Below are 72,089 nucleotides of genomic sequence, written 5' to 3'. Positions count from 1 at the left end.
TAAAAATATCTTTTGGATGACTCTTCTTACTCTACAAAAGATTCAAGTTTTTGTAAGGGAGCTATCCTGACCCATGCAACTTTTACTCTACCACTGAAGATATACCAACAGAGATTAGGGAGGTTGTGGAGTAAATGGCCTTATGTTAAATTTTAATGTTACCAATTTAGCCATAGAAGTTGTCGGTGCCTTCCTCGTTCTTCTCATAAGAAGAATAAGCTATTTAAGGAGAAGATTGATTTACCAATGTTTGTTCATCCTTAACTTCATCCACAAAAGGAATGGATACTGTGATGGATGCCATATGTATCCTGAGGTGTTACAGTTTTCAAAATTTGAAGATATTTGTTCAACATCTTGTGACTCATCTGAGTCAACCCACGTAGCTTGTGCAGCCAAATGTTCCGTTGAACCTAAAAATTTGGAAATAGATTGTTCTAGGCTACGAAAATAAACTGTGGTAAAATGGCCAATTCCTCCACAATGATAGCATCTAGTATCATCCTTTGACATATATAGAGGTTTACCAATGGGTCGTTTTTTGTCATCAAGATAACACATTTTACTGAAGTTATGTGATCCTCTCTTCATATGGATAAAAATATTTCCCATCAAAATCATGTCCTCAATATCTAGGTCACTTTCAATATGAGTTTGCGAGAAGAGAATCAGGACTACTGTTTACCTTTTTTAGGGAGGACCTTCAAGATGGAGCTCAACCATGGTGAGCAGACAAATGAGTTCTTCAACACTCATGGTTCATATCTAAGAACTACATTCGAGGTCACAATGGAAGCAAACCTCTTAAGAAGGGGCCTAAGAATTTTCGTGTAAATTCTTCCTTCTGGAACAAGCTATCCTAGGAAGTACATGGACATACAACAATCTCTAAGTTTTGCATAAAGTTCTCAGACAAAATTATTTTAATTCATCCTAATGTTCTTAAAATAATTTGTTAACATTTGAAGTTTTGACAACGTAGGTTTCTAAGGAAATCAAGTTTGTTTAGTCGACAAATATGTATCAATATGTTTGAGTTCACTTGAGGCAATGCCTCCGTGTATAGAATTTAGTATTTACATATTATGACAACTATCGATTTTTAATTATTTGGGTGGCTCATACCCTTCCTCTATTAAGTTTCAGAAATCACAACTCAAAAGAATTGATGAAGATCATTATCCGAATTTACCAATATGCATAATTGAGCTGATGGATAGATGGAGGCCTAAAGGATGACTATTGTTGGACTTAGACATGTTCAAAGTCTTGGGATCAACTCTAGGATGTTAAGCCTATCAAAAGTAATCTGCTTTGATACCAATTGAAAATACATGCTTCGTACCATATCTAGTCCTAGAGGAGGGTGAATACGATAATTAAAATATTTTCGATTTATCCAACTTTAACTTAGATTGATAATTTGACTATGTGTTCTAAGTTATTCACCTAGCTTCGATTTTGCACTCATGTCTCTAATTTGCATTTATTGAAAATACACTTGAAATTTAAACATTCATTTAACCATGTCATTCAATGGCACATTCAATGAGAATAAAGAAGACTCTCAAAATGTGGAGAGATGAGAGATAATCTTCTCTAGGATTTAATCTAAAGGAAGGGCAGATGCTGAATGGAGTTTCAACTAAGGTTTGGACCTTTCAAAGTGTAGAGAAAGCTCTCTAGATGGGAGAGGGATGAGCACAAATTCTCTAGGGATCAAATCCAAATGATAAATGAGCCAAAAATACCTTTTTTAAGTCATTTTCGAAGCTCCAACGGCTATAATGGTGGGACCGTGCTATAGAAGTCTCCCACTGTGCCCAAATGACAGTTGCTGCCAGTCCCACCGTGCTTGATGCACAGTGCCACCGTGAAAATTACAAAAATACCATTGAGAGGATATTTTGGCCATATCTTTCAAACGAAAAGTCTGTTTCGCATGCCGTTTGGGGAGATGATAGATATTACTATGTAAAACATCCCCAAATTACCACAAAGGGTTGGGTTATGGAATAAATGGGTGAAATGACCAAAATACTTTTTTTTATCTTTTTGGGTTAAATCGAACTTCGAGAAGGTCAGTGCTGAAACAGTTCAAAGGTGTACTAAATATTACCTATATAATGCCACCTATGAAACACCAAGGACAGAAAATGAGTTTGGGATGGTCAAATCTCTAATGTCCCCTCTGAGATCATTTTCGATTTTCGAAATACCCTTTTTACCTTTTCAGGTCAAATCGAACTTTTAGGAAGGCCGGTGCTGAAATAGTTCGAAGGTGTACTAAATATTACTTATATCATGCCACCTATAAACCACCAAGGACATAAAATGGGTTTAGGGTGGTCAAATCTCTAATGTTCCTTTTGTGACCATTTTCGATTTCCAAAAAGTCCGATGAGAGAATGGGTTGAAGAACGAGTTTCCCTAATCTGTCACTTATTTAAATGTTGGGAAAATGTATTGGGTGGTCTCATTACCTATTGGGCTTTGTGTACACACATTGGAGATTTTTGTCAATGCACGGACGGTTGAGCAGTTTTACCAGAGTCTTCATTAGTCTTTAATAGAAAATCGATTCGACACTCAACATATGTTTTGTAATTGACAAAATATGGAATTAACACTCAATATGTAGAGGAAATGGTCTCCACAAGTATTTTTGGTAAGTGAATGCAGTGGAGAATGCTAATGTCTCCATAACATCTTAAATGTTAACATTCCCCATGTATATAGGGTTACATGGATTGAATGACCTCTTACTTATATGGACTAGCTGACCATGTGGCACCCAAAAACACGATTGGGTGCTCCATAATTAAAAGACATAGAATTCTAAGAACTTTGAAAAGAAGACTTGTCTTCATCATTGGAATTCAAATTTAAATTTGGGAGTTCAACAAACGTCCATTTTCATAGTCTTTGATCTGACCAAAAATTTCATTTTTAGGGAATTTTTTTATTTCAAACCTAATCTAAACAATAAATTGAAGGCCAAGGTGTCATTTAGATCAACATAACAGTCTACACGAGAGAGACAGACATTGTTTTTAATGTAAAGCACTAGTTTATCTTTAATTGTAGGTATACATTTTTCTAAAAAATATAAAATAAAAACTTCCATCACAATTGTTTTAGGCAATAAGCAAACAGTCCCTTAATATGTTCTTCAATGGAAACATGTTAAATATGGTCAACAAGGGTCAAAATAATCGCTAATCAATCCATAAAATTGATGGATTTTCAACTCCCATGTCCCAACGCCCCATAAGAGTTAGTAATTTTGTTGTGAGAGATTCTATCGGCAGACTGATTTTTTACTCATAATACAACGTTCCTTTTTAAATTGAAGGATAGTTTATATGTAATTGATATTTCCCAACACAAGCACAACTTATGACAAAATTCCTATTCCGGTCCACAATTTATTTTAATTCAAAAAACATGTTTTTTCATTGAATTCATCACTTTTATAATCAGCGAATTCACTAATAATTTACTTGCAAGATCGCAAGAAACGACAAATTTGTTGGTATTTTTATCAGCAAATTTGTTGATTATAAAAATGGTGAATTCATTGGAAAAAACATGTTTTGAAAATTAAAATGAACTGTTTATTGGAATCCGAATTTTATTCTATTCAGCATACGAAATGGTAACTCACCCTATAAGTAAATTGATTTATTACAACTAAAAGTTGGTGTGTCAATAGAATTTCTCTTTATTTATTTTTTAAAACATTTAAGAATTGTGATAGGCAAACACCTAACCGACAACACTTTAGGTGGCTATGATGTAATTAAGAACGAAAATATTTAATTATCAAAATACTCATAAAGAGGTTATCAAGAAAATAAAAAAAAGTCAAATAGATGCTTCTGTTTTGTGCAAGTGGGGTTAGAATTCCTTAAAAGTATGATATAGACATACAACTATATTTTCGCTATGCAGACTCATAAGTCACAAGTAACCATTCATATCGCGAAAGATAAGGACCATAGCATGCATGCAAGTTGCATTTTGCGTTTTAATACGCCAAAACTCGCCTCATCTCAGATATCCATCCAGTCAACTCGAGAGAGTCAATTAAATATATTCTTCATTATTAGGCATTTTCTAAAAAACAAATATTTAATTTTAAAAATCTTAAATTTATATCTATTTTGTATTTCCTGCACAATAAATTTTAATATAACACACGACTAGCTGAGTTTTTGAATTGAATAAAATAATTTCTCGAAATGACTACAACTTATTTTGATTTGTGGAAACTAATGGTATTACTTAGCAAGGAGTATCGTTCATCATTTCATAGATTTTCGTTGGGTATTTCCGTACTTTCACTAATATTATTGAAAGGATAAATTAAACATTTACCCTATAGTTCATTGTATTCTATGTTGAACCCCTAACGTTTTGACTGTTTTAATGTTCAGATGTTATTTTACTATTGTTGACACCCCATTTTTGTTTGGATTGACCCCGAGTGATAAAGAAATCAAGCGGAAGAAGGATTTGATCCAAGGTAGCTGCACAACAAGATCTAAAAGGCCTAGCGAAATGAAAACCAAGGGCCCACAGGCTTTTCAAAAGGCCCTAAAGCCCGGCATGTTCGTACCTTAGGTATGGACAGGCCAAACCTACACTACAACATTCCAATTTATAGCATCAGTTTATGGCAGCAGATGACTATTTCATCTTTAGTATGTATATTTGTTGCAGCGGATAATTTTATCTGCCGCTATAGAGACCCCCGCATAAGTCGTCTTCGTCTCGTCCGCAAAAAAAATTGCACTCGATTCATGTACACATAGTAGTGGAAAAAAATCCATCAATAAAAAATACTACAACATTTACAGGCTATTGTGGCTGATAGGGGCGATGGAAAAATAAATTTGACTTATTAAAGAAGAGCCCAAGAAAAATCCAATTCCTTTTCCCTCTTCCCTCTCATTTTTCCCCTCATTTTCCTTCATCTCTTTCACTTTCACTCGTTTTCTCTCATTTGTTTGTGCTTGTGAGATTACTTCAACAATCTGGTTTGCAACATCTGATAAGCTCTCTTTCTCTCTCTCTCTCGATATGGAGTGATCTAAATCGAAAGTTGCAGTGGGAGAATACTTCATTTGATATATATATATATAAATCGGAAGTTGCAGGTGGGAGAAAACTTACTTTGATCTCTAATAGAACAAACCCCTTTTGAACAATAGGCCAAAAAACCATTCAATATTCTCTCTTCTGTCAATCTAATTTGTTCAATTAACCCTTATGAGTTGTAGTTGAAGAACCCCCATTAAGTAATTTGTCTTTGAATATGACCCCCTTAACCTGTTTTAGAAAATCGTTTGGATTTTTACACCCTCACTCTTCAACCTTCAACCTTCAACCATCTGTTTTTTTTTTTTTATCAATATAGGCATTACAGAGATTTGAAGAACCCCATTTTGTTAATTTTGATTTGTTTTTGTTTCCTTCATAAATAACTTCGAAGCAAAAAATATAAAAAAACCCTTATTTTTCTTTGGAAATGGGATTTTAAAATCTTCATTCTTTTTCTTTTAATTTCTTTACAAATAGTTTCATTTGAAGTAGAATAGATGAATGAGATTTTCTGGTCTGTTTTGAATCCTAGGAACTATGCTGAGCTGAGGAGATTCATCCAAAGCAAAGATTTTGAACACTCAGAAAAATAGCAGGAGTTGTAATAAGGAGTTGAAAATCATTAAAAACTAGGAAACATTTTTAGAGAAGGGGTTGGAGTTGCAGTAGCATTCTGAAAAAAATTTCATGTATTGATAATCAATTTACTGCAAACTAGGTATGTCATTCGCTTTTTATTTTTGTTTTCTTTCTCATGCCTTTGTTCTCATTGTGACCAAATTTGTCTTGGATTTGGTTTGAAAGATTATTGACCTTATATGGTTGTTTATAAAATAAATTTGATAATTATTTTCCTTACCTCTTATAATATTTGGGCAAGTGACTCCACTCCTGTACCCTTGGAAAAGGGTGCTACCCACTTCACCCCCTCATGTTGGTCGGTCAATGGCTCCCAAAGCTCTACATAGCGCAATAGTGACATATGTGTATCTTAAAATAAAATTTAATATAAGTGAAAATGAAAAACAAAATAAAAAAGATTGAATTGTGTCAAATATACATATGTTGTGATTATTATGAGCTATTACTTAGGTTTCGATCGTGTATGCCTTGGGTTAGCGAAGTAAAATTAGCTATAAAATGAATTATGGATTGGATTGGTTATGCCATCCAAATTAATCCAATGGCCTATCGAATAGCCTGCCCAATGGCTTGTTGGATGGCATACCCAATGGCTTGTCGAATGGCCAATTGGATGGCCTATCGGATGGACTGCCCAATGACCTATCTAATGGCTTGTCAGATGACCTGCCCAATGGCTTGTCGGATGGCCTGTCCAATGACCTGTTAGATGGCCTACCCAATGGCCTGTCGGATGGGTTACCTAATGGTTTGTCGGATGACCTATCCAATGGCCTGTCGAATGGCTTACTGGATGTTTATTTACTTGGGGTGTAAGTAGTAATAGCTGGCCTACCAATATTACCTATTTTTAGAAATTTTAAAAATAATGAGGATAAACTTGGAATGTAAAACTTCATTATCTTATCTCCCCTCCTCGTCTCTCCATTTTTGGACATAACCAAATTTGACATTTTTTTCCTTATCTTCCCTCAACTTTTCTTTTCTTCTCTCCCTACTTAAAAATCCAAACAGAAGAAAGGAAGAGAAAATTATAATTTTTTTTTTCTCTTCTCTCAATCCAAATAAACTGTAAAGAAAACCTAACATTTGTTACAGTCTTTATAGTATTTTTTACATTAATTTTGAATTTAGGTGTTGGAGGAAGTAATGGATAAGAATTGGATGAAAAAGTCGAGGTAAACTCAACTACTTATGATCCATTGTCAATGTTTATAACTCAATGAGATTTGTTTTTAAAAGTTCCCCAATATTATTTTCTAATGTAGAGTTAGGAGCGAATATATAAACGGTATTGATAAATTCATTGACTTTGCATTTGCCAATACATGAACCGACCTCATCCCATGTGCATATAGGAAATGTGTCTGTAGACACCGTAATTTGAATGAGCCCCCACTCGAAAAGGACTAAAAAAATCAGATTTTCTAAATAACTTAACAACGGGCCTAAAAAATCCTATTCGTTAGAACATGGCATTTGTGATCGATTTGAAGTTTCCTAAGACCCCTTAAGGGTCTAATGGATCCACAAAAAAGACTTGGCGTGCCCCCACCTTCCCCACCTTTCACTGTTCCACACTCATGAACAAAAATACCCCAAACCCGTTAGGTCCCATAAACCCTCAACTCCCCAAAAATCATTTCTCACCTTATCGAACCTAACATAAACCTAATTCCATATTACCTAAACCCTAAAAATCACCGACCTATTAAGCCCCCATCCTAAAATAAATCCTACCCAATCCCAAATAACCTACAACCTTCCAAAAACCAAAACCCAACACAACATGGCCCAAGCCAATTCAAACCCGCATTCATAATCCATAACCCTAACCCACAAACCATTATCCATATCAACTAATCACCCTTTGATCATCAAATGGGATACATGTTATCACCCCCAACTCACCTCCTTCATCCAACTACCTACCCCAATCACCTTTCTCTAAAAATCATCTCAACCCATACCTCTTACATCCTAATCCATCACTTTTCTCTAACATACTACCAACCCACATCACAACCTACACCCCCATGTCATAAACTTAATCTCACATTCTCTACTACAACTAACCACCCAAATCACAAGACATTCATTTACCTCTTCTTTCAAATCAACTCATCTAATCACCTCACCTCCCTATCCCTTTTTGACACATGTCATCATCCCCTTAACCCTCCTAAAATCCAATCAACTAAACCCTTACACAACCCATTCTCCTAACCTAAACACCACTCCCCTTCAACCTACCTAACATTCAACCAAAAAATCACTCCCTTATACCCCCATTCTATTAAACCAAACATCCATCATCCTACCTCACCAAACACTTCACCCAAATGGGTTGAGGAAATCTAAACCATTTGAATAAAAAATTATCCATTTACCCTCATTACACAACTACCCTCATCATAACTCTAAATTTCACACCCCCACCTACAAATCCTATGCCATTCTCTACTCTTCAATATTTTCATCCTATTTTACCCCCAAAAGTAACCTCCTACACTTATAAATACTCTCCCTTACCTTCCAAAATGGCACTCAAGTTTTAAACTAAAACATTATACTCTCAACTCTCTTCTACTACATTTTCACATCTTCACATCACTAAAAAATATATTTTCATATTTTACTAAGGACACAAGAAAGACATAAGAAGAAAATATGGAAGAAAAATGAAGGAAAGAAATGAAGAACAAAATTAAAGCTTCAAGGTGGGTCAAAGGAACACATATCCTACCCTCTCTCTATCATATCCATATACTTCTTCTATTATCCCTTTCATTTCTTTAATTTTTATTATTAAAATTCTTCTAAGATGAAATGCTCCCTCTCCCCAATCTTTAGTAGATTGGAATTTGGTTTGGTTGAAAATATAGGGCTTGTAACCATTTTGGAAATAAAAATCGATTTTAAATTGTTTTGAGGCAATTGGTATTCGGATCCTTCTCAACTCATGAAAATGGATCCATCACCATAGCCAACACTTGATGCGTATAATTTATGCTAGAAAGTGCACTAATCGTTTCAAGTAATAATATAAGATATCATTCCCACGAGGATTAAGTTACTAAGTACCAAAAATAATCATTTAAATTACTATTTGATGAATCGAGAATTGTAGAATTGCAAATTGAAATAACAATGAAACAAGAAAGAATGGATTCTTTTGGATTAAAAACCTAGGGCTTTCGACTTCACTACAGATACTCCTACGTAATTGATTATTCAAAGTAATTCTTGCTTTGCCTTATTTGGAAGTTTAATTCCCTATACCAACTAGTATTTTCTCTCGAAATACGCTAGATTACTCCTTTAAATATTAACTCAGCACATCTCTATGTGAATTTAAATACCAAAGAGCCATAAAATCTGTGGAATTATCGTAAATTGAATTACTAACCTCTTAGAACATGCTAAAGTACCTCTACCGTTCATTCATTCCAACGTGATCTATTTTATTAATCTAACCTAGATCAATAAATCAATCAAAACTTTGACTTTCAGATTTGACAGCATTAAACTCAAAATAGACACACAAATAAGTAATTGCAAAACAAGGAATTGAATTTGAATAAAACAACTACGAAATTGTATCTGAGTTACATCTCAACCCTAGAAACGAAATTTAGTTCATAATAAAATATGAAACAAACATCTTGAAATTAAACATAGAAGAAAGGAAGAATAAACCAGTAAAATTTGAGATTGTCGTAGCAATCACTTGATCTCTTATCCCCCTTCTTCTCTAGCATCTCCAATCTCTCAATAAACCCTAATAATCAACTACTTATAGCCTCCATACGTTCTGAATATAATTTGGGTTAAATCCCCTTTAAATCGGATCTAAATGATATGATAACAACACGAGACGAAGTGCAGAAAAGGAATCGCGCTGCGCGCTGCAGCAAGCATGTACCCACCGCTGTGGCGACTAGCTTCTGTTTTGGGGCCTTTGTTCATTTAAATACGAGCGCCGCGGTGGACATGTATCCACCGCTGCGGCGGCCTCTGCCTCTTGTACTTCATTCTCCGAAACATCGCATTTTCTTCCAATTTCACCCCGAATTACTTCCTTTTCGTATTTTTGCCCATTTATTACCTAAAACAATAAAAAGAATGATTACTAAATAAAATCACTCTCAAATTAACAAAATGTCAAGTAAAATTACATAGAATAAGTCGTTACAAACCGACTTACCAAATTCCCCCAAGCTTAACATTTGCTAGTCCTTGAGTAAAAACAGAAATAAACCTAACCTAGAACAAACTGAATCAAAACTAACTTCAGACTCTTCAACTTTCAAGAAAAAAATTCATTTAACAAGCACAATTCACAATAGTGTCTCAAAAATCACTGATAACATAAAGCGTCAAGAATCTATTGGACATTACAAAAACTAGAAAAATAACCCAAACTTTCATCCCATTCAAATCATCAATCCTCTGAAAAATCCAAGCAAGCAATCTCTAAAATTATCCATTCTACCACCCGGATAATTTTATAAAAATAATGCAAACAAATTTGACCTCTAAATAGTAATGAAAAATCAAATCTCATAAGCTTGGCTTTCTTGTCACTCTTCACTAATGTAAACTCATCATGCCACCTCGGATCAAAAGGTCTTAATTAAGCTTGTAATGTCAGGTTTAAGTATTGGCTAAAAAAGAATGGATAGGATAATTCAAAGACTGAGAATACTTACAATCGAACAAAATGTAACATTCTAAAGAGCTTAAGAATATTAACATCACAACTTCACTTTTCATACTTTCCTTTTTTCTTTTGTGCTATAACATTTTCGCATACTTTCACCACTACTACCATCAAATTCTTTTTATTTTTTTATTTATTTTTATTTATTATTATTTTTTTATTATGATAATACAAAACAAAATAAATAAATGCAGAACACTTTTCTTCAAACTTGTATCCCTCCTTCATTTTTCTTCAAAACCCCCTAACTTATCTTTGATTATCACCGGGTCAACAACATTCTTTTCTATCATTTTCTCCCTTAACAATAGATTTTTGCTCTTCAATCTCAACAAATCACACATAAGTGAATATTCTCATTAAAGGTAAGGATAAGTGTTTAGGCTCAAAATCAAGTAGAAAGATAAGTTTAAAGAAAGAAAATTAAGGCTAAAAATTAAATAAATGGCTCAAATAGGTAACTAGCAAATAAAAAATAATTAAGGTAGGCAAGAAAAGCTCAAACAGTCCAAAGATAGCCTAAATTATTTCCTAAACCACATAAAAGTCTAGGATTTCCCCTCGAGCGACAATCAGCCAAGCTCTAGGCCTATTTTTCATTCACAAATGTCTAAATAAAATGTCTCTAAGTAGCAAAACAGGATCATTATTCAAAATTACCATACTAGACCAACATTGAATATCCAATTCAAACAAAACAAACGTCTAAGCTATCCTCAAAGTCTAAGTAATATCGAATTCCAACTCAACAACCACATATCACAGTAATCAAGTTATCATCATTGACTTTATGAATTGACTCGAAAACGAAAGAAATGCTCAAAAGTTGAAAATTTATTGCAAAAATTTTAATGCAGAAAACAAATAAAAGAATAGAAAAGAATAAAAGAATGAAAAATAGAAGAATGAAAAGAATGATAGTATAACTTTAATGTAATGCAGCTAACAACTCAAAGAATAAAAGAATCAAATTATCCTCCCCCCCCCCCCCAAGCTTAATTATCTTCATTACCCTCAATGAACAAAAGCAAACAAACTAAAGTAAGGAAATTAAGGGACAGATTAACTCCCTTCTCGATTTATCTCGGGTACAACGACATTTTCTCCTTTCTTTTCAAGCAGTATCCTTAAAAGAAAAAAAAAAGCCACACTTGTAACCAATGTTAAGTCGTTAACTCACACGAAGATAACTGATGCTTAGTTCAATATCCAAAATAAAATAAAACATAACTAATAAATCCAGAAAATAAAACTGAAATCAAAAACAGAAAAATAGACAAAAAAGTAAAACGAAATAAAAATAGAGACTACATCTCCTCCTCCTCAACTGCTCCATCACCCTCATCTCCATCTAAGTCCTCTGCCCAAGAAAACCCCAGTCCCTTTTCATGTGACTTTCCTGGATAAACTGGCATATTAGGAAACTGTGACATGTCCACTGCTAGCTGCCTCATCATCAACTCAAGAGTGTTGTTGCAGGTATACTGATACTCTGTAAACTATTGGAGCTGCTCGCCTTGCTGATTAACCCTTTCTTCCAACCTCTCCATCCGCTCAGCCATAGTGAGAGATCTGAAAGACTGTGGTCTTGCCTGTTGACTCTGAACAACTGGTGTCATTCTGTCAACCCCTTTCATACCTTACACTTTACTGTCAGAAAGTGCAGCCATAAGAGCCAAAGTTTCCTCATCTGCCCCAAATTGGACCTTAACAGCAACACACAAAGCAGTGATCAAGGAAGGATAAAATAATGACATGAAAGTATGCTTGTAACACTGTAATATATGAGAAGATATGAATTTCCCCACATGAATAAATTTTCCAGTCACAATGCAGTACAAGAGAATTGCCCTTTCCTTATTAATATCACTAAAATGATTTACTGGCATCATTTTAGCCGCCAGAAAATAGTACCAAGCCTTACAGTCCTTAGTGAGCCCAATGCTCGAAAATGTCACAGGTTTTTCTTCTGTTAGCTTCCATTCGGTACCTGGTACAGCAATCTCTTGCAATATCTCTTGATAATCTATTTGCCTCCCAATGAATCTATTATAATCATCTTTCGTAATATCAGGTAATTTAAAAAATTTGTTGATAGCCTACCCACTAAAATCGACCTGTTTTCCTTTAACAAACACCTTCCTATGGTCATGTTCAGGAGCATTGGCATAGAATTCTCTCACAACTGGTACTATTGCAGGCTTAGGTTGTGCACAAAACATTTCCCATTTCCTCTCTTCTATAATACGAGGATATCCTACAGTTGTGACAGTTAATCCCCTTTCTACTATGAGATTTCTACCAGTTACCGATTCATAGAACCTATTCTGTGCATCTTCACTAACAAATTTTTTTTATCATAAACAACCCTAGATTTCCTCTTCTTAGAAGTACTTGATGAAGCCATTATAACCTAAATAAAATTCTTCTAATCAGAAATCAACCAAACACAGAACTTCAATCAAGAGACAAGAAAATCCTTACCACTTTTGCAAACCTCAACCTCTTCTTCAAATCTCGAATCTGAACTTCAATGCAATCACCTTCCTTCCCCCAAACTTAATAGCAACCTTTCATTTTTCTGAGAAGAAACAAGAATAGTGTGAGTGATATAAACAAATGAAAGAAATTTTGTGGATTTAAATAGAGTTAGGGGAGGTAGACGGTTGAGGAAGATGAAGAAGTGAAGGAAAATGAGAGGTTTGAACCAAATGACGGGTTTAACCCCTTAAAATTCCAACTTCGCGACTCGCGTCGCGGCGGGTAAGTCATTTCCGCCACGGCTCTTGCCTTAATTCCTTCAATTTGGGGCTTGGCTTCTTTTCTGATTTTGAGAAACTACCGCGGCACACATGTACCCACCGCTGCGACGGAATTGACTGGGTAGCACTGAAATCCTTTATTCACCTGAAAAATAAAAGAAACATAATTAAAATCAAAGAACATAAAACAAATCCTAAACTACTTAATAAAATAAAATAACAACTAAAACTAAAATAAAATAAACTAGTGAAATCCTAAATCCTTGAAATTTTAATTTTGAAAATAAATAGGGTTGCCTCCCGAGAAGCGCTAAAATTTAAGTCTTCAGCTAGACTTTCTTGAATCTTCACTTCGGAATTGAGAGCAAAATGGACACCCGCTCGGTACTAAAGTTCCCTCCGAAGTAGTGCTTCAATCGCTGCCCGTTTACTGTAAAAATCCCTTTCGATGGATGCTTGACTTCTATTGCCCCCGATGGTAAGACCTTGTTGACAGTGAAAGGACTGGACCACCATGATCTTAATTTTCCCTGAAAAGTTTAAGTCTTGAATTGAAGAGAAGAACTTGATGTCCTTCTTTGAATTCCCGTTTGTGAATGTGCCATCGCTGCCCGTATATAGATCCTAGCATTCTCATAAGCATCGTTCTAGAACTCTTCCATCTCATTTAGCTGTAACAGTCTCTTCTCCCCTGCAGCCTGTAAATTGAAATTCAAGAACTTAACAGCCCAATATGATCTATGTTCCAACTCAACTGGGAGATGACAAGATTTGCCATAAACTAATTGGTATGGAGACATTCCAATAGGTATCTTGAACGATGTCCCGTAGGCCCATAGAACATCATCCAATTTGCTTGACCAATCCTTCTTTGAAGAATTGATTCTCTTCTCTAGAATCCTCTTTAGCTCACGGTTGGATACCTCAACTTGACCACTTGTCTGCGGAGGATAAGGTGTAGCCACCCTATGTGACACTCCATATTTGCTCAGAAGTGAATGAAATTATTTGTTATAGAAGTGTGATCCTCCATTACTTATGATAGCTCTTGGTGTTTCAAATCTTGCAAAAATATACTTCTGCAAAAATCTCACCACTACCCAAGCATCATTAGTTGGCAATGCTACAGCTTCAACCCACTTGGACACATAATCTACAGTAACCAAAATAAAACTATTAGAGAAAGAAGATGGAAAAGGACCCATAAAATCAATACCCCAAACATCAAACAATTCAATTTCCAAAATATTTGTTAGAGGCATCTCATTTTTCCTAGATATATTCCCAACCCTTTGACATTTATCACAATTGACAACAAAATTATATGAATCTTTAAAAAGAGTAGGCCAATAAAATCCTGATTGTAAAATTTTTGCTACTGTCTTGGTTGCTCCAAAGTGTCCTCCAACTTCAAGAGAATGACAATGTTGAAGAATACTCTCCATCTCCTCTTCCAGCACACATCTTCTAGTTATACGATCACCACACATCTTGTAAAGGAATGGATCATCCCATATAAAATACTTAGTATCTGAAAAGAACTTCTTCCTCCTTTGGTGGGTGACTTCGGTAGGCACAATCCCCCTAGCCAAATAGTTGACAATATCAGCATACCATGGGGCTTCTCCAACTGCAAACAGCTGCTCATCTGGAAATTTCTCATTAATATCTCCATCAACTTCTTCATTTGGTTACACATGGTCCATCTTAAAAAGATGATCTGCAACTACATTTTTGATTCATTTCTTGTCCTTGATTTCCAAGTCAAATTCCTGCAAAAGTTAAATCCATCTTAGCAACCTTGGCTTTGCATCTTTTTTAGTAAATAAATACCTCAAAACCGAATGATCGGTGTAGACAATCACTTTAGAACCTATTAAATAAGATCAAAATTTGTCAAAAGCATAAACAACTGCTAAAAGCTTTTTTCGGTAGTTGCATAATTCAATTGAGCCTCATTTAAAACTTTGCTAGCATAGTAAATCAAATGAAAAACCTTATCTTTTCGTTGTCCTAAAACAACACCTATAGCATATTCACTAGCATCACACATCAAAGTAAAAGGCAATTCCCAATCGAGTGCAGCAATAACAGGAGAAGATATCAATTTCACTTTAAGAGTTTCGAAAGCATCTAAACATTCTTTGGAAAAATCAAAAATTGCATCTTTTACCAACAATTCACAAAGAGGTTTAGAAATTTTAGAAAAATCTTTAATAAATCTCCTGTAAAATCCTGCATGTCCAAGAAAATTTCTAACTCCCTTAACATTGGTAGGAGGTGGGAGCTTCTCAATTACATCAATTTTTGCTCGGTCCACCTCAATTCCTTTAACAAAAATTCAATGTCCCAACACAATTCCTTCTTTTACCATAAAATGACAATTTTTCTAATTCAAAACCAAGTTTGTGTCAACACATCACTGCAAAACCAAAGAGAGATTAGAAAGACAATTATCAAAAGAAGAACCAAAAATAGAAAAATCATCTATGAACACTTCAATGTATTTTTCAAACATATCGAAAAAATTGGCATCATGCAACGTTGAAAAGTAGCAGGGGCGTTGCACTATCCGAATGGCAATCTTCTATATGCAAAGATTCCATATGGACATGTAAAAGTGATCTTTTCTTGATCCTCCGGTGCTATTGGAATTTGATTATAGCCCGAATATCTATCTAAGAAATAATAATAGTCATGCCCGGAAAGTCTCTCCACCATTTGATCAATGAAGGGCAAAGGAAAGTGATCCTTTCTTGTGGCATCATTGAGTTTCCTGTAATCTATACAAACTTTCCATCCGGTTACCTGTTCTTGTGGGTATAAGCTCATTGTTGTCATTCTTCACTACGATCATACCACCTTTCTTAGGAACCACTTGGACCGGACTTACCCATGAACTATCCGAGATTGGATAAATTATACCTACATCTATAAGCTTCACAGCCTCCTTTTTCACCACTTCTTGCATGGAAGGATTTAATCTTCTTTGAGGTTGCACCAATGGCTTGTAGTTCTCTTCCATCAAAATCTTGTGCATACAAATAGATGGGCTAATTCCTTTGATATCATCAATAGTCCATCCAATAGGTTTCCTATGCTCCCTTAAAACCCTCAATAACTTTTTTTCCTCTAAGTCATTCAAAGAAGAGTTAATAATAATAGGATAATAACAAGACTCTTCTAAGAAAGCATACCTAAGATGTGATGGCAATTGTTTAAGTTCAAGTTTAGGACGTTCCTTTTTAGATGATGGTTCATTAACATGCACAGCTCCTAACTCTTTAAATTTAAGCCTTTTTGGAAATTCACAAAGTGGCAAAGCATAAAGATTATTCACACATTCAATTATATCTTCATCATCACTTAGAGTTCCTAAAGTTCTACTATTTAATATGCAATTTTCCAAAGGTAAGGGAGGAAAAGATTCATTAAAATTTTCAGCTACTACCCTATCCAAAATATTTATTGCAAAACATGCATCAACATCGGAAGGGAATTTCATAGCCTCAAAAATATTAAAAGTTACTTGTTCATCTTGAACCCTTAAAATCAACTTACCTTGATGAAGTTCTATGAGAGTTCTACCTGTGGTGAGAAAAGGTCTTCCCAATATGAGTGGAATATCCTTGTCTTCTTCCATATCCAAAATGATAAAATCAACAGGAAATATGAATTTGTCCACTTTTACCAAAACATCATCAATAATGCCTCTAGGATGCTTGATAAATCTATCTGCAAGCTACAAGGATACTGTAGTAGGCTTCACTTCCCCTAAACCAAGTTTCCTGAAAATAGAGAGAGGCATCAAATTAATACTTGCACCAAAATCACATAAAACTCTATCAAAATTAAAATCACTAATAGTGCAAGGAATAGTGAAACTCCTGGATCTTTTAGCTTTTGAGGAAGCTTTCTTTGAAGAATAGTACTACATTCTTCCGTGAGCATAACCTTCTCATTATCCACCAATTTCTTCTTGTTTGATAGAACTTTCTTCAAGAACTTAGCATATTTCGGTATTTACTCCAGCATATCTACAAAAGAGATTAATATGTAAGCTTTTAAAAATATCAATAAATTTAGAAAATTACTTATCTAAATTTTACTTTTGCAATCTTTGAGGAAAATGAATGGGATTAGAAGATGGTTGTGGAATAGGTTGTTGAATAGGAGCGGTAGCATCTTGATCTTTAGGAAGAGCAGTTTCATCCTCATTTGCTTGCTTGCTACCCTTCTTTGATTGTTCTAACTCCTTCCTACTTCTAAGAGTTATAGCTTTCACATGCTCCTTGGGATTCTTCTTAGTATTACTTGGGAGTACTCCTTGAGCTCTTTCCATTAATAGCTTGGAAATTTCTCCCACTTGATGTTCAAGGTTGCAAATATTTGTATCTTGATTTCTGAAATTGGCTTGGGTATCATCAATGAATGCATTGGTCTTTTGCATGAATTGGGTGAAGACCTCTTCCATGGTTGGTTTCTTCTCTTGAGATTGAAAAGAAGGAGGCGGTTTTTGCATATTCGCATTATTGCTCCATGAGAAGTTAGGATGATTCCTCCACTCTTGATTGTAGTAATTGGAGTTAGGATTGTATTGTCTTTGATTGTTGGCCACATAATTCACTTGTTCGAAAAAATTTGCTTCATATGGGCCTTGACACTCCAAAGTAGGATGATTCCCTGCACAATTATCACAAACTACATTAGAAACTACAGTAACATTCATTTTCTTAAAATTATTATTTAAAATAGCAACTTGAGCAGCCAAATTAGTAAAAGCATCAATGTCATGAACTCCGACTGTCCTTTTCTGTGCATTTCGATAAGATTTCAGGAAGTTGTTACTAGCCATGACTTCAATAAGTTCATATCCTTCCTCCAGTATCTTGTTGAAGAATACTCCTCCACTTGCTGCATCCACCATGGTTTGAGTGTTTGAGAGCAAACCGTTATAAATTGTTTGCACTTGCATCCATAATGGTAGTCCATGTGCGGGCACTTCCTTAAGAGATCTTTAAACCTCTCCCAAGCTTCACAGAGAGATTCTTGATCTTGCTGCAGAAAATTGGTTATATCGTTTCTCATCTTCGTAGATTTCGCTGGTGGAAAGTACCTAGTCAGAAAGGCATTAACCAGCCCATCCCATATCATAATGGTTCCTGAAGGTAACAAGGTCAACCATGCCTTAGCCTTGCTTTTCAATGAGAACGAAAACAAACGCAGTCTTACGGCTTCATCAATCACCCCATTGTGCTTGAATATATCACAAATTTTCAAAAAATTTGAAATATGCAGATTTGGATCATCATTAGCCAACCCCCCAAACTGAACCGAAGATTATATCATCTGAATGATGGCAGGCTTGATCTCAAAATATTTGCTTGAATAGGTGGCCTTCAAATGCTAGAGACACCCACATTAGGAATAGAGTAATCCTTTAGTGTTCTATTCGGGACTGCATCTCCACCACCACCATTATTCTCTTCTTCCGCCATTGCTAAAACTCTTTGTTTAGCTCTTTGCTTGCGCTCCCTATTTAGCCTTCTAAGTGTCTTATTGATATCAAGGTCGATTGGTACTAAATCCAAGCTCCTTATCCGTCTCATACACTAAGAAAAACCTGAAAAGAGAAAAACGAATAAAGTAAGAATAAATAAAAATCAAATTAGCAATAAAAGCAATTGGTATTAATATTAGTAATCTTTAATCCCTGCAGCCGTGCCAAAAACTTGATGCGTACAATTTATGTTAGCAAGTGCACTAATCGTTTCAAATAATAATATAAGATATCGTTCCCATGAGGATTAAGTTACTAAGTATCAAAAATAATCACTTAAATTACTATTTGATGAATCGAGAATTGTAGAATTGCAAATTGAAATAACAATGAAACAAGAAAGAATGGATTCTTTTGGATTAAAAACCTAGGGCTTTCGACTTCACTACAGATACTCCTACGTAATTGATTATTCAAAGTAATTCCTGTTTTGCCTTATTTGAAAGTTTAATTCCCTATACCAACTAGTGTTTTCTCTCGAAATACGCTAGATTACTCCTTTAAATATTAACTCAGCACATCTCTATATGAATTTAAATACCAAAGAGTCATAAAATCTATGGAATTATCGTAAATTGAATTACTAACCTCTTAGAACATGCTAAAGTACCTCTACTATTCATTCATTCCAACGTGATCTATTTTATTGATCTAACCTAGATTCAAATTCTCATTATAAACCTAGATCAATAAATCAATCAAAACTTAGGCCTTCATATTTGACAGCATTAAACTCAAAATAGACACACAAATAAGTAATTGCAAAACAAGGAATTGAATTTGAATAAAACAACTACGAAATTGTATCTGAGTTACATCTCAACCCTAGAAACAAAATTTAGTTCATAACGAAATACGAAACAAACATCTTGAAATTAAACATAGAAGAAAGGAAGAATAAACCAGTAAAAGTTGAGATGGCTGTAGCAATCACTTGATCTCTTATCCCCCTTCTTCTCTAGCGTCTCCAATCTCTCAATAAATCCTAATAATCAACTACTTATAGCCTCCATACGTTCTGAATACAATTGGGATTAAATCCCCTTTAAATCGGATCTAAACGATATGATAACAACACGAGACGAAGTGCAGAAAAGGAATCGCGCTACGCGTCGCGGCAGGCATGTGCCCACCGCTGTGGCGGCTAGCTTCTGTCTTGGGGCCTTTGTTGATTTAAATACGAGCGTCGCGGCGGACATGTATCCACCACTGCGGCAGCCTCTGCCTCTTGTACTTCATTCTCCGAAATATCGTATTTTCTTCCGATTTCACCCCGAATTACTTCCTTTTCATATTCTTGCCCATTTATTACCTAAAACAATAAAAAGAACGATTATAAATAAAATCACTCTCAAATTAACAAAATGTCAAGTAAAATTACATAGAATAAGTTGTTACAAACCGACTTATCAACACTCTTCAAAAATATTTTACTCCCAAGGTTAGGACCATATAAAGATCATCTTTTTCAATGGGATAACCTTATAGGATAAAGTCAATAGCAAATCCCTACTTAGGGTACAAGTCCTTGACAAGTAGCAATTTTATTTTATTTTCGTTTCATCCAAAATGATCGAGTTTTTTTGAGGTTCCACTACTTGGTGAGGAGAAAAGGGTGCCTAACATCATTCTTTTTCTCCAATCGAGTAGCTTACCTCGATCTTAGGTTTATTAGCACCTTATCCAAATGAGAGTCACTAAATGCCAAAAACGATACTTTTTCTTAAAATGTACATCGGGTGACCATTCACACCTTTTTATAAATATGAATGATGGCGACTCCAAACCTTCGTAGAAGTGATATTTAGAAATCCAAGAATCACACATCTACAACTGACAACTCAACTGGGGACCATGTGTTCAACCCTCGTGTCAACTAGGGTCATTTTTGGAAAAAAATAAAAAAAAGTATTTTTATTCGTTTGCTAACATTGTTTGTTGTTTGTGTTATTTTTTCTATTTCCATACGACAAGTTGTAGTATTTATTTACTTTGTTTCTTTCATTACATATTTGTAAGGGGGTCGATGAAAAAAATGAATGAAAAGGATGTGCAAGTACTTGCGAGTATAACCCATTGCACAAGTCACCCCACCCTCAATATATCTAGTCCCAATGCCTAGTAGTTCTACGGTTTGAGATTGTTATTTCAAGTACTGGTAATGATCACATCAAGTCCGATCACCAACCAACGACATGTGTACTCCAGTATGTATCGAGGTTTGAAGATCGGGCAACCATAAACCTACCTATTAACTAATGCATGTTCCCGATTAGATGATTTAGGACAAAAGTTCTCAAGAATGTGTCGACCCCCGAAATAAAGTTGTATTTGCTTAAGTTCCTATCGGACCTCAAAGTCCAAGTTGTAAGCTCACAAAGGCAAATTGTATAGATTTTAGGTCGTTTTTCCTTTGTTTTCTTTCTATGTTCCCCTAGGTAAAGGGGGAAATTTGCTTTTCCTTTATGTTTTACATCATATAAAAAAATTTGTAACCCAAGCCAAAAACCAGGGACAATGTACCTCAAAATCCAGAAATAGGGGCCAAAACAGATATCAGGAATAGCCAGAAAAGGTTTTGGTCCGTGTTTCATGCACGGACTAAAGAAAAATGGTTTAGTTCATGCATTAAAAAAATTTCTTAGGTCCGTGCATACAACATGGACTAATGTGCGGTTACCTTAAAAAAATGATTTTTTTTTTTTTGAAAATTAAGATTTTGGTTTGTATTTAAAGCATAAACCAATATAAAAGTACTCGGTCCAGGCATTAACTATGGACCCTAAAAAAAATTTGTTTTACTTATTTTGTCTTTTACATTAATCCTGACAACTTTTCTCTTAGACTTTATTTTTATTTTAGGTTTTAAGGCTTAAAAATAATCAAATGAATTACTTTTATCATTAAACTTAGGGCCTACAACTCACCACTTTTTGTTTGATCCAAACGGAGTTTGCCTATACTCTGCCAATCAAAATTGATTCGTTCAATATGGTACATTATCAACCTTGGCCACAATCAAACCCATTATCATCCATCACCAAGATCCACTTCAAATATAGGTCTACGACCCATATCTATCTCAAATTGAGTTCATGACCCATGTTCACTTCAAAATGGGTTCACGACCCATATTCGATCCAAACTAGGTCCACGACCCATATCCACTTCAAATATGGGTCCACGACCCGAATTCGATCCAATCTGGGTTCACAATCTATATCCACTTCAAATATGGGTCAATGACCCATATTCGATCCATGACCCATATCTACTTTAAATGGGTCCAGGACTCGTATCCACTTCGAATATGGGCCCACGACTCATATCTATCTCGAATTGAATCCACGACCCATATCCAATTCTAAATAGGTTGACGACCCAAATCCTCTTCAAATTGGGTCCACTACACATATCCATTTCAAATTAGGCTACGACCCCATATCCAATTCCTAGTTGGGTCCACGACCCATATCCATCTCAAATTAGGTCTACAACTTATACCTAATCCAGACTAGGTCCACGACCCATATCAAACTCAAATGGGGTCCACGACCCACATCTATTTCGAATCATGATCCATATATGATCTATCCAGATCAACAATCGGGCGATCAGTTCAAATGAATCCATTTATTTTTCCAACAAATTAGATTTGAAAAAAAAATTTAAGCACCAATTGCAATTCTTAATCAAAGTAAGTGCTTAAGAACGATATTGCCCTGTTGATATGAGGGGAATAGACTATGTCTATTCAAGGAAATAAGGTGATTTAAGAGTGTCCTTGCGAAAGTATTGTGCTCCACTTCTTCCTTGGGGATCTGACTGGCCGGTCTTGATTTTAGAGAATTGGATTGGGAGCTAGTAAAAAAAGATTTTTTTCCAACTCAACTTATTTGTAGCAATCTACTTTTACAAAATGTTATACCAATTCCGTGTCGATGCCAGCTTCATGATGATGTAATCTTCTTTTTCAAAATGTTTTACCAATTTCGTGTTGATGTAATCATTTTTTAAATTATACCGACTCCTTGTCGATGCCAGCTCTATGCTGATGTAATCTTCTTTTTCAAAAATTTTACCAATTCCGTGTTAATGCCAGCTCCACGCTGATATAATTTTTTTCTCAAATGATATCGATTCTGTGTCGATGATAGCTCCGTGCTGATGTAATCATCTTTTTCAAAATATTTTACCGACTCCGTGTCGATGCCAGCTCTGAGCTGATGTGATCCTCTTTTTCCAAATGTTTTACCAGTTCTGTGCTGATATAATCGTTTTTTAAATTATTTTGACTTCGTGTCGATACTAGCTTCGTGCTGATACCAACTCCGTATTGATGCCAACTCCGTGTTGATGCCAACTCTGTGTTGATGCCATCTCCACGCTGATGTAATTATTTTCAAAAATTACACAACCCGACTCTATGTTGATGCCAACTCGAGCTAATGCAAACCACTTTTTCAAAAATACATAATCCAGCTCCGTGCTAATGGCAACTCCGTGTTGATGTCGACTTCGTGTTGATGAACTTTTTTCTTTAAAACTCGTGTGTCTTATAATAAATAACTTGACTCGACCTAATAAACATCATGCATTTTCCTTTTTGCAAATAAGATAATAATGTTTGATTTTTTGTACCCATAGGTGACCAAACGAAAGAAGTACAAACAGCGAGAGGAGCCTCCATATTTTCTCAGATCGTCAACTACTACCATGAGTACATCTGAAGCACCACAGTTTGCAACGGCCGAAACATTAGACGTCGACGCAAGAATCGTAGCATTGTTGAAAACCACTGAGCGGCAATAAAAAATATTAAGCGCCGTATTAGCCAATGCCAGTTTCATAAAGGCCCAGACAACACAACACATGCATCTGGATCAAACTAGGATCTCCCCAAACAACCTCCATAAGGGCCACAGACCACCCTGCTACCCATAGTTCCGGGATACTAGGGGCCCCCATTTTATATTCTACAGAATCGACCACCCCCTGTGGTCATTCTTGATAATGAGTGTTAGATGGCCCTACAAATCGAGTCTCTTCAGGAGGAAATGAGGAGAAATAAATGTCTCAACACCATGAGTGGAACTCAGTTTAAGGACTTCTGTTTTTATCCCAACGTGCAACTGCCGGCTAAGCTCAAGTGTCTTGAATTCGAGAAATACAACGGGGTGGGGTCTCCTTTGTCGCATCTGAAGTTGTATTGTGGATCTATATGCCAATATAGTGAGGATGACAGGCTCCTGGTATAATTGTTCTAAAGAAACCTAACAAGGCCAGCCCTCAAATGGTTCTTGAGACTAGATCACACTCTCATCAAAAATTGGCAAGAACTTGATTGAAATGTTCTAACACAATTATCGATTCAATACAGATATGGGTTTGGATTTGAATGACATGACTAAGATGAAGCGAAAGCAAAGGGAAATAGTGAAAGAATATGCTTAAAGGTGGTAAAAGTTAGCTTCCCAAGTAAGGCCTGTGATGACTGAATAAGAGATGAACACCACATTTATCTCAATAATAGGACACATTTTTTATACTCATTTGGTGGGACACACTACTAACACCTTCTCAAATCTAGTACAAGTAGTAGATCGGGTTGAGGATGGGATCCTAACTGGTCTGATATTTGACTTCACAAACCTAGGGGCAACAGTAGGGACACCTCCATAGAGAAAGCCGGTACTTGTGGGAAAGAAGAGAGAAGAAACACATATTAACAACATACAGCCAAACCGACCCTTCGGTATCCTTACACGAGCACCGAGACAACAAGCTGTATCAACCTCATGGGCTTCGACGCCTCTACCAACTTGGACCTCTGCGCCTCAGAACCCATTCTGAGAAAATCCTCTACCAATCGCATAGTAGGAACCACAATATAGGCATAATCAACAAGCACGACCTAATAGGGTAAACAGGGTGTTCATCAAGTTGCCAATGACACTATCAGAATTATTTCCAATATTGTTTAGGGAAGAGTACCTCATGAAACGATTGTCAAATCCAGAGGCTGCAAAAGGACCAGGGTACAACCCGCTTGTTTTGTGAATTCCATATGGGTACACCAAGGTACTCTGCAGGTCAGTGCTGGCAACTCAAACACCAAGTACAAAATCTGATAGATAAGAAGGCTCTCATATTTGACGAGTTCGCAAATCCTACTCAGCGACAAAACATTAACCAAAATCCCCTACCTACTCACAGCAGAGGAGAAGCGAGCATGCAATAAATGTCATTTGCGGAGAACTAGACTTTAATATTTCAGTTTTGACTGCTCCTGTCAGGTCAAAAATCAAAATCCACCTAACGAAGGGACTAAATACATCAACAGTTAACACCATTACCCAATACACAAACCCACCCCGAAACTCTCAATTGCCACTCAGAATGGCTGATCTCACCGTCCATTCTACTCATCAAATTCCCAATACTGCTACTTGACCACCTTTCATTATACCCTATATATCGCCAAATCTTCCAAACTTAACTCGACCACCCTTTCACATACCTTACACTTCATCCTCACGACCACCACTCGTTATTCCTTGTACTCTATCAACCCCTTATGTAGCTCCTTCCACCACCTCCACATCCAAATCATAACCACCACCTCTTATCTTCAACGTAAAACTCGATCCACTCTTAATAACCATACTCTCACCAAAACCATTCCTATATAGCTCTAACCAAACGGTCCCATGAAGCTACGAGACAACCATCGTCATATCAACAGGGGTTGAAACATTGAAGAAAGCAATAGTAGCTGACATTAGTCACATGACAAAAATAGGAGGGTGCTAAAAGGTGCCAATAAAAGGAGTAAGCATCATGGAAGTGGCAAAAGAAAAACAAGGGACACAGTAAATGAAGAAAAAATAAAATCAAATGGAAAGAGCAAGATGGACGAGGGCAACAAGAAAGAAAAAAAATAAAAGTGTCATATAAGGAGGTAGTGGACTTCATTAAGCTTATTCACAAGAGTGATCATAATCTAATTGAACAAATAGCCTAATCAAATCAACATTCTAGGTCTTTACAAAAGTCAGAAGAACACCAAGAAATACTATTGAGAATTCTAGGAAAATTGTATGTACCCACGAGTACTTCACTAGCACAGTTGGAACAAATAGTAGGTTAGATTATGGCTTCCAATCTCATTATCCTCACAGAGAATGAATTCACGCCAGAAGGACGAGGGCACGTCGAACCGTTAAATATCATGGTCATGTGTAATAGCATGATGGTAGCTAAGGTATTAATCGACAATGGCTCAGCTCTCAATATTTGTTCCCTTGAAATCTTTTGCAAACTCAACGCTGATTGGTCACATGTCAAACCCAACAATAAGGTTGTTCGAGGTTTCGATAGTTCAAAAAGGGATTCTTTAAGAAAATTAAACCTACCAATCACTATAGGACCTTGTACCTTCGAGGTCATAGAAATACCGACTACATTCAACCTGTTACTAGGAAGGCCATAGATCCACATTGTAGGGACGGTGCCTTCCTCTTTGCACTAGATAATCAAGTTTATTATAGGATAGTGGATGATATCTATCTTAGCAAAAAATTTGATCCCAGTTGGGAGAGCTCTGGATGTTTTTTTTATTGACATAGACCTAACGAAGGACAAGGCATTGTACCATTCCTACCAATTCGCTGCCGTTAACGCATTGAGAAAGGAAAGAAAAAATTAAAGACAGAACTATCAAGGGAAAATTTGATGATCGGACGAGTCTTGAAAAAAGTTGGTTACCGACCCAGACAGGGGTTAGAACCAAGAAGATAAGAGAAAGCCACACTAGTTGTAGCTAAAAAACACACCCCTTATTTCTGTCTAGGGTGGTTCAGACCTACAAAAAAGAATATATCGAATATGAACAAAAAAAAAGAGAACTTCAATTAGTCAGAAAAAAACTCGTAAAACAAATGTCTGAAATCTGGGTAAAGTTTCATACATCAGCATCAGCTTTTCAAAATCACAAGTCAGACCCAATAGCTTATTAGAACCACTACTACCAAGGTCAGCCAGAAAGTCAAGAACTATAAGTTTCATGTTCAAGCTCAGTTGTCAAGTCCCGACCATCCCTTGTGGAAGGCATTGATATCCTATTCAATGGAGATTCCAATGAAAGTACAAGCAAAAACTCAAGAGCCCACGAAAGTGGAAATCACTGCAAGTAAAAAAGAAAGAATCACCATTCCTTATCAGCATCGATTGCCCATTAGTCATCATTCCACCAAACCTAAAAGGAACCATGCCTGACTCTAACAACAATTAGTCGGAGGTAATGGTCATCTTTGAACCAGCATGGGAATTACCTTCCCACCTTATTCGTCCTGTTAGAGAAGGAGAAATCTTGAACAATTGGAAAGAATTCCCTTTAACCCTTGAGGATGTAGCAACCTTTAAAAAAATGCATTTTGACAAATCTAATTTACCTGAGGATCATAACGAGTCCTTGTCCTCAGGGCAATAGTGTTTGAGGATTCCCTATCTTTACTAATGAATTTGCATGATTGTTCTTCTTATTTCAGATATCTAGAAAATCACAAAAAAATAAATATTTCTCAAAAAATAAAAAAATAAAAAGTATCTCAAAAAATAAAAAAGTCAAAAAATTTTCAAAATTACAAAAAAAATAGATATTTTTCAAAAACCAAAAAAATAATTTTTAAAGGATTTTTTTGGATCAAATGAGTACCCAAAGAGAGTGAAATTTTAAAGGGATGAGTATGATTTTGATCTTGAACTTGATTTTGACCTCATGAGGATAGAAGAAAAATTTGAAGATGAAATGAAATACCCACCTAAAGAAATCAAAGACTTGATAAAATGACATGAAAAAGGTGTTCAACCAAACATTAAGGATACGGATTCAATCAACCTTGGTACTGAAGATGACCCACAAATCGTCAAGACTGGGGCTTTACTAACACAGTAGCATAATAAAGAAATGATTTAATTCTTATGTAATTATCAAGATGTATTTGCATGGTCATACAAAGATATTTTTGGGTTAGACACAGTTCTTGTCATCCACAAATTACCAATTGCTCCCAGAAGCAAGTCGATTAAGTAGAAATTGAGAAGACTGAAGTCAGAATGGACCCTTAAGGTCAAGGATGAGGTCATGAAATAATTTCTAGCAGGGTTTCTTGTAGTATCTATGTACCTCAAGTGGCTAGCTAACGTCGTCCTAATATCAAAGAAAAATGGGAAGGTATGCATATGTGTTGACTATCGGGACTTGAACAAAGCCAACCTAAAGATGACTTCCCATTACCGTACATCGACACTCTAGTCGACAGTACAACAGGGCATGGCATGTTCTCATTCATAGATGACTTCTCAGGCTATAACTAGATAAAATGATAGAAGAAAACCAGGAAAATATCGCATTCATCACACCCTAGGGTACTTTCTACTACAAAGTATGCCATTAAAGTTAAATAACATAGGGGAAACTTATCAACGTGCAATGACTGTATTATTCCATGACATGATCCATAAGAAAATGGAGGTTTGCATAGACAACATAATCGTTAAGTCTGATATAAAAGAAGACATCTGGTAAATCTGAAGAAGTTGTTCGATCAACTAAGGAAGTACAGTTTAAGGCTCAACCCAATAAAATGTGTATTCAGGACAATATTGAGCAAACTACCAGGGTTCATTGTCAGCAAAAGAAGCATCAAGATAGATTCGATAAAAATCAAATATAGCCTTGAATGAAGGCACTTATTTCAGAGAGAGATGTTCGATCTTTTTTGGGAAGAATACAGTATATCAATTGATGTATTACTTATCTCACACCTATTTGTGAGCCAATCTTGAAGCTACTTAGAAAGGATATGCTAAAGAAGTGGAATAAGGACTGTTAGGAAACTTTCGACAAGATCGAGTAATATCTCCTCAATCCACCAGTTATGGTCCCTCCTACTCTAGGGCGACTTTGAAAGTGCCCTCGATCCGCGGGGTATGGATCCACTTTTTTTTTTGGGTTTGGGTGATTGTGAGTCTCTAGCTAGTTACCATGGTCTAGGAACCAAATATTGACTCTAACAGATAAAACGCTATTCTATAAAGAGAACAGGTCCGGGGATCACGTTACAGGGCTGGAAGGTGTTAGGCACCAACCCCGCCCGACAAACGCTGGTCTCTACTATTTTCCAAAAAAGATTACATTGCTAAAACATTGAAAACCAATAAATAAAAAAATAAAAAGTATACCTAGATGATCGCAACGATTTGTTTTCTCAGAACTGGCGGAGAGACTCCTCATAGGAGATTCCTTACTTTGTTTCCGTCACTGGATCTGCTTTTGATCTCCAACTTGAGGTATCTAGATCTGAGTATTTTTTGTATTTTTTTGAAAGATTTATTGATGTTTTTGAAAGATTTCTGGTGTTTTTTGAGTAAAAACTGGAGTTTGGATGATAGGTAGGGAGTTAGAGCTTCAAAATTAGCGTTTGAAAATGGCTAAAGAGATTTTTTGATCTACTTTTTCTAGGGTTTATTTTAACCTCAGAAATTAGGTTGTGGAGACTCTATATTTATAGAGTTTTTTGGGTAAAGTTGGTATAGGATTAAGTCTCTTAGGACAAGGTGAATTAGGGTTTTATTAGGGTATTTTGAATTAAGATTTTAAATTAGGATTTTGAATTTAGGATTTTTAATCTTGCATACAATGAAAGAATATATTTTTAAGTTTTTTGAAAAATCCACTAATTATATCTTTAATTCTTTGAGCCCTTAGATGGAGGGGTCCTTTAATAGACATCAAAGGACTCCACTTAAATAAGTGGGCAACCACCTAAAATTTTTCCTGAGGGTTTGATTGATTAATTTTCCTTGTTCAAAATTTTAATTTGCTTTTACTTAAAATTTAAAATTTTTTAATTGAAAAATTACCATTTTACCCCCGAAGAAGACTTTTGTGTTGAGGAATCGTTTTTCGATGTTTTGAAATTGATTTTTCGTTAGGAATTTGATGAGATTATCGATTTGTGTTATTTATGAATTTTTGATGTGAAATGATCGTGGACCCTATGAAGGGCATTTTCGTAATTTTGTCAAATTTTGTGAAAATTGGCAAAACGATTTATTTGGTTTTAGTTTGTTACTTTATGTGTTCGAAAGGATTTTTCTTAGTGTAATGTAGGCTCTAGGGATGTTTTGATGTTAGGGGTATTTTGGTAATTTGATCATTTTTAGTGATTTTTCTCATAAAGCTTCTTTTTATTTGAGGAATGATGATTTATACATTTTGAGGTCTTATTTTCCTAGCGTAGCGTGGTTTCTAAAGTTTAGTTTGCTTCAGATACCTCATCTTAATTTCAAAAACATATCTAGTAACAAATAAAAAATATTGGAATATTCATCCATCATCGGGAACCGACGCAATCGGGTTGACGAGTTGATTAATCAGGGGAGTGCAAAAATGGGGTGTCTACAGATGCCCATCTTTGACAAAGGATTGAAGCAAACTAGATAACAAATCTATTTTAGTAGATAATACGATACCTGAATGTCAAAGCTAGTAACAGTTCATTTTGCAGCCTGATTTGATGATTCTTTAGGGCATTCGGATCCTTGAGGGTAATACTATCCCCAAACTAAAAGTTTGTCGGGTCCTTGAGCGCGAGCTCTCACCGACGATATTAGATCCTTAAATTTTTGAAAAATTCTTCCTGACTAGTTAAAGTGAACATTAAGATAAGCAAATAGTGGGTAAAATCTTATCAAAATATGAGCATAAAGTGAACATAATCTGAGCAAAAGTTGAATGTCTTATTCTACCTACCCTGGGTGAAAGAGTAATGAATAAATTTTTTTTTGAAGTCCTATTCTACCAACTCAGGGTGAAAGAGTAATGAACTATTTTTTTTTTGGAGCCCTACTCTACCTACTCGGGGTGAAAGAGTAATTAACTATTTTTCTGGGAATCGTACTCTACCTACTCGGGGTGAAAGAGTAATGGACTAATTTTCTGGGAGTTTTACTCTACATACTTGGGGTGAAAGAGTAATGGACTAATTTTCTGGGAGTTATACTCTACATGTGAAAGAGTAATGAACTATTTTTTTGAGAGTTCTACTCAACCAACTCAAGGTGAAAGAGTAATGGACTAATTTTTCTGGGAGTTCTACTCTATATACTCGGGGTGAAAGAGTAATGAACTATTTTTCTAAGGAGTCCTATTCTACCTACTGGGGGTGAAAAAGTAATGAACTAATTTTTAGAGAGACCGACTCTACCTACTTGGGGTGAAAAAGTATTGAACTAATTTTTGGAGAGTTCGACTCTACCTACTCGGGGTGAAAGAGTAATGAACTAATTTTCTAGGGAGTCCTACTCTACATACTCGGGGTGAAAAAGTAATGAAATAATTTTTTGAAGAGTCATACTCTACTTGTTTGAGGTGAAAGAGTAATAAACTAGTTTTTTGATAAATCCTACTCTACCTACTCGGGGTGAAAGAGTAATGAACTAATTTTTGAGGAGTCCTACTCTACCTACTCGGGGTGAAAGAGTAATAAACTAATTTTCTGGGGAGTCCTATTCTACCTACTCGGGGTGAAAGAGTAATAAACTAATTTTCTAGGAGTCCTACTCTACCTACTCGGGGTGAAAGAGTAATGAACTAATCTCATGGGAGAAACAAATGGGGGATTAACACCGCATTTGACTTTTTCTTTTAAAAAACAAAGAGTTGGATTTTATGAATGTCCAGTCAACATTTTAACTTTCTTTTGAACTCAGGGGTTTTTAACAAATTGCTATCAAAAAGGTAATCTTTTAATTCAAGGTTAACCTTATCCTTTGGGGTTGATTAAGCTTCAGAACAAAATGCCCCTAGTTTGATAGAAAACATTGCACTGAGAATAATTGAACTTAGTTTGGAAAAGACTGCATCTAGTTTAAAGGGGAAAACTACATATTTTAGAAAAGGAAAATGCCCCCTGTTTTGAAGATTTGAAATATTTGATTCCGCAAGCGCAATAAAGGTTTAACTTTTAACTTTGACATTTTATATTGAAGATTCTAAGTCTGGCTCAAAGAAATTGGAACAAAATATTTCTTTCTGAAATTTATCATAGAATTTGTTATTTTTCCCCATCAGTTCACTTAAGGACATGAAGCTCTTCAGATCAATTATAGATGAGATACTTGTATCCACTGAGTCTATATTTGATTTAAACTGGATATTGAAACTTGATCATTCAGACTTTTAATGTTTCGGCTCGGACCGCCTTTTAGCTTTTCAACTCTATGGAGATTTTTTTGTTGGTCTAATTTTTTCCTAGATTACCCTTTCAGGTTTTCAATCTAACGAGCTTGCTCTAACTTTTGCCTAGACCACCTTTTCAGGTTTTTGATCTAGCGAGCTTGTATTTTTTTATTTTTCTCTGATTGTTGCCAAGGCCGTCTTTTTGGATTTTCAACATTGCAAGCTTTCCTTAATTTTTGCCTAAGTCGCCCTTTCGGGTTTTCAACTTAGCATGCTATTTTTCTTTTTCTTTTATTTTGAACTTCTAGAGTTACTGTCTGAACATGCTTTGCTACGTTCCTTGAATTTTTTGCATGATACTTAGGAGGACTTTCATGGGTAGGCTTAGGATTGGTCATAAAAAGAAAGGAATTTTAAGGCTCAAAAATTCGAATGCCCCTTGTGTGGCATTTCTTTTAAATTGTTTCCTATTTCTTCAAATTTTCTTCCTAATTTTGATAATATTTCTTCTTTGTGGGGGAATATATTTTTGATTTTGATGTGGTTGGGCCTGAAGTAATGATGGGACTATCGTTATTCTTCACACCAGAGTTAATATTAATCTTATTTTTACCTTACTTGTGGGGTAAGTAGGGGATAGAACCCAAGAGAAAGGGGGAGTAGAGTTAAGCTAAGAGAATAAAATTTGAATTAACTAATAGAAATTAAAACTATTTTTTTTTTGTATTTTTAAACTTATCAAGAAAATTTTAAGTTGCTAGAAAATTAACCAAAGTAAATAAAATTAAAAGCAAGTAATCTTATGAAATTAAAATACCATTAGAGGTAGATCTACCTAGAACATGTTGATGAGCAATTCCTAGTCTCTAACCTTTTTATAACTTAATTGTAAGGACTTAGTGTTAGTTCTTTAGATCAGAAAGTTTTACAAATGAAATCAAATGAGGGAACATAAACAAAGTAGAATTTTTTGAAAAATTCCTACTATAATTATTTAATTCAAGCATACTTTATCTTGATCTAATCTAAGCATAAAGTATCTATATTAAGAATAAAAGGTGCAAGTAATCTTAAAGAGAACTCATAAGCATTTTAAATAAAAGAAAGGCATGAAATTAAAAACAACATAAGAACTTACTCTAGGTTTTCCATTCTCTAATGGAGGGGAGCTTAGCCTAATGTCATTGCAAGAGAGGGAAGATAAGAGATGAAAAGACTTTTTTTCATTTCATGAAGAAACTTACAAATTCTTCTTCTTTTACTTCTTACAAGACTATTTAACCAAAAAGAAAATAAGTAGAAGATAAAAATACAAAAAATAAGATAATAGGCTAAGAGTCTTAGATTAAAGAAGTCTTGGATAAGAGAATCAAGAGGAAAGGGAGGGCTTATTTAGAGATTAAAGCTCTATTTATATTGAAAAATGTGTGTAGAAGAGCTCTAAAGTAGCCTCCACTTTTCTTTACACAAAAAAACAAAAGATGAACATGAGTTAAGGATTAGGGCATTCCAAAGGATTAGAACATTTCAAAGTGGGCCCAAATGCTTTTGCCTTGAGATTTTGATTCTAAAATGTTGATTTTCTGCACAAGAAACACACGTAAGTAGATTTATCTAGTAAATGAATTTATTTATGTATAATTAAGCCTAATTAACATACAATATGATGTTTCGAGGCTTATCATGACTATTACTTTAATAAGGAGAAATAGGGACAAAAATCAAGATAAATGTTTAGGAAATGTGCATATAATTCAGTGTTTCGAGATACTCATCAAGTAACTTCTCAGGTTGCCTACGTACCCTAGAATTTTGGGATCAGACCAAAACGTAGTTCGAATTTTTCCCTCCCCTGGGTTAAGTGATCTAGCTAAGAAAGAAAAATATTTTATTTTTTTTTGTGAAAAAAACTGCAAAGGGTTGGAAAAGGAGATATTGAATTGGGTAATAAAAAATTGATTCGATCAAAGATGACCTCCTTAAATGTAGTATTGCTTGATCTGGTTAAGGTTTGTTGATTCTGGTATTTCAATTCCATCATTATCTTGAAGTCAGACAGTATTTCCTTGATCAATTGATCTCTTCAATTGGATTCAGACTTCTTCCTATAATCAAGGAGGGATGCTCAATTTTCTTTGAATTCTGATGGTTAAATCCTTGACTTGTAAGTGGCGAACTTTGACCTTCTTATCAAACATTCAAGTGACTGTTCTCTTATAAGTTTGCACTTGGTACAAAATTCTAAGTTATTTTTCTTCAATGAAGTTTAGTTCTTCTTACCGATGATAGACCCAGTCTATTTCTAACAATTGACTTTCCATTAAGACCTTGAGATACGGGATTTTCATTTTAACTGATAAGACAACTTCCATATCATACACTAAAAAATAGGGAATAGCTCCAATGGAAGATTGTATTGAAATACGATATGCCCAAAGTGTGAATGACAGCTTCTCTGACTAATCTTGATGCGATTGAAACTTTTTTACGATAATTATTTTGAAACTCTTATTAGTTGCTTTAACCGCTCCAATAATCTGAGGATTGTAGGGAGATGATGCCAGATCTTAAACTTTGAATATATAGTAATAATCTCGACTTTAAAGTGTGACGCATTATCAGATATCAATTCCAAAGGTAACCAGTATTGACTTATGATAGATGTAGTGAGGACAACATTGATACGTTTCGTAACATCTTCTTTGATCTCATTGGTGTTTTCATTTCATCGAATGAGTATATATTTTATGTCGGACAACAACCAAGCTTGCAGCTAACATATCCTCATCAGACCACGTGAACAAGTCATTCAAAATTTCTGAGTAAATTCATTATCCCCTCATGTTCCTCTAAGGAAATGATGATTTCTATTTGAATCTCTTTAGGAATTATTTTATGTTCTGAGATCAATGACCTTTGCTTTCTCGATTAAAGGTTGAGCCCGACCATTATCTTCTTGTTCAAAAAAGAAATATATCATTGAAGTCAAATTACTAGTTAATTCGTTCATACACTCGGGGTATTCAAAAATTTCCTTTATCCAATCAAATTCAAATGGGACGACAAAAACCTCTATAGACTTGACAAACTATCTCGACTCAATAGGAAAAGAGTAGACTCGATCTAAAGAAGACATGACTTTAGTGAAAAAAAAAGGACTCGAGCTAACCCAAATGACACATGAAATCTTAAGACAACTACCCACAATGGGCTTGATTAGGACTGAGGACTTGGACATTACTTACAACCAGTAAGACTGAGGCACTGTGATATTCAAGGAACAACTGTGTAATTTTGAAAATTTTTAGGGTCATTTCTAATGATTCACTTGGTGTTGATGTTCGTTCTAACTGACTGAACTAGTGACCCTAACAAAATGGTAAATGATTAAGCTTAGGTGCAATGATAACCTTATAACCCCATCAAAGGTGGATTACCAATTTTAGTGTTACCCCCTTGATAACATTTTAATGAATCCTGAGAATTTATTGAATTTTGTGCACTATTCCATTAAAATTTCATTCATGCAAGGATTATTCAGAAGGAAAATAATTTTATTGCATTCTTAAAAATTATTGACAAATAATGTTTTCATTGAATAAAAACTTTCACAAATCTGATTATTTTTTGTAATCATTTTCTTTTTAGAAAAATATATTTTAATAATTTTTCAAGGTCCATGCAAAAAATAAATTTTTTGTAAAAATCTTTTTTTTCTTTAGAAAAACATATTTCATAAATTTTTCAAGGTCCATGTAAAAAAATAGATTTTTTGTAAATCATTTTTACTTCCTTTTCTTTTCTTTTGAAAAATATTTTCCTTCTTTCAAAATGGGTTGGGACCTGAATTAGAGAAATGTTTGAATGCTATTTTGATTTGAATGGTCCGACCCATCCTGACTGTTGAACTGAGATGGACTGGATCATTATAGATCATTACCACATTTTAAAATGGATTCTTTATTAGGTTGGTGCACCCATTGACATAATAGCTTTAAATCAAGTTAAACAAAAAATTTTGTTATCTTGAGGATAAAATTGTAACTTTCTGATTTCAACAATTTGTAATGTCTATTTCTGAAAAGTAACCCAGGAATACCTACAATAAGTTCGAGTCGTGACTTATAGGGAGGTTTCTAGACTCTAGGTTTACTATGTGCAATGCAATTTATCTGACCACCCTTACCCAAGTGCACCTATATACCTTTCGCACATACTCAATGGATGGTATGTGGTGACTTGATTTGATATACCATATAGGTGATAATCTAAGACTCCAACTCAAATATCTGAAGTCAAAAGCAGCCAGCTTAATCCCTAGTTAAGAGGTGGCGCACGATGTAGAGCAAGGACACTCCTAAGTCACCACTAGTTTAGAATAGACGTAGTCTATCCACCTTGTATCGTAATACATTCAGGTAGGATTTCAGTTAGGTATTGATTTTGATCAAGAAGTGCAATTGGTGAACTTAGATTAGCTTTGATATACCGTATAGGTACGAGTCTAGGGTTGGCGATTGGGACATGTGACTGTGCAGCTCAGGTCTCCCCAATATGGGTGTATCGATATACCTTTCAGAGTCACCTGATCAAATGGTACTGATACCCCAATTTTATATACCCTAAGGTACTTGACTGGAGTTATGGTTTTCATGAATGACGTTGTATCTCCGAAGAGACCGAGCCACGCACTAGTACCACATTGGCTATAAGGGAGATGCAAACGTGCAATGCAACAAAATAAACGTGCCAATGGTGTGTGCAAAATAGGGTGGGGGTATGCCCGAGGCATTTTTTCAGATAAATTGACCCATGGGCTAAATCAGATCACAAGATTATGGATTTCAACTATTGATCAAGAAATACAAACAATATCCATAACATCAAGATCGAAATCAAGGTATGTACATCAAAGATATGTATAAATCAGATCATAGCATATTAGATAGGCAATCAATCAGATCTAATACAAAGTAATCAATCATATCTAACATTGAGACAAGCACAAAATTTTTTGTTTTTGTTTTTGTTTTTTTGTTTTGGTCCAATCAAAGATCACTTTGGGTGATCCTAAACAAGTCGGATTTCAATGAATATTGTATTGAGGATAACACGATAGTTATTGAGATAAGGAGTGATGACTTTTTTTTTCAAATAAATTCATCTTTTTAAAGAAACGCAATTCTTTTTTTTTTTAGAAAAGAGAAAAAAATTCCTAAAAGAAATCGGAGAAACCTATTATTAACTATTACTAAACAAATTCAACAAATTGATTTTTTTTTTTTTAACTATGAAAGAAACCTTAAAAAAAACTACCCAATAAATAATAAAATTCTATTGCCACACTAATTACACGTTTGGAATAAAAAACAGAATCTCGATGCAATGCTATGGGTAAAAAATGGTGTGCCAATAGGAAAAAGAATTTCTCTCTCTGCGGTTGGGATTTGGGAGAGAAGAAACATTAAACAGATCGAAAAAAATGGCTGCATCACCCAAAGTTATGGATCCAAGACTCTCGATTGAACCACCACCTTCATGTCCCTCATCAAGATCTAACCCACATAGTTTTTCTAACCTATGTTCATCATCCGATGATGATGATACATACAGACGCTAAAAATCTCAGCAACGCCAGCTTGAAAAAGATATTTGATTTTAAAAACATAGAGGATTTTTTTTTTCCTTTTTTTTGAAAAAAAAACAAATTAGAGAAAGCAACTATTATTGATTTTGTTAATGCTTTGATTCCTTGTATTGCTGCATTTTGTTTTGGTTGCCTTTTGTAGGCACCAAAATTTTGAAGAGGCCTTTACAAATTTTATAAATAAAAATTCCTAATTTTATAATGGGTCTCAAATCTAAATTGAGTCCATTAAATGGGAACGTGCCTCTTACAAGCTTGGATTTTGGGCTTTCGCAGATAAGGCCCATGATCTAAATAAAAATCAAGTAATCCACATATTAAATATTGGGCCTCAAACCCAAGTAAATGAGTTTGGCCCAATAATGATCCATAGATTCCTTAAAATGGGATTTGGACAAATTTAGCCTTTTAAATAAATCAATTAAACCTCTTTAAGTTGAGGGTATAATTGAAAAACTAAATTATCTTTAAGTCTATAAATACAAGAGCCTTTCTCATTGAGAGAGGATCTGGATCACTTTATCTCAGAAGATAGAAGCTCTCCCTCTAGAGAAGAAGAAGCTCTCAAGCCCTCATCCAGAGATAAAGCAAGGTTCTTCAGAGATCCGGACTCCGACTAAAGAGAAGATCAAGCATAAAGCCTTTCTCCGGAAGTCAAGAAAACCTTCTCAACTGATAAAGCGCGAAGTCCGGAAAGAAGAAAATCTACAGAAGCCTCTATAGAAGATCAAGCACAAAATAAAGACAACGTCAAAGCATCTTCTCAGCCGATAAAGTGTGAAGCCCGAAGAGAAGAAAAACTACATATATCGTTACTATTTTGTATTTGACTGTTAATCAGAGGAAACACTGAGATATGTATCTACTTTTCATCAAAAATCAATAAAATCATTTACGATTTTATTTCACGAATCTCGAGGTAGATCCGTAGAAATTTGTTGTCGACAAATTTCTGGCACGCTCGGTGGGATGATCTCAACCTCTCATCTTTCAGTCAACTGCAAGAACATCACCTAAAGCATCGATGGCATCTCGCAACGTCAACGCTATCGCATTTGATGTTACTGAGAAAGGTAAGAAAATCCTTTTTTCCAATCTTGAATCTGATCAGGTCATTAGTCACGATCATCATGTGACACGAACAATGACAAAAACTGGTGGAATCAAGCTAATGGAGCCTCTCTAGCATCACTCCAAGAAACGTGCCACAAAAATGGCACTTACCACGAAAGAATCGTGGGCGGACGTGGTAGAAGACGACTCATCAGATTCTGGATCTGATTCGAAGTCAAGCGAGGGATTGTCTAGATCTTTATCAATCACTTCTCCGTCACAAACTCACACATCCATCATAGTAGTGATGACAGCTGGAGCGCTAACGATGGAGGAACAAGTTGCTCAGATGGCAGACACCGTCAACAAGTTAACAAAAGCAATGGAAGACAAAGACATTCAGATCGCAACCCTTGTTAGTCATTTAGAACATAAAGACAAGGAGAATGAATCAAGCGCTAGACCTTCGCTTCCTCCAGGATTCACTCCTGAAGCGTACACGACTCCGCATGAAGAAGAACGAGAAGACTATGCTGGCTCACGTAAAGCTGTGCGAGACCCACCACAGGGGTCTGTTGTTTCACTTTTCGTCCAACAGCTACAAGCAATGATTACTGACACCATTCGTGCTTAGTAGGGGGCATGCCACAGTCCTCATTGGTTTACTCCAAATCCTACACTCAACGCATCGAACAAATGCATCTTTCAGCGGGATATCAACAATCAAAATTCCAACAATTTGAGGGAAAAGGCAACCCAAAGCAACATATTGCCCATTTCATCAAAACTTGCAATAACACCGGTACATTCGGTGACTTCATGGTGAAACAATTTGTTTGCTCCCTCCGTGGTAATGCGTTCGATTGGTATACTGATTGGGAACCTAATTCAATAGACAGTTGGGATCAACTTGAAAGAGTATTCCTTGGCCGCTTTTATAGTACTAGAAGAACAGTAAGTATGGTGGAGCTCACTGCCATCATACAAAGGAAGGATGAACCAGTCATCGAGTACATTGAAAGCTGGAGAAATCTTTCCCTCAACTGCATGGACCGACTCTCTCAATCTTCTGCTATCTAGATGTGTGTTCAAGGGATGCACTGGCAACTCCTTTACATCTTGAAAGGAATCAAGCCACACACTTTCGAAGAGCTAGCTACTCGAGCCCACAACATGGAACAGAGTATAGCTGTGCATCAGACTCCACGACCAAGTGAGCCCCGAAGGCAAGAAAAGAAGAATGACAAGTCCTTCAAAACTAAAGAAGTCTTATCTACTACCACCAGCAAACCTGTCAAGATCACAAGTAAGAGAAGAGAAGATCAATCAAAAGTTGATTCAACACAAAAAAAAGGAAAAGCTTAGAAAACTCTAAAAGAACTTGAGGCGAAAGAATACCCTTTTCCTGATGCTGATGTCTTGGGCATGTTCGAAGAGCTATTGAAATTAAAGCTCATTGAACTTTCAGTGCCCAAACGACCCGAGGAAGCAGGTCGCTACAATGATTCGAAATATTGTCGTTATCATAGGGTAATTAGTCACCCGATTGAAAAATGATTCGTCTTCAAAGAGAAGATTATGAATTTGACGTGTCAAGGGAAAATTGAACTTGACTGTGTCGAAAATGTTGCTACTTCCAACATGACCTCTGTCACTTTTGGATCTTTTGATCCAATACTCTTGACAAGTCAGTATGCTATGCAAATTTCATCTCCTCAAATCACCAAAGTTTTACTTAAACCATTACAACTCATATCCGTACATTCTGATGTTGAAAAGGCCCATCCCACGCTGGGGGCAAGGCCACATCAAAGAAAAATCATCACCTTTCCCACTTCACTTCAACAAGGACCACAATCTCATTCGACTTCAAACTCAAAGTCAGACACCTCAGAGTCTGCGTCAATTGATGACGAAGGGTGGACAGTTGTCACTCGTCGAAAAAGACGCCCTACATATATACCAACCCCTTATATTTCAAAGCCAAAGAGAAAGAAAAGAAAGTCAAAACCAAGTATAAGGTCAAAGAAACGAAAGAAAGCAACAAAGAAGAAGGCTTTCCGAGTTTCACCCGCAGACCCTGAAGACATCTTTTAACAACCTCCCCGTGTGTCGGTTACTCTTTTAAAATTCTTACCAAGGAAGCTCTTAAAGGAAGTTTGCACAGTTTCATGTCATCAAATGGAAGTAAAAATGCTAGAAGATGATAACGACGATAGGGCCAAAGAACATCCTACTACTTCCAGTGAGGGAGATCAACGACTTGATAAAGACAATAGCACCTCGAAAATAGATTCAAAAAGTTCAGCTTACTTCAAAACAAAGCTCAACTGATTCAAAATAGGAAGTTCAACCTGACATAGGTCTACAACAAGATAGTATGTGTATGGCCACAATCACCTTCACTGACGAGGATCTCCAATTGGGGTCTCGACCTCACAATAGGCCTCTTTATGTTACAGGTTATGTGAGGGAAACTAAAATTCAAAGAATCCTCCTGGATTGCGGTTCTGCGGTCAACATCATGCCAATTCGTACTATGAAACAAGTTGGCATCTCATCGGATCAACTTGCTCGTAGTAAGTTGATGATTCAGGGCTTCAACTTAGGAGGTCAAAGAGCGATCGGTATGATAAGAGTCAAGCTCTCTATTGCAGATTTGGAGTCAACAACGCTCTTCCACATGATTGATTGTAAAACTTCATATCACTTGCTTCTTGGCCGACCGTGGCTGCATGAAACTGGGGTAGTACTATCCACGTTACATCAATGCTTCAAGTATTACCAAGATGGTGTGCAGAAGCGTATAATAGCCGAAGATCAACCGTTTGACAAAGTAGAAACGTAATTTGCAGATGCGAAATTCTATTTTGAAGGGGATGTCATTCAAGAAGTACTTCCAGTTTCGGTACCTCCTTCTAGTAAGCAAAAACTCGACAAAGGAAAGCATACTACGAAGGATGCCGAGGAAATTTCTCCTAGTCCTCTGCTTCAGAAAGAACATAGTAAGAAACAAGAAATAGAAACTCGACAGATCAAGGTGGGTCAATCAATGGTAGACGCGTCATCCACAGTTGTATTGCCAACCCCAGTGCTTCGCTACGTGCCACAATCGAGACGGAAGCTGGGACAATCACCTTTCGAAGAGATTTCTTCAAAAACCAAACCTTCTGTCTCTAAAATTGAATTGGAGACGTTGAAAGAAGAGTTAACCTTTTCGGTTGCACCTCTCCAAAAATCTTACATAGTAAGGACACCCGTGGAAAACATTGTCCCAACTATGTCAATCTTGGAGAACCATGAAGACAACCTCACAAAAGTAGAGTTTAAAAGTTGGTTTGATCCAAAAACATTCAAGTTATTCAAGATTGCCGGTTATGGAAAAGGTGAACCTGTGCGATTGGATGAACTACCCCAAACTGATCAAATTCATGGTCTAACTACAACACAAGTCAAACTCGTTTGAGCTGGAGAAAGAGTTTCATTCACACGAACATGGCTAAGTTATACGCCAGAAGCTCCAATTAAAATTTCTAAGATGAAGACGGCTTCTTCACAACATACTACAGTAGAGGTCATCGATGAGTCTGTAGAAGAAACACAAGTTTCACGAACATTGGTCTTTGATCGAATTGGTGGCCACATCTCAACCACGTTGGTATTTGATCGATTGGGTGCTTTAGATGATCATCATGATGTACAAATTCATAAACCTCATGCATCTACTATATCTAGACTTGGCCAGAATGTTGGGGTAAAAATACGAAGAGAGTCGCGACGTCGACCTAAGCCAATGAATAAACATGTGGAGCATAAAGATAGTAGTGGCTTGCATAGCACTATTCCATCTCGCATGAAACGATAAATGGTTTTAGAGGTCTCGATATCAGATGTATTAGTTGTGATGCGACGCACCATCATCCTCACAAATCAAACAAGCAACAGTAGAGCTTTAACTGTTGAAACAGATAATTTTGAAGATGTTGTTTCGATAAATCATATTACCATTGAGGAATTCCTTGAAAAAGATTCTAAGTCGTCAGATGAAGAACTCGAAAATGCTCCACCAGTCTTTGAAGAAGGCAGACAAGTCACTGTAGACGACTTGAAAGAAATAAATCTTGGGACAATTGAAGAGCCACGACCCACGTTCGTCAGCACTCTTCTAAACCATCATGAAGAATTCGAATACCTCAAGTTGCTATAAGAATATAAAGATGTATTTGCTTGGACTTACAAAGAAATTCCAGGACTTGACCGAAGATCGCTGTTCATCAGCTCGCAGTTAAACACGGAGTTCGCCCAATAAAACAGGCACAACGTCGTTTTCGGCCAGAGTTGATATCAAAAATTGAGACAGAGGTCAACAAGTTGATAGAAGCTAGCTTCATCCGAGAAGTAAAGTATTCAACCTAGATTTCCAACATAGTTCCGGTAAGAAAGAAGAATGGACAAATTCGAGTATGTGTCGATTTTCGCGACTTGAATAATGCATGTCCAAAAGACTATTTTTCGCTCCTAATCATAAAACTTATGATTGATGCGACTACAGGACATGAAGCCTTGTCTTTCATGGATGGATCTTCTGGTTACAATCAAATTCGAATGTCGCCAAAAGACAAGGAGCTTACAGCCTTTCGTAGCCCAAAAGGTATATATTGTTACAAAGTTATGCCTTTTGGACTTAAAAATACTGGTGCCACTTACAAGCGAGCTATGCAGAAAATCTTTGATGACATGCTACATGAAAAGGTGGAATGTTACATTGATGACCTAGTAGTAAAATCCAGGAAAAGAGAATATCACTTACAACACTACGTGATACCTTCGACAGATTACAGCGGTATCAGCTCAAGATGAATCCATTAAAATGTACTTTTGGAGTCACCTTGGGTAAATTTTTGGGATTCGTGGTTCGGCATCGTGGTATTGAAATCGATTGAAACAGATTGAAGCCATTCAAAAGATGCCGGCACCAAAGAACATTCATGAACTCAAAAGTCTCCAAGGCCGACTTGCTTACATTCGTAGGTTCATTTCAAACTTAGCTAGGCGTTGTCATCCCTTCAGTCGATTAATAAAGAAAGATATATCATTCGAATGGGATGAAGCTCGTGAGAATGCTCTGAAAAGCATCAAGGAGTATTTTCTCAAGCCTTTTGTTCTTTCTGCACCAATTCCTAAAAAGTCACTGATTCTCTATATTAGTGCACAAGAAATGTCACTAGGAGCATTGCTGGCTCAAGAAAATGATGAAGGAAAAGAATGTGCACTCTACTACTTGAGTCGAACTCTTGTTGGAGCAGAAGTAAACTATTCACCAATCGAAAAGACATGTTTAGCACTCATCTTTGCCATAAAGAAACTCCGACAATACATGTTATCGCACACAATCCGACTTACTACGCGAGCTGATCCACTCAAGTACATCATGACAAGGCCAGTCTTATCGGGAAGACTAGCTAAATCGGCCCTTCTCTTATCAGAATTCGAGATTATTTACATCCCTCAAAAGACTGTAAAAGAACAAGCATTAGTTGACTTTCTTGCTGATCATCCTATTCCAGTTGAATGGGAATTATCTCACGACTTGCCTGACGAAGAAGTATTCTCTATTGATGTGCTTCCAGCTTGGAGAATGTTCATTGATGACAAAATGAGATATTGCCATTTTCATTTGCCTTGATGAAATTATGTTCAAACAATGTTGCAGAATACCAATCTCTGATTATTGGTTTAGAACTCGGGCTAGATATGAAATTACACCAACTCTATGTGTATGGGGACTCACAGCTTGTCATCAACCAACTCTCAACAGAGTATGACGTTCGAAAATATGAGTTGGTACCTTATTGAAAGCGCCCTCGATCCGCGGGGTGCACGGATCCGCTTTTGACCCTTGAGGTTTGGGAGTCGCCACCTAGTTATTACAGTCTAGGAACCAAACTAACTCTAAAAAAGATAAATATTACTAATCTACGAAAGAAAAAATGGTCCGGGGATCACGTTACGGGCTTGGAAGGTGTATGGCACCAACCCCACCCGGCCAAAATCGATTTCTACTAATTTTCCAAATAAATTACATTGCTAAAAAAACCTAGATAATAATAAAAAAAATTAAGAAATTATACCTTTCCGAAGACAACTTTATCGTTCCCTCAGATCTGATTGAGTAACTCTCTGTATAGTACTCCTCGCTTCGTTCTGTCTCCGGATCTGATTTCTGATCTCCGAGGTAAGGTATCTCTTTCTTAGATCTGGGTTCTTCGAATTTTTTCTATGGATTTTAGGGGGTTTTTGAAGGGCTTCTAGGTGTTTTTCAAGCTAAAATCGAAGTATGTGTGTTAGGTAAGGAGTTGGGGCTTCAAAACTAGGGTTTACGGGAGGCTAGGGGGACTTTTTGACCTACTTCTCTTAGGATTTTTGATTTGATACGAAAATAGGGTGTGAGGACCTCTATTTATAGATTTTTTTAAGGGTTGATTTAGATAGAATTAGTGTTTAATTATAATTCTTTTAGTTAGAATTGTATTTTAGTTAGAATTGTTTTAGGTAGAGTTGTATTTTAATTAGAATTATTTTAGGTAGAGTTATATTTTAGTTAGAACTCTATTAAATAGAGTTATTATTTAATTGGAACTCTATTAAGATTTTGACTTTTGGTCTTATTATTGACTTTAAGATTTTGAGTTTAGTCTTAATTGATTGACTTTAATATCTTGACTTTAGTCTTGCTTAATTGACTTTAATTTTGACTTTAGTCCTATTTGATTGACTTTAATACCTTGACTTTAGTCTTGCTTGATTGACTTTAATTTTTTGGAGAACCCCCTTCTATTATATCTTTAATATCTTCCGAGCCCTCAACAATTTTGCCTGAGAGCCTGATTGATCGATTTTTTTAGTTCAAATTTTTAAATTAATTTCATTAATATTTCACTTTAATTATTTAATATTTTATTTATTAATTTCAAAAATTTTAATTATGAAAATTGTGAAATTTCTGTTTTGCCCCCAGAAAGGACTTTTCGCGATTTAAGTCAGTTTTTTATGTTCTAAAATGTTTTAGAATCGATTTTTCGTAAGAAATGCAATGGAAATATTGGTTTGTGTCATTTATGAAGTTTTTTGTGTGAAATGATCGTGAACTTTATGAGGGACATTTTCATAATTTTGTAGAATTTTGTGAAAATTGGCTAAATGATTTATTTGGGTTCGATTTATTATTTTATGTGTTTGAATGGGTTTTCCTAAGCGTAACGTAAGCTCTAGGGATCTTTTGATGTCAGGGGTACTTTGGTAATTTGATCATTTTTTAGTGATTTTTATCATGAAACTTCTTTTTATCTATAAAATGATGATTTCTATGTTTCTAGAGTCGTATTTTCCAAGCGTAGTGTGGTTTCTAAGGCTTTGTCGGTTCAAGATACCTCATCCGAATTTTTGAAACATATCTGGTAACAAAATAAAGCATTGGAATAAACATCCATCATTGGGAACCGTTACGATCGGGTTAACGAGTTGATTAATCAGGCGGACGCAAAAATAAGGTGTCTACACTTATCACTAGTATGCTACACAACTTCTAAATCAGTTTGAAGATGTCATCATCAAACACATACCAAGAGCTGAAAACAAGCAGGCTGAAGCTATAGCTAGTCATGCTGCGAGTTTGGCCATACTAGAAGGAGAGACAATGAGTATCCCTATCTGTCATAGGTGAGTACTACCTCCTTTTATAGAGGAAGATTGTGAATTGCACGAAGCAAACACCGTCGAAATAGCCAAAGTCAAATATTGGAGACAGCCACGTATCGACTATCTACAGCATGGGAAGCTGCCAGACGACCTAAAGCATAAAATCGAAATACATCGTAGGGCACCTCGATTTTTATATTTCAACGATAAGTTATATCATCACTTTTTCAACGATATCTTAATGAGATGTCTCGGAGATAATTAAATCCGAGATGCTTTAGAAGAAGCACACTCTAAAGTATGCGGTTCACATCAGTCAGGGTCGAAACTCCATCACAGTCTGAAGAGGATGGGATTTTATTGGCCTACTATGGTGAAAGATTCTTTAAACCATGCAAAGAGGTGTAAAGCTTGCCAATTTCATGGAGATTACATTCGTCAACCACCAGAGCCATTGCATCCTACAATCGCATTTTGGCCCTTTGACGGGTGGGGACTTGATGTTGTTGGACCACTCCCAAAATCCTTAAGACAACATCTTTATATCCTTACTACAACTGATTACTTTTCTAAGTGGGCTGAAGCAGTTCCCCTTAGAGAGGTCAAGAAAAAAATTGTAGTCGATTTCATCAAAAGTAATATCGTTTTCCGTTACGACGTTCCATGATATATCATGACAGATAATGGGAAATCTTTTAGCAATTCACTGATAGATCAATTCTGCATGAAGTTTAACATTAAGCAGAGATGTTGTACAATGTACAACGCTGCAACAAATGGACTCGCCGAAGCCTTCAACAAAACTCTTTGCAAGCTTCTTGAGAAGGTTGTCTCAAAATCTAAAAAAGATTGGCTTGAACGAATTGGAGAAGCACTGTGGGCATACAGAACCTCATACCGTACCTCTACACAAGCCACACCTTACTCATTGGTTTATGGAGTTGAAGCTGTTCTTCCTTTGGAATGTCAGATACCTTCATTAAGAATTGCTATCCAAGAAGGTCTAACTTGCAAAGAGAATGTCAAATTACGTCTAGCTGAACTTGAAGCATTAGACGAAAAGAGATTGGAAGCACAACAACGGTTAGAATTTTACCAAGCCCAACTGTCACGTGCATTCAATAAGAAAGTTCGACTATACTCTTTTCAAATTGGCGATTTAGTTCTCGTCGTACAACGACCAATCATCCTCTCACACCGTTCTGGAAAGAAGTTTGATCCAAAATGGGATGGGCCTCATGTAGTGAAAGAAGTATATACTAATGGTGCATACCTTCTTTTAACACTAGAAGGATTACGTCTTGGTCCAATCAACGGTAAATTCCTCAAACGATACTATGCTTAAAAGAATAATGCTCCCCAGCACGAGCCTAAACTGTTTGGCAATGCTCCTTGGCACGAGCCTAAACTGTTTAGCAATGCTCATTATCGTACGAGCTTAAACTACATGATACTCCTGACCCGCATGAGTTAAAACTGTGAACGGTCAAAAAAAAAAAAAAGAATTGAGCTTGCTAGATTGAAAACCCGAGAGGGCGGTCTAGGCAAAACTTAGAGCATTATCCATCTGAACTACGTTATGGTTTGATCCCGTTTTTGAGTACGTAGGCAACCTGTAAAGTTACTTCAGGTTCAACCACATCAACAAAAAAAAAATATACTCGTATAAGGAAAAAGTAGAATTTTATTAATTACAAATGAAATAAACAATGTTATAATTTCCTAAGTCCTATACAATAAAAAAATAAATAAATGAAAAAAAAAAGTTTAATATAAAGAAGTAAGATTCCAAAACTTCTTCTTTAAAGACTCTCTCTCTCTGCTTCACAAGCAGCTATTTCATTATCATCAATGATTGGAGCATTAGATAGGCGAGTACATTCTGCTTCAACAGTAAGTAGAACCTCCTCCTCTTCCTGAACTTGAGTACTAAGAGATTCTTTAGAAGCAACGACTTGTGGTAGCATTTCTCTGATCTGAGTCAACTCGTTTTCTAACTTCAACTTATCATTTTGTCAGTTCAACTTCTTTATCATTAACTTCAGTCAGTTGTATACGTAAACTATCCACTGATTGACGTTTTAGCTGAGCTTCCTGATCTAAGACAGCTAGCTGAAATCCCTATCATCTGCTGACAAAGATGATAAAGCCTTCTCTCGTCTTGAAAGATACGCTTCTACTCCAGTTATAAGCGATTCGAAGAAGTTAGCAAAAGGCATAGGATCAGTTCTGAAAACATCCTTGAGAGAAGAGATGATGGCAGGCATGTAAAGTGATTGCCATTCTCTTAGGTTGGAAAAGTCAATATTGAGTATCAACTCAACTCTAGATCGAAGGAATTCATCACAAGCTCTATGTAATGCTTGTTGAACGCATAAGTCGATGTCACTATCATACAAAGACGCTTGTCGAGTGTGGATAGAAACAGTAAGCATTCCACAGGACTTCGGAAAAATCACAGATGAATCAACCAACTTATTAGAAGTAAGTAAAGCCAACGCGATAGGAGCCGTATGTGTAGTTGAAGTTGATGGAGTGCCACGAGAATTCTGATGAGGACATGAAGAAACCTCATCTCCATCACTCTTTGAGGGGTCTTCGGTATCAACCAATTTCGAAAGTCCTCTACTAAGATGACTAACATTCCAAACATCTCCCATACCCAAGAAAGCAGGGAGGACTGTAAAATCTTCTGAGACGAACAAATCGGCAATGGAGTGTATATTGGTTGATGATTCTGCGAGAACAATTAAATCACAAAGGATTATGTATATATATATACATAAAAAAACATGAAAATTTCTAAGAAAAGAAAAAAGTGTGTAAAATTACCTTTCCTAGGAGACACATCATTCTTAGCTTCAGCTTCTTGCTCATCTAGAGTCACGCTCATATCTTTAGGCTCAATATGAGCAACAAGCTTCAACGAATCCATAGGACTTGATCTATGAACAGCTTATTCTACATCTACCCCAACAATGTTGGCATGTTCCGTCTGAGTAGTCGCTGGTGTTGGTAGTATTTTTTTGAAATGCAATTTCAATCTAGGCTCCGTAATGACATTTTGCGTATCATCAATGCGGGTGTGTTCTATTCTTCTTTTTCGAGAAGGTTTTTATGTGGCAAACAAAGTACGACGTGCCTCACGATCTTCAACTCCTTTTCTTTCATCAAAATTAAAGTTCGAAATGGAGACACTATCTTCAAGAAGATGGAAATCAATGGCATTCAAGTGAGGAATTACGTTTTGAACCCACCAATCCCTATAACTCTTATCAAATTATCGATTCATGTCTTGCACTTTTGGAGGAATAAAAAAGTTGACTCGACTTTTGGTCTGAGTAAAAAACAATCATAAACTGTATAACTCTATCCCATCCACGGATCTTGTGAAAGGAATCGGAGTTCCAGGGATATGTTGACGAAAGCCTTGTTGACGAGCAAACCTATGAGGGCTATACATTTCCACCTCGCAAACATCCCTATATCGAAACATAACAAATCCAGGACGACAGCTTATCATGAAAGCTTGAACTTCAGAAGAATCATCACCATCATCAGTCCATATCCTTCTATGACCTTTTGGCGACCAAATCTCCTTAGGATGCCATTTAAAATCATTAGAATCCATGGTGATGATCAGATCCCTCGCATCTTTAGCATTATCTTCCCAATAAAAGTATGAGTTGGAAACACCAACTGTGCGAACCAAATATGGAGGTTCAAAGTCAGCATCAATGCTATCGAATACTCCCCGACGAAAATGAAGTCCAACCATCCAAACAAGTAATGAAGGGGGCAATAACTCGTGGAAGCACCTACAACTTTCTGTGTTTTCATACCCCAATGGGTCTGAGTTAGACCTTTCTATAAACAACACAGAAGTGGAGGTACCAAGCTGAACGTAGTACCTCGGGCCATCAATGCTGCTACCTTGAAAGTGTCTGGACGAATAAGATCACCATTCTCACAAGGGAGAACAAAACGACACAACCACAAGGAGAGGTATGCAGCTGTCATAACTTCATCTTCAACATTCTGATTTGCAGGAAAACTGAGCCTGATAAATGAATTTTCTCCCTCTTTACGACCCCCCTTAGCCAAAGTAACTCGAGAAGAACAAGGTCTCCGTAATTTTGTTCTAGGATTTTGCCCTCTCCTTATACTCTACTGTCAGACGAGGATTAGAAATCCATTCAGCTTTAGTGTACCAGAAATCAAGCCATTTACTATGGCTAACACAGTCACTCCCCTTTTCAAAAATCAGTAAAGCGTACGCCTTGAACAGATACTGGCAAGAAAGAGGAAGTCCTAGAACACCGTTGCAACCCATGAGTTCATCAAAACTAGGCACCACCTCTTCATAATACTCGCCCATGATAAAAAGCCCAGAAATCTTCTGCATTTCCCATAAAGAAATGCCAACTTCCTCACGACCCGTAACAAAAATGTTAGTCTCGGGACACCAAAACTCACATAAAGCTCGATACATGCCATTAGGATGACTGTACTCCTTACTTGCTGCAAATATAGCTTCACTAAGGAAAACTGTAGATTTTCTGCTCTGTAGTTTACGCCTCACATCCAAGCTCCAGTCTCAAAAACCACTAAGATATCGAATGTCGCCTCAAGGTTCAATCTCTGAACTCCATCGAGTGAAACGTTGCATGATTTTCTATACCAAAACAGCCTGTGGACAATTACGAGTTTGGTCATGATGTGGAGGATGACATAAAGATGGCTGACGCTCTGTATCAATCTCATCTCCAGGGAGTAAGTCAGCTGTTGGAGGATACTCACTTAAAGCTGTCATATCAAGTGATGTGTCACTTTCTGTATCTTGCACCTTCAAAGGACCAGTCATTGGTGTGTGCACAATAAGCTTCAACTCTACAGATGAAATGTTCCCTCTTCTTGAACAATCGACTATCATAACATGGGGAAAACAAAGTCATTTTCCCTTTTGAGAAGGATCCACAGAATCATCTACCCAACCTTTACGCAGTAAATTCCGTTTGGAACGGTTCTTATTCTTTAAACCTTTGGAAAGAATGTCTCTAGCCATCTCTAAAAAAAGGGGGGGGACCAAATACACTTATTAAAGAAAAAAAAAAGTAACATGTCTCATTAAGTATTAGGGTCACATTGATTAGAGATACGTAAGAGTATGAATAAAAAAAAAAGAAAATCATCATGCTCAATTATGCTCAAGTTGGTCAACTGGCTGGACAAATGATTCGTCGCATGATTTTCTAACCAGTTAACGTTTGTCAACCAATTAACGTTATGATGCCGCTAGTTAGTTGACGTTGTGTACTCTTAAGCATTACTGATGAACAAATGTTTTAAAGATTGGCCAAACGGACTGGACAAATGATTCGTCGCATAGTTTTTCTAACCAGTTGACGTTTGTCATTCAATTGACGTTGTGATGCTGCTAACCAGTTGACGTTTGTCAGCTAATTGATGTTGTCCATTCCTAAGCACTACTGATAAACGATTGTTTTAGAGATGGGCCAACTAGCTGGACAAATAGTTCGTCGCATGGATCTTCAACGTGCATAAAACTTGTGTACCACAATTCTTTTAACCAGTGGACTTTTGTCAACCAGTTGATGTCATCCACTCTTAAACATTACTGATAAACAGTTGTTTTAGAGGTTAGCTAACTAGCTGGACAAATAGTTCGTCGCATGGATCTTCTACGTTCATAAAGCTTACGTACCGCGTTTATTTTAACCAGTTGATGTTTGTCAGCCAGTTGACGTCATCCACTCTTAAACATTACTGATAAACAGTTGTTTTAGAGGTTAGCCAAATAGCTGGACAAATAGTTCGTGGCATGGATCTTCACGTGTATAAAGTTTGTATACCGCGATTCTTTTAGCCAGTTGACGTCATCCACTCCTAAGCGTTACTGATAAACAGTTGCTTTAGAGGTTAGTCAACTAGCTGCACAAATAGTTCGTCGCATGGATCTTCTACGTGCATAAATCTTATGACCCGTAATTCTGCAAGCCAGTTGACGTTTGTCAGCCAGTTGACGTCATCCACTCTTAAACATTATTGATAAATAGTTGCTTTAGAGGTTAGTCAACTAGCTGGACAAATAGTTTGTCGCATGGATCTTCTGCATGCATAAATCTTGTGTCCCATAATTCTGCATGCCAGTTGACGTTTGTCAGCCAGTTGACGTCATCCACTCCTAAGCATTACTGATAAACCGTTACTTTAGAGGTCAGCCAACTAGTTTGACAAATGATTCGTCGCATGGTTCTTCTACGTGTACATCGTTTATCAAGCAATACTTTTAACAATTCAACATTGGCCACTACTAAGCAGACTAACAAATAAATGTTCTAAAGGTTGACTGATAAGGGTTATAAGTTCTCAATTTGTAATTCTGATTATAATTCATAAGAAAGGAAATGCGAGGATGACAAAGTTCAAAGAAATTATATGGGATGAATGATTAAGATCCATACCTTCCTATGGTTTCGAAGCTGTAGTCGAGCTACAATCGACCAAAAAGAATCAGATCTTTATATCAATATTATTGGTAATCCTGGATCTGTAAGAAAAAGAGAAGTCCCAATGAAATTCATTCACAAGTTTTGAAGAAAAACGGGGGGGGGGGGGAAGGCCCAATAAGGAGAAGAGATAAAGTATAACAAAGTAATACAAAAAAAGGGGAGTTCAAATTACAATCAATTCAAGAAGATTATTTTATATGCTCAAAGAACTCTATTCATATCCTCCAACAAGTTGTTCTAAAAAAAAATAGGAAAAGGATTTTGTTATACTTTGGTGGAAATCACTGTGTCATGAAGGTCAAATTTTATTTTCATTGAAATTTTTTTTTGTTCTCTCGGGAGAAAGGGAAAGGTCAATGTACTTAGCCGGGATGGAAGTAGTGCTGGTTGTAATACCAACAGCTCATTTGAAACACCAACTTCATATGGTGTTGGTGAGGATAGATTTTCAAGACATGCTACGATGTTTTGGGAAGATTGTCTATTCATGGGTTGGTGAATGAAGTTAGATCTCTGAACCATGTGAGCTAGTAGTTTGGATTAACAAACTAAGTGTAGAATTCCATTCTAAAGTTGGATCTTCTAACTATTGATTTTTGGAACAAGTAAAAGTTGTCTGGTATTATCCTAATTATCAAAAGGTATTAACTGCGGTAGAGATTGTGATTGAAGAAACAATGTATGTGAACAGCATTGTGAATGTCATTATAAATCTATCCAAAGATGGGAAATTACAGGATATTGTGCTGCTTTCATATTAATGACAATATTGACCACATCTTTAAGGGTGCTAGTGCAAAAGATCGCATCCAAAATATGTTGGTGAAAGGGTCTATGGGCAGCCTCTACTACGTGATTCTCTAAGAAAGGATAGATCTGTGTGCTAAAAAAAAAAAACAAAACAAAAATAGGAGAAGACAAACCTTCTACAGCAACTTGTGTTCTATTTATCAGAAAATAGAACCCTACTCGATGAGATGTGAATTGTCGAATTAAATCTTTCGAAATAAAAAAAAAACTCTCGTTGGTGCGTTCTATCCATAAGGAGATTGAAGTCCAAATCTCTTTCAAACTCGTTGTCGAGTTTGTATGAAACTAAAACTCTGTTTAGAGTAAAAAAAAAATGGAAAAAAGCTACGAACCCAATTTTACAAAAGTCAGAGTTTTATCGAAAGAAAAATCTAATCGAAGATTCCAATTCTAGATCGATGAAGAATTTCAAATCCAAGAAGATTTATCCAAATTAGGAATCAATCTTAAAGATTTCTAATGGAATAAATGTCCTGATTAGATGAAGTTTCAAAAAAATATATAAATGATTTGCGGCCTATTGTGAGTCCGCTCAACTAGACCCGATTAACATTGAGGTTGCTCAATCTAGAACAGCCCCAAGATCGGATTCAGCCCCAAAATCTGAATCAGTCAAACTCAAACAAGAACATTCCATCAAACGTTTCTTCAACATATTTTTGAATAGCGTCCTCAACTCACGATCTACGGACGCTTATACTCGGTTTGGATCAGATTTAAACGAACCCAGACGGTTCGTTTGTGGGTAGAGGCCGCAGCCCCTGTTTTGGACACAAAAAAAAAAAAGAACAAAAAAAAAAAAAAAATTTAAAGAATAAAAAGGAGAAGGAAGAGAGGTTACCTGTGGGCACGTAGTGGTCCAAGAATCAACGTGTTGCTACAAAAGCTCGTCAAAAATCAGCACTCCAAGAATCAATGTGTCGCTGCCAATCCCTAAAAAAAAATCAATTGCCGCCATTAGCAGACGTCTGTGTTATTTAAAAGTGATGAATCTTTATTGAAATCAGTTGGTGTTTGAGAAGGATTGAAAAAAAAAAAAAAAAAAAACTCACCCAAATTCGTTGAAGAAGAAGGCATTCTTCTTCGGCATGGTGATGAGGGCAAAAAACGTGGGGAAGAAGAGAAGAAAAGAAAGCAAGAGAGATGGAAAGTTGCCGAGATCCCAAATCAGTTTTCAAAACCTACGAAACTCTCCTTCTATGGCTGAGTTCATGGCTGAAATCTGAGAGAGAAGCAGCTCCAATCGAGTTCTCAAGAACGAACTGAACTTTAGAGAAAGAGGGATTTAGATATTAGTTTGGATACAAATTCTATCGGCACCCCAGCTTTTAATTGTTAAGCCGCAAAGGGTTTATACAAAGGCGTTAAAAAAAAATTGATAGCAAGGCTACGCTTACTAACTTAGTAAGACTCAAATCTTACTAAGGGACGTTGGCTTCTTTAGAGGACGTCTAAATCCAACTTCAAGGCTTTGAAGCACACATGTACAATGTACAACCAAAGCACATTATTCATTAAAAATTAAAACAATTGTCTCTGTGGCAATCAGGTCACACCTCTTGCCTCTCTATTCTCATGGCTCTGCAAAAAAAAAAAAAAAAAAAAACAAATAATCAAAGTTGGAATGGTGTGCCTGTTTCGTTGTTCTCTCGGCTGTGCAAAAGTAACCAAAAACAAAAGAGAGAAGAGAATAAATAGAGAAAAGAAGAGGTGTTGTTGGAAAAGAATGGAAGAGAAGATGAGTTTGAGAAGAAGTGGGATTGTCTAAGAACAGTTAGAGGAGTAGTAGGCAGGAAGAAGAAAAGAAGAAAAAGAAGTCTGTGTTGGAGGTGTAAAAAAAAGAAAATGGGTAAAATAAAACAAAACTAATCTTACTAACTTAGTAAGATTCGAATTGTGCTAAAGCCCAACCTAGTACATGACTCGCCACTATTTACTACAGCCAAGCCCAAGACCAATGTAGTTGTTTTAAGGCCTGAAAACAATTCTTGATATATGGTTATTGGGCCTAATAACAACAAAGCATAAGGCAATGAGGTGTAAAAGCCCATTGGGCTAGTATGTGCGTGATTGTTCCGATACTGGAGTGAAACCAAGAGAAGTTGTCTTTGCAAGATTCAAATCTTACCAACTTAGTAAGAGTCAAATCTTACTAAAGTTGTTGAGCTCACATATATGACACACCTAACATTGCCAAATAATTGGGCTCAAAAAAATCGTTGATGGGATTAACTTTTCTGTTATGGTATAGCCCATGAGGAAGGAAGAAAGAAAAAATGTAGTCTTGAACTTGTGGACTTCAAAGGCTAATACATGGACCACGTTGGTTTGCTTTTGTGAGCTTAATTGAAATTATCCAATGAAGTAGTCTTCAAGGTGTGGGCTTTGAAAGCCAATACATGAGCCATATTGGTTTGCATTGGATGGAGTTTAAATGATAAATATCATGACCAATGATTATCTTGCATCACGATCAATTTTAGTTTGATCTTCATCAACAAGATCATCATAGTAAATACTCGTTCAAAATCTTTGATATTGAAACTAAGAGGGGTTCATAGTCAAGCAACCCAACAATTATTTCTAAGTGCTCTGAATGAAGTATTGATACTACTTTTGGGTACATGCACGTACCAAATACATGGATTTAATCTCATGTATCTCAACTATGAGAAAGCTAAGTATACTGGGGTTATGCATCTTCATGTGGGTTAAATTGTTCTCAAGGATCACCCATCCTTTAGTGAAAAACGTCCTACTACAAGGTTTCAAAGACATGTGGAAAATCCTTCTAAACTCAAAGCTTTCACGTGTCAGCCGACATAATCAAGGATACCTCATCCTCAGCCTCGCATTCGATAATGCATCCTTGAGGGGGCATTTGTAGGCACCAAAATTTTGAGGAGGCCTTTACAAATTTTATAAATAAAAATCTCTAATTTTATAATGGGTCTCAAATCCAAATTGAGTCCATTAAATGGGAACGTGCCTCTTACAAGCCTGAATTTTGGGCTTTCGCAGATAAGGCCCATGATCTAAATAAAAATCAAGTGATCCACATATTAAATATTGGGCCTCAAACCCAAGTAAATGAGTTTGGCCCAATAATAATCCATAGAATCCTTAAAATGGGATTTGGACAAATTTAGCCTTTTAAATAAATCAATTAAAACTCTTTAAGTTGAGGGTATAATTGGAAAGTTAAATTATCTTTAAGTCTATAAATACAAGAGCCTTTCTCATTGAGAGAGGATCTGGATCACTTTATCTCAGAAGATAGAAGCTCTCCCTCTAGAGAAGAAGAAGCTCTCAAGCCCTCCTCTAAAGATAAAGCAAAATTCTTCAGAGATCCGGACTCCGACTAAAGAGAAGATCAAGCATAAAGTCCTTCTCCAGAAGCTAAGAAAACCTTCTCAGCCGATAAAGTGCGAAGTCCGGAGAGAAGAAAATCTACAGAAGCCTCTACAGAAGATCAAGCACAAAACAAAGACAACGTCAAAGCATCCTTCTCAACCGATAAAACGCGAAGCTCAGAGAGAAGAAAAGCTACATATATCGTTACTATTTTGTATTTGACTGTTAATCAGAGGAAACACTGAGATCTGTATCTACTTTTCATCAACAATCAATAAAATTATTTGTGATCTTATTTCATGAATCTCGAGGTAGATCCGTAGAAATTTGTTGTCGACACCTTTCTTTAGAAAAAATGCATCAGCGTTCATAAATTTCCCTCTGTAAATTTTTGTTGAAATACCCTTTTCGACAATCTTCTAGACCCATCTCTTCATTTTTCTCAAGAATAATCCCAAATCAAAACGTTTTGAACCCAATTTCAACCCCAACACCGAACATTTTAAACTTACTCATCTCAAAATTCCACTCTTTCCTTAACTTCATTTGCTCAAATCCTTCAACCTAATTCAGAAACTGTGAAGATTTGAGGAAATTTAGTGAAGAATCAGTACCTAATTTCAATCAGAATAAAAAGGTCAATGAAATTAATCTCAGGTTTGCAGAAGCTCGAGAAGATATCGAAATGGCTTTGGAATCGAAGGAGACAGTTTATCTCGACAAAGAGGCGGAATGAGCTCGAGATGCAGTTAAGGTTGTGTTGGACATGTTTGATGGTTTAATGGTGAAGTCATCACAATCTAAAAGGAAAGGAGAAGAGGGAGAGAGAGAGAGAGAGGAATGCCTCTCTTCTTTGCTGCCAAGACCCATTTGAGAAGAAGATAAAATAAGAAAAAATGCAACTTTACTATTGGCACACCATGTTTTAAGTGCTGTTTTTTTTTTGTGATTTTTTTTTCTTAGAATCCCTTCATCATCACGACCAACTTAAAAAAAAAAAAAATTTCTTGTTTCTTAGCACATCACTTACAAATAACTTATTTTTATAAAGCGTCACACATGCATAGTAATGTGCTAAACAATTTTCATCCAAAAATTTTCTAAAACAAAAAAAAATATCCATGATTCTCATCCCAACCACCATCATTCCATCCTTCATTCATATGTCACTTTGAATCTTTCATTGGTTAGGGGTCATCAAAAAGTAACCCTCAATTGGACCGTGAAAGAAATCAAAAATAACATACTTAAAATCTGAACAAATTATCCACAATCAAGTCAAAAGAATAAAAATAAACAAATAAACAAATAAAAATAAATCAAAATAAATAAATAAAAACTAGGTCGATTTGGCAATGCACCAAAATTCGAGATTTTTTTCAAGTTTGATCCTCAAGTATCCCTAGTGGAGTGGCCACTGAAAGTGCCCTTAAACCGCAGGATGCAGATCTGCCTTGTTTTTTTTAGGATTTGGGTGATTGGGAGTCGCCACCTAGTTATTACAGCCTAGGAACCAAATATTGACTCTAACAGATAAAACATTAATCCACAAAGAGAACAGGCCCGAGGATCACGTTACGGGGTTAGAAGGTGTTAGACACCAATCCCGCCCGACAAACGCCAGTCTCTATTATTTCTCAAAAAATATTACATTGCTAAAAGATCAAAAATCAATAAATAAATAAAAAATGAGAAGTATAACGATTTGCTCCCTTAGAGCTGACGGAGAGACTCCTCGTATGAGATTCCTTGTTTTGTTTCCGTCACTCGATCTACTTCTAATCTCCAAGTTGAGGTATCTAGATCTGAGTATTTTCTATATTTTTTTAAGGGTTTCTAGATATTTTTGAAAGATTTCTAGGTGTTTTTTAAGTAAAAGCTAGGGTTTGGATGATAGGTAGGGAGCTAGGGCTTCAAAATTATGGTTGGAGAAGGCTAGGGAGACTTTTTGACCTTCTTTTTCTAGGATTTATTTTGACCTCCGGAATTAGGTTGTGGAGGCTCTATATTTATAGAATTTTTTTGGGTAAAGTTGGTGTTGGATTAGGTCTATTAGGATAAGGTGAAATATGATTTTATTAGGGTTTCTTGAATTAAGGTTTTAAATTAGGATTTTGAATTTAGTGTTTTTAATCTTGCGTACAATGAAAGAATGTATTTTTAAGTTTTTTGGAAAACCCCCTAATTATATCTTTAATTCTTTGAGCCCCCAGATGGAGGGGTCCTTTAATAAATATCAAGGGGGCATTACTTAAATAAGTGGGCAACCACCTAAAATTTCCCTGAGGGTTTAATTGATTGATTTTATTTGTTCAAAATTTTAATTTAATTTTAATAAGGTTTCACTTGTCATTAATTAATGTTTTATTAATTAATTTCAAATTTTTAAAATTTTAAAATTGGAAAACTAGCATTTTGCCCCCCAAGATGACTTTTGTGTTGAGAAGTTGTTTTTCGATGTTTTGGAATGTTTCAAATCGATTTTTCATAAAGAATTCGATGAGATTATCGGTTTGTGTCATTTATGAATGTTTGATGTAAAATGATCGTGGACCCTATGAAGGGTATTTTCATAATTTTGTCAAATTTTGTGAAAATTGGTGAAACGGTTTATATGGTTTTAGTTTGTTGTTTTATGTGTTCGAAAGGGTTTTTCTAATAATAATGTAGGCTCTAGGGATGTTTAGATATTAGGGATATTTTGGTAATTTGATCATTTTTTAGTGATTTTTCTCATAAAACTTCTTTTTGTTTGAAGAATGATGATTTATACGTTTTGAGGTCTTATTTTCCTAGCGTAGCGTGATTTCTAAAGTTTATTTTACTTCAGATATCTCATCTGAATTTTTGAAACATATTTAGTAACAAATAAAAAACATTGGAATATTCATCTATCATTAGGAACCGTCGCAATCGGGTTTACAACTTGATTAATCAGGCGAATGCAAAAATGGGGTGTCTACAAACTTCTTCTAATGTATATCTCAATACAAGAAATGTCAATAGGTGTGTATTAAGACAACACGATGAATCAGGATGGAAGGAACAAGTCATTTATTACCTCAACAAGTTTACTGAGTACGAAACAAAATATTCGACACTCGAGAAGATTTGTTGTGCATTAGTCTGGGCATTTTAACGACTACGCCACTATTTGCTCAGTTACTCGACTATGCTTATTGCCAAAATGGACCCCTTAAAGTACCTTTTCGAGAAACCAATGCTAATAGGCCGCACTTTAAAATGACAGCTTTTGTTATCTAAGTTTGACATCACCTATGTCACTCAAAAATCTATCAAGGGCAAGCCATCGTCGACCACCTAGCCAAGTACCCGTTGTCCGATTACTAGCCATTAAAGATGAACTTTCCCAATGAAGCCATATTAATCACTGAGATTAAGGACCATGATGAAAAACCAGGCTAGAAAATATATTTTGATGGAGCAACTAATTAGAAAGGAAACAGAATAGGGGCAGTCTTGATCAAACCGGACGGGTCTCATATACCAATCGCCATCAGATTAAAGTCCCAATATTTTAACAACGAGACTAAATATGAAGCATGCATAACAGGGTTAAAATTAGCATTAGATCTCAAGGTAGATGAAATTGACATATTCAGAGATTCAAGCCTAATAATCTATCAGACGACTAGAGAATGGAAAACTCAAAAATAGATATTGATCCCTTACAATAAGTTTTTCAAAGAATTAAGCTCAAGCATTAATAGGATTTCATTCACATACATGCTGAGAGCTAAAAATCAATTTGTAGATGCACTAGCTATACTCACTTCCATGATCAGTATTTCAGAAGATCTAGTCATCGATCCTATTGAGATTAGAATTCAAGATAAGCCAGCCTATTGTCTACCCGTTGAAGTAGAAGTACCTGAAGAAAAACCATAGTACTTGGACATCAATGCATACCTCAAAAATTGAACCCCCTTATCAGATGCAATGTCAAATGATTGAAGGACCATTAAAAAATTGGCAGGCCAATTCTTCCTAAACAACAAAATTATGTACAAGAAATCACATCACGAAGTCCTACTCCGATGCTTGGCAGAAGCATAAGCAAAATGATTGATCAAGACTATACATGTTGGAGTCTCTGGAGCCTGCATGAATGGTCATATGCTAGTCAAGAAGATCATGAAGATGGGATATTATTGGACGACAATGGAGAGTAACTGCTATCAGCATGGTCAAAAATGCCATCTATGTTAGATTTACGTCAATAAGATCAATGCTCTGCCTTCCGAATTACATAACATGACTACCTATTGGCCATTTTTGCTCTAAGGCATAAACGTCCTCGGGCAGATCCCGCTAAAAGCAGCAAACGAGCAGTACTTCATCCTAGTCGTTATTGATTACTTTACTAAGTGGGTAAAAGCAGTATCTTATGCCAATGTCACGAAAAACAACGTCTTGAAGTTTGTCAAGAATAATATCATCTATCGTTATGGGCTCCTAGCAGATTAGTAACCGACAATGTTAAAAACTTCAAGAATAAGGATATTATCAAAATGTACAAAGACTTTTAGATCACTAACAACTCGGTACCCTATAGACCCAAGATGAACGAAGTTGTCGAGGTAGCCAACAAGAACATTAAGAGAATTATCGAGAAGATGACTGTTACATACAAGGATTGGCACGACATGTTGCCTTTTTCACTTCACACCTATCGAACCTCGTTCAAGACTTCGACTGGTATAATGCCTTACTCACTAGTGTATGGAATGGAAGTAATTTTGTCCATAAAAGTTTAGATTCCTTTCCTCTGGATCTTTAAGAAAGTAGAGTTGGATGAAACTGAATGGATTCAAACTCTGTTCGATCAACTGAATCTGATAGAGGGGAAGCACCTTGCATCTATTTACCATAGACATCTCAACAAAGAATAGCTCGTGCCTACAATAAAAAAGTCAAACCTAGATATTTCTCACCAAGAGATATCGTCTTGAATAAGATTCTGCCAATCCAAGAAGATGTCAAAGGAAAGTTTCGATAAAATTATGAGGGACCATTTGTCATGCAGAAGGTAATGATAAGAGGAGCTCTGATCCTTATAGAAATAGACGAACAAGTCTTCCCTCAATCGATCAATGTTGATACTGTCAAGAAATATTACACCTGAGATTTGATCGTGAGATGATGAAATGCCATCTTTGCTATCCTGAAAATAACTATCTAACCCTAGTCAATCATTTTGGGCCATCATGTTCTTTTCTTAACCTAAGACTGAGACAAGTCAACACTACAAAAAGAAAAAAAAAAGAAAAAAAGAAAGATAAAATCATAAAATTAAAAAGAAAGCATCAAATTAGTCCTAGCCCTCATGAGGATAAACTATGAATGATTAAAAATATTTAAAAATTAAAAAGTCAAAAACTCATACACTTGATCTTGAGCTTAACCCAAATTTCCAGCCTAAACAAGTTCGAGAGACGATGAAAGGAGACATAGAACACCTTTCAAAAATAAAAATAGACGAACCTCATGTCTAATCTACTCTAGAAAAATCTAGATCTTAACCTTTTATATCTTTCCACTACCCTTAGCTTAAGCCAACATTTCGTTCCACCAAAAGTACTTTCGAATCAAGAAAGATTCTAGGGCAAAACAATGATGATGGCATCACCAATGATCTTATAACTTGAGCTAGACCTTAAGTCTTATTAGTTGTTGGAAAACTCGAGAGGTGAATCCAGATCGAATATTAAAAAAAACATTTTGAAGTGTAGAGTAACCGATCTCATGGCTCAACTTGAGTTGTCGAACCACGAAAAATCGTCAATAAACTCGAGAAGAGAATCTAGATTGATCATTCAAGAAAGAGTACTACTATAAGAGTAGAGTAACCAATCTCACAACTCAACTTGAATCACCAAGCCATAGAGACATAGAAACTTTGAGCAAGAATTGTAATATAAAAATTCAAAAAAATACAAGCATAATCTGAAAAGGCATAGTGTAAACCCAAAAGGGCACTGTGAGTAAATGAATCAGACTATGGCAAGATCAAAGTCACCGACATGATGAAAACTCTAAAAAGGGTGTCGATGCTCAAAAATGGGAAAATGGGGTCTAGTGAAAATCGTAATTGGCACCAGGGGTAATAAGGACAAAAAAAGGAAAATTTTTTTAAAAACATAACAAAACAAAAAAAACTCCTAGCCTACAAGAGTATATACTATTAATGATAAAATCTTTTCAGAAATCCCAAGGCCTGAATAGATAATAGTCTTCCAATAGCAGGGCGCTGGGGATAACTCTAAAGAAACCGAAAGAACAATTGACGCTAGTATCCCCTGTTGTTGGCAAAAACACCAAGACCGTCAAAATCCAAGATTTCACAGACTTTGAATTTATTGTATTCATTTGATAAAGACATTTCATAAAATTTCAAAAAAAAAAAAAACTATTATTTTGGCCAATGACGACAAATCTAGGACTTATTTAACAAAATTTTGCATTTTTAGGAACAATAGATATAACTAAGGCCAGATAAGTACAAAATCTATTTTCTTTGCAATATTTTGCATACATTTGGATAATGACAAGAAAATACAAAAAGCGAGAATACAACACACAACCAATCAAACATCATGGTAAGAAATAAAAAAAGAACCAAGGTGTTCTTCTAAGGCACGGATCCAGGCAACTTGGCTAGTCATCACTCTTTCAGCCTCCCAAGGGTCACAACTCACTAAAATGCTACAAAATCGTCAAAATAAGGACTTTGGGCAAGTATGTTTCTCAACTTAGCAACTTCAGCTAGAAACCTAGCCACTTCACCATTATCACAGCACCCTAAATGTGCAAGCTCGGATATCAGTCGAGCAATTTCCTTCTGCATCCTTTTTTTGGATTTGAACCAAATAACCTAAATTCAACGATGATCGACTTGGGTTTCTTTCACTCGATCTAGATAATCAAAGAAAGATGAAACACCAGGACATGTTTGGGGTACTACCAATAATGATTACTTCCCCGAGATGAGATCTTGAATCCAATACAAATACGATAAAAATAAATGTGTTGCGAAGATGGGTCGACTCAAAACTTCAACACGACCCCATTCCTTCATGAGTCTACTCAGAAGTGTAAATGTTAAGGGGCCAACCAACTTGTTAAAATTTTCGGGAATGAGCACACCCTGATCATAGTCAAATTGCCAAAAAACCTGTAACGGTATATAGTGAGTTGCCCCATGGAGAGAAATCAAAACAAGGAAACGGACCCCATCAAATGCAATCAAGGGAGACCCCTGAGGTTGAAATGCACCAACCCATCTCACGGCCTCATCATCAAGGTTGCAAGAAAAGATGTGCCATTCCTCTTTACCACCTGAGGTTAAGGGGGCAACTCGTCTTGACATCATAAGCACAAGGTCGGCATTAATGCAAAATGGACGGTTAACGACTTCAGTCGAAGCCAAATGATCCATAAACCAAAGTTACAAAAAGAGAAGCCTTCTAAACTCTTGAAGACTAGTAAATTTAAATTATAAATTTAAATCAAGTTTGGAATTTACCTGCAGGAGTAGAGTACATTCACGAAAAATTCGATCATGACTGGACAAATAAGCCGTGAGAGATTGAAACATCTCACTCAAAAACATGGGGGCCAATCGACATCCCTTTAAAACTTGTTGAGTCAAGTGAATAAGAGAGAGGTCCATGATGTTTCTACCATGTAGGAACGATAGTTGACTCACCACCATCAAAGTTAGGGCATGGAGGAATCCGAAAGACATTCAACCAAGAAAGATTTAGACATTGTCTTCAAAACTGATATGTCATCCAGAATCTTTAAAAACTTATGATTTATCCTCAAGAAGTCAAAAACCTCGCCTCGATAACTATCATGCAAAGGTGGAACAACCACCGCACTCAACATTTCGAGATCCAAAAGCACTTTAAACTCCTCAATGGTGGGAGTCATTTTGTGTTTTCCAAAATGAAAAATGATGAGTTCGGGAACCCAACACCCTAACATAGCCTCAATCAAATTTCATTGCAACAGGACCTTATGCAAAGAGAGTGTAAACCCCAACTTGTTCAAACCCTATTGAATCTTCTCACAAAAAAAATCAAAAAAATAATAATAAAATCAAAAAATCAAAAATCAAAAATAAAAAATCAAGAGAACACTCGAATTTCAAAACAAATTTGAGATCTCAAACAAGTTCCGTGCTATTGAGATCAAGGAACTAATAAGGCAAAACTCTGTTAGACCCCATGCTTGAGTAGCCATTTTCTACAAAATTCATCAATTCAATTGATATTTTGAAGTCGTGTTTTTATAAAATTTTATGACCCGTACAAATAGGGATTTAGTCTATTCTTTGCAGTTCTTTGCTCGCAATTCCTGCAAAGAAGGGTAGCTGTAGACACCCCAATTTGAAAGGGCCACTACTAAAAAAGGACTCAAAAAATTAGATTTTCTAAATAACTTGCCAACGGGCCTAAAAAGCCCAATTCGTTCAAACGTGGCATTTGTGATTTATTCGTGGGTTCCTAAGACCCCCTAAAGGTTTAATAGATCTACAAAAAAGGCTTGGCATTAAAAGCGTCCTCGATCCATGGGGTGTGCGGATCCATTTTTGATTTTTAAAGTTGGGGAGTTGCCACCTAGTTATTACGACCTAAGAACCGAGCATTGACTCTAAATAGGTAAAAACAACTAAACTACTAATAAAAAGAAATTATGGTCCGAAAATCACGTTACGGGGTTGGAAGGGTTTTGACTTAAGCTTTATTTGATTGACTAGGTTTCTTTAAATTAGAGTTCTAATTCATACGTGCAATGAAAGAATACATTTTTAATTTTTGGAGATCCCTCCTTAATTATATTTTAATTCTTTAGGCTCCCAGATGGAGGGGTCTTTTAATAAATATCAGGGGGTTCCACTTAAATAAGTGGGTAACCATCAACAATTTTGCCTGAGGGCTTGATTGATTATTTTCTTGGTTCAGATTTTTAAATTAATTTTATTAAGATTTCACTTTATATTAATTAATATTTTAATTATTACTTTCAAAATTTTAAATTGTTAAAATTGAAAAATTACCGTTTTACCTCCGAAGAGAACTTTTGCGTTTCAAGTCATTTTTCGATGTTCCGAGATGTTTTGAAATCTATTTTTCATAAGGAAGTCAATGAGATTATGGGTCTATATCATTTATGAAATTTTTGCATGAAACAATTATGAAAACTATTGGGGGGCATTTTCGTAATTTTTTCGAATTTGGTGAAAATTGACAAAATGGTTTTTTGATTTCACTTTATTGTTATATGTGTTTGAAAGGGTTTTCCTAAGCATAATGTAGGCTCTAAAGATGTTTTGTTGTTAGGGGTATTTTGGTAGTTTGGTCATTTTTTAATGATTTTTCCTGTAAAGTTTCTTTTTGTCTGAAAATGATGATTTCTACGTTTTTGAGTCATATTTTCCTAGCGTAGCGTGGTTTCTAAAGTTTTATTTGCTTGAAATACCTTATCTAAATTTCTGAAATATATTTACTAACAAATAGATATATTGGAATATTAATCCATCATTGGGAACCATCACAATCAGGTTGACGAGTTGATTAATCAGGCGAGTGCAAAAATGGGGTGTCTATAAGCGTACCTCCACCGTCTCCAACTTTCACCACTCCACCCTCATGATCAAAAATACCCCAAGCCCGTTAGGTCCCACAATCCCTCAACTTCCCAAAAATCATTTCTCACCTTATCCAACCTAACCTAAACCTAATTCCATATTACCCAAACCCTAAAAATCACCAATCCATTAAAAACCCATCCTAAAATAAATCCTACCCAATCTCAAATAACTTACAACTTTCTAAAAACCCAAGCCCAGCACACCATGACCCAAACCAATTCAAACCCACATCCATGATCCACCCACAAACCATTGTCCACATCAACCAATCACCCTTTGATCATCAAATGGGACACATGTCATCACCCCAACTCACCTCCCTCATCCAATTACCTACCCCCATCACCTTTATCTAAAAATCATTTCTACCCATACCCCTTACATTTTAATTCATCACTTTTCTCTAACATATTACCAACCCACATCACAACCCACACCCCTAAGTCATAAACCTAACTTCACATTTCTCTAACACAACCAACCATCCACATCACAACCCACACCTTTCTCCGTTATTCACCCTCAATCCATTCTCACAAGCCATTCCTATACCTCTTCCCTCCAATCAACTCATCTAATCACCTCACCTCCCCATCATTTTTTGACACATGTCATCATCCCCTTAACCCACCCATAATTCAGTCAACAAAACCCTTATACAACACATTCGCCAAACCTAAATACCAGTCCCATTCAACCTACCTAATACTCAATCAACAAATCACTCCCTTACACTCCCATTCTCTAAAACCAAACACCCATCATCTCAACTCGCCAAATATTTCACCTAAATAGATAGGGGAGGATTCAAATCGTTTGGATAAAAAACTATCCATTTACCCTCATTACACAACTACCCTCATCCCAATCTTAAATTTCACACCCCCACCTTCAAATCCCATGTCATTCTCTACTCGTCTATTTTTTCACCTTATTTTACATCCAAAAGTAACCTCCCACACCTATAAATACCCCTCTCACCTTCCAAAATGGCATCCAAGTCTTAGACTAAAAAATTCTACTCTCAACTCTCTTCTACTTTATTTTCACATCTTTACATCACTAAAAAATATATCTTCATACTTCACTAAAGACACAAGAAGGACCTAAGAAGAAAACATAGAAGAATAAGGAAGGAAGAAAGGAAAAGAAGAACAAAATTAAAGCTTCAAGGTGGGTCAAAGGAACACATATCCCCCATCTCTCTACCCTCTTCTATTATTCCCTTCATTTCTTTAATTTTTATTATTAGAAAGCTTCTAAGATGTAATGCTCCCACTCCGTTATCTTCGGTAGATTGGACTTTGGCTCGATTGAAAGTATAGGGGTTGTAACTGTAGATGCGTGATATTAGATTTTCAAATATCACTTCTAGGAAGATTTGGAGTCATCAACATTCATATTTGTAAAAGGGTGTGAATGGTTATCTAACGTACATTTTTAGAAAAAATGTCATTTTTGATGTTTAATGACTCTCATTTGGATAAAAATTTTAAAATTGATTTTTGTTTTGAAAATATTTTAACCCCTAAACTTTTAACCAAACCGAAGTCCAATCTACCGAAGATAGGAGAAGGGGAGTATTACATCTTAGAAGTTTTTTAATATTAAAAATTAAAGAGATGAAGGGGATAGTAGAAGAGAGATATGGAGAGGGTAGAGAGAGAGGGGGGATATGTCTTCCTTTGACTCACCTTGAAGCTTTAATTTTGTTCTTATTTTCCTTTCTTCTTTTTTCTCCTATGTTTTCTTCTTAGATCCTTCTTGTGTTCTTTGTAGATACGTGATTTTCTTCATTACGACGACCACACCTACTATGATTTGGAGTCATCACCATTCATGTTGTAAGTGGGTGTGAATGGTCACCCGATGTATATTTTCTAAAAAATGACATTTTTGACATTTTAGTGACTCACAATGGATAAGGAGTAATCAAACTTTGAGATTTGGGTAAACGGCTCAGTTGGAGAAAAGGGAAGGGGTTAGGCACCCTTTTCTCCCCGTTAAGTGGCGGTAACCTCAAAGAACTCGGTCATTTGATAATAAAAATTAGAAAAAGAGAGTGCCACGTGTCGTGCATTTGTACCCTAATTAGGGATTTATTTTTGGCTTGATCATAGGGTCATTTTATTGATAGAAATGACCCTTATAGACCTTTAGCCTTGGGTCCATTCATCCTAAATCATAAAATGAAAAGGAGGGGGATAATAAAAGAGGGAGGAGGAGAGGATAGAGAGAGAGAGGAGAATGTACTTTGAACCCACCTTGAAGCTTCTCTTTTCATCTTTCTTTCTTCTTAGTCTTCTTGAGTCCTTACTAAACTATGAGAGAGTGTGTACATATTTTTTAAGGTTATAGTGAGAGTAGGAGAGTAGGGGAGAGATGAGTTGAGAATATATGTTTTTTTTTCTAGTAAGACTTGGTAAACATTTTTGGAATGAGGGAAGGGGTATAATGGGGCTAAAAATTAGGAGAATGGGTAATGGCATTCTTTTTTAAAGATGGGGGTATGAAATTTGGAGTGGGATTGAGGGTAGTTTTGTAATGAATAAAAATGGGGGAGGTTTTGATCCAAATGGTTTGGATCCTTCCCAAATTCATTTGGGTAGAATGTTTGGTAGGGTGAGATGAGTGATAGTTGATGGGGGGATGGGGGTGTAAGGGAGTTGTTTGAAGAATGAGTGTTAGGTTGGTTGAAGAGGTGAGGTGTGTAGATTTAGGAGAATGGGTTATGTAAGGGGTTGGTAAATATTTTTTTTGGGAGGGTTAAGGGAATGAAGACATGTGTCAAAATATGATGAGAGAGGGAGGTGATAAGATTGGTTGATTGGTTGATGGTGGTTATTTGATTAGAGAGAAAGGAATGGATTAGTTGGTTGATGATAAGGGAAGTATGGGTTGAGGTGATTTTATTAGAGTGTTTTAAGGAAAAATGATGGGTTGAGATGTAGGAGATATGGGTGGTGATGTGGGTGGTTGATGGTGTTAGAGAATGGTGATGGATTAGGGTATGGGTTGAGGTGTGGATGGTTGATGATGTTAGAGAATGGGGATAGGTTAGGTTAGGGTAGGGTATGGGTTGAGGTGATTTTGGAGGGAAAAGTGATGTGGTTGGTTGATTTTTTAGAGAATGATGATGGAGGTGGTGATTAGATGAGGAAAGTAAAAGAGGATGATGACATGTGTCATTTTTTGATGTTGAGAGGGTAATTGATTGATGGGTAGTGGTTAATGGGTTAGGATTGTGGGTTGGATAATGAATGGGGTATGGATAGTGGTTTGTGGGCTTTTAATGTATTGGGCTTGGGTTTTAGGAGGGTTGTGGGTTATTTTGGCTTGGGTGGGGTTTGTTTTGGTTGGATTTTGAGGGTGGGTAGGTTTTAGGGTTTAGGTGACATGGGGTTAATTTTAGGTTAGGGTGTAAGGTGGGAATTTAATTTAGGAGAGGGTTAAGGGTTTATGGGCCTTGAATGGGTTTAGGGTGTTCGCGAAATCGGAGGCGGAGCGGTGGAAGTAGAGGAGGGGTAGGCATCCCATGTCTCACAAATTTTATTATTTTTTTTATCTTTTTAGGATTTTTAGAAATTATCAGATCTATTAAAATGCCACGTGTTTGCGAATCGTGCTTTTTAGGCCCGTTGGAGAAGTTCATCGAGAGCTCGGTTATTCTTGGATATAAAGGTGGATCGATGAGGTTGAACGCGTGTAGGATGGGTCACAATCCTCTTGTAGATCTCTTAGACCATTGGAAGTCTTAGGGGCCTCGGTTCAATCAAAAGGCCATTTTTCAGTAATTTGGGCCCCTAAAGCCCGTTGGCCAAATTTGATGAAAAATTGATATTTTGAATGGAGCGGGGTGTATGGGAACTTGCCGAGTCCCTTCGTGTAGGTCCGTTAGACCCTTAGGGGGTCTTAGGGGCCTCGATTTGATAAACTATCAAATTTTAATGCTTAGGACCTTCGAGGCCCGTTGGCCCAGTTTATTGGAAAATTACTGTTTTTGGACCCTTTCGAGTGAGGGCCCATTCAAATTGGGGTGTCTAAATTCTTAATGAAGTTTGAAGATATATTTTTTAGTGATATGAAAATAGAATAGAAGAAAGTTGAAAGTAAAGAAGTGAATTGAGAGTAGAATATTTTAGTCTAAGAATTGGGTACCATTTTGGAAAGTGAGGGGGGTATTTATAAGTGTTTCAAGGTTATTTTAAGGATATAATGGGGTGAAAAAATAAAAGAGTAGAGATTGGCATAGGATTTGAAGGTGGGGGGTGTGATTTAGAGTTGGGATGAGGGTAGTTGTGTAATGAGGGTAAATGAATAATTTTTAATCCAAATGGTTTGGATCCTCCCCAACCCTTTGGATGGAGTATTTGGTAAGGTGAGATGATGGGTGTTTCATTTAAGAGAATGGGGATGTAAGAGAATGGTCTATTGATTGAGTGTTAGGTAGGTTGAAGGGGAGTGGTGTTTAGATTAGGAGAGTAGGTTGTATAAGAGATTAGTTGATTTGATTTTGGATGGGTTAAGGGGATGATGACATGTGTCAAAAAGGGATGGGGATATGATGTGATTAGATGAGTTGATTGGAGAGAAGAGGTATAAGGATGGCTTGTAAGAATGGGTCGAGGGTGAATGATAAAGGGAGGTGTGGGTTGTGATGTAGGTGGTTGGTTTTGTTAGGGAATGGTGGGCTTAGGTTTATGACATGAGGGTGTGGGTTGTGATGTGGGTTGGTAGTATGTTAGAGAAAAGTGATGGATTAGGATGTAAGGGATATGGGTTGAGATGATTTTTAGAAAAAGGTAATGGGGGTAGGTAGTTGGATAAGGAGGGTGAGTTGGGGTGATGACATGTATCCATTTGATGATCAAAAGTTGATTGGTTGATGTGGATACTAGATTGTGGGTAATGATTTGTGGATTATGGATGTGTGTTTGAATTATTATGGACTTTAAGATGTTGGGCTTAGGGCTTTGTGAAAGTTTTAAGTTATTGGCATAGGTTAAGATTTTTTTTAAGATGGGATTTCGGGAGGTAAGTGTGTTTTAGGATTTAGGTGATGTAGGATTAAGTATAGGTTAGGTTGGATAAGGTGAGAAATGATTTTTGGTAAGTTGAGGGTTTGTGGGCCCTAAAAGGGCTTAGGGTATTTTCGGTTTCGAGAGCGAAGTGGTTAAAAGTAAGGAAGGTGGACAACATGCCAAGTCTCATCCTAAGTTCATTAATCTTTTTAGGGGTCTTAGGAATCCTCGGATTGATTAAAATGCCACGTTTTT

The 72,089-nt window shown here is 36.2% G+C and overlaps 2 protein-coding genes and 1 non-coding gene across 16 annotated transcripts; 1 reads left to right on the top strand and 2 right to left on the bottom strand.

Annotated features, from left to right (window-relative positions):
• Window positions 1–11,549: 11,549 nt before the first annotated feature.
• Window positions 11,550–55,073, bottom strand: LOC147381542 (uncharacterized). 14 transcript variants are annotated; one of them, XR_015174487.1, is made up of 8 exons: window positions 54,833–55,071; window positions 54,622–54,713; window positions 52,923–53,008; window positions 19,697–20,105; window positions 18,086–18,856; window positions 17,343–17,916; window positions 12,956–17,270; window positions 11,550–12,177 (listed from the first exon to the last, which is right to left on the bottom strand). XR_015174487.1 is itself a non-coding variant. In XM_086430285.1 (6 exons), exons 5-6 carry the CDS (start codon window positions 18,206–18,208, stop codon window positions 17,240–17,242), a joined length of 897 nt encoding a protein of 298 aa, XP_086286411.1. In that variant the 5' UTR covers window positions 18,209–18,856; window positions 19,697–20,105; window positions 52,923–53,008; window positions 54,622–54,713; window positions 54,833–55,072; the 3' UTR covers window positions 13,262–17,239. The 14 variants fall into 14 exon arrangements, 8 of the variants coding, with proteins under 8 accessions (XP_086286411.1, XP_086286413.1, XP_086286412.1 ...); XR_015174489.1 differs by having other exon boundaries at window positions 18,350–18,856; window positions 54,833–55,070; XR_015174488.1 differs by having other exon boundaries at window positions 12,956–17,021; window positions 17,188–18,856.
• On the top strand, window positions 18,219–18,324 carry LOC147381544 (small nucleolar RNA R71). The gene has a single exon (XR_015174491.1). It is a non-coding gene; the product is annotated as a small nucleolar RNA R71 (small nucleolar RNA).
• Window positions 46,200–52,912, bottom strand: LOC147381543 (uncharacterized). The gene is made up of 2 exons (XM_086430294.1): window positions 49,270–52,912; window positions 46,200–49,174 (listed from the first exon to the last, which is right to left on the bottom strand). The coding sequence occupies exons 1-2, from the start codon at window positions 49,370–49,372 to the stop codon at window positions 48,546–48,548; spliced, it is 732 nt and encodes a 243-aa protein (XP_086286420.1). The 5' UTR covers window positions 49,373–52,912; the 3' UTR covers window positions 46,200–48,545.
• Window positions 55,074–72,089: the final 17,016 nt, after the last annotated feature.

This window comes from Akebia trifoliata, unplaced genomic scaffold (genome assembly GCF_017979445.1).
Source record: "Akebia trifoliata isolate Shusen 1 unplaced genomic scaffold, ASM1797944v1 Contig00366, whole genome shotgun sequence".
NCBI lineage: Eukaryota > Viridiplantae > Streptophyta > Magnoliopsida > Ranunculales > Lardizabalaceae > Akebia > Akebia trifoliata.
This window is presented reverse-complemented; position numbering and strand designations above follow the sequence as displayed.

Bases quoted from the DNA above. Each gene is read 5' to 3' on its own strand.
- LOC147381542 (XM_086430285.1), bottom strand. From the start codon at position 18,208: ATGCAAGTGCAAACAATTTATAACGGTTTGCTCTCAAACACTCAAACC. The intron at 17,271-17,342 runs GTAAAATTTAGA...TCTCTTTTGTAG, and splicing joins TTTCCTCAAAGATTGCAAAA to ATATGCTGGAGTAAATACCG.
- LOC147381543 (XM_086430294.1), bottom strand. From the start codon at position 49,372: ATGGATTCGTTGAAGCTTGTTGCTCATATTGAGCCTAAAGATATGAGC. The intron at 49,175-49,269 runs GTAATTTTACAC...TTGTTCTCGCAG, and splicing joins TGATGTGTCTCCTAGGAAAG to AATCATCAACCAATATACAC.